Below are 60,948 nucleotides of genomic sequence, written 5' to 3'. Positions count from 1 at the left end.
ACCTGCCAAAGGCCCAAAACTTGAGAGACGTCACCGCGTAAACCGATTAAGCTATGCGCGAGGACATCGTCATTGGATTTGAACGAATGGCAGCAGGTTCTCTTTACTGATGAGTGCAGAGTTCTTTTAAAACAGATCGATGGGAGACAGCGAATATGGAGACGAAAAGGAGAACGCCACATACAGTCTAATTTTGAACACACAGTGGCTTATGCTGGCGGCTCGATTATGGTTTGGGGAGGGATATGTTTGGGAGCTCGCACGGAGTTAGTGATAGTCACAGGAGGGACCATGACAGCAGATCGATACATCAGAGACATATTAGAAGAACATATTGTACCATTTGCCCCATTTATTGGTGACGACTTTATTCTAATGCAAGATAATGCTCGTGCTCATAGTGCACAATCGGTACAGGCATATCTTAGCCACGTAGGTATACCGGTGATGCAGTGGCCAGCAAATTCCCCCGATATGAATCCGATAGAGCATGTCTGGGACTTGCTAAAAAGAAGGGTTGAATCCAGAATGCCACCCCCCAACAATCTGAATGAACTTGGAAACGCATTACTTGAGGAGTGGGAGCGGTTGCCTCAAGAAATCATCGATAACATAATCTGTAGCATGCCCAGACGAATGGAAACCGTAATCAGAGCAAGAGGGGGAAACACTCGTTATTAATTTTGCTTTAATTTTATTGTTAAATCATTTAATGCTTACTTTTTTATTTTTTTGTAATGGTTCATAATCATCTAAAAAATTGACTTATTTCAAATTTCTTTATTTTTCAATAAAAAAATGACGAAGACTTTCCAAAGTCGTTGTTAAAAGATGTGAATCAATTTGTTATTTTGTATCTAATTACATTTTCGTCAAATATATGCGTTATTATCTCATAGTCTCACTTTTTTTTCTGTTCCGCTAATTGTGCCGGTGTGTATAGTTGATTTTTTTACTTTCACCCGACTGACAACGAGGGTTAGTTTAGGGTTAGATTAGTATTTCGCACATTTAAAAAAATTGTTTTTTACATTCCATTTTTACGGCCTAAAGCCTAAGCTGTTACTAGATACCTACGCCACCGAGTAAGTAAAGCATTTGTATCATTTGTATTGTATAGATTAATTCATATTTTGATTTTAAATTATAGTGTCTCATTTGTAGTTATAAGGATTTTGGGTGCAGTTTTTCGCCACTAAACTGCTCTTGCAGTTTCGCGAAATTATGGTATTGCAATTAAAGATGTACTGCTTAAATAAATAAATAAAATAAATAAATAAACAACTGTACCGATTTTGACAAGTGATCCTGTCAAGTGAGGACAGATAAGTCAGTCCCCGTACGACGCTTATTTAACATCGACCGGTAATTTTAATTAGTCGTTAGCCCGTATGCGGGGACTCTAATGAAATGTTGTCCTTACCCTTAACAGCCTATTGAGGATAGATAAATTTTGTTCAATTTACTAAATTCATTAAATTTAAAAAATTTGGTTACATGAAATTAATTTCTTAAAAGAATGCATTTGCTAGACCTTTGACTCGTTTCAGGTTAAAAAGGTTTTTTGACGTCAATATCAAAATAAATATCGTAAATAATATTTCCTTCGCACTATAACAGAGATTCTCAAACTTTTTATAAAAACACTTTAAAAAAATTACTCGTATTAGGGAAACCTCTGTTCCACTTATTTACCGTCAGAGTACACCTCCGTGTACACACGTGTCTGACTTGAAGTGGCCACATGGACGACCAATCAAAAATATCGATGCATGATGAGGCTCAACGGATTTTTTAAATTGCTTCTTTCCCAAAGTTTAATCAAAATCGGTCTAGCCGTTTTGGAGACTACTGAAATAACCTCGATTTGCGGACAGACAGACAGAAAAAATTTTGAAAATTGTTTGCATCATAAATATGTACATACATCGAGTATTACCTTTTAACATTGCATACAATATAATATGCAGACACTTTATATTGTATTCATTTTGACCTATTATGTTTTATTATTAATTATTTAGTATATACACTGAAATGACATTGTCAATTGAATGAATTATGCAGGTTGAACACCTATCAAATTCATTATTTGTAACAATACTGGAAGTTATTCTGCAATTTTATTGAAAAATACTTTCAGATATTAAATATGAGAGCCATAGACTTTAAATTTTGCATAAAGGTTTCCGTAACTTAGTGGGCGAGCACTGTAAAAAGATTTTTTAATAATCTCTCCCTAAAGGTCTGTCACAGGGGCAAAACTTTGTAGGAAGAATTAGTTTTCTTTGGAGTATTTTAATTTCAATTTGAAAATATATATTTTTTTAATTTATCCTTCAAAGGTGAAGCAAGCAGGAGGGAATAAATGTTATTCGGGAGATAGATATTTTGCCTTCGGCCTGAATAATTTGAAAATGTACGCATACAGTTTTCAATGAAAAATTATTGCTTTTTATTAAAGTAAGTTACTTGAAAATTCATCCTTGTCGTGGTTGAAGTTTCATGCAACAACTTTACATAATACCCAATTTTTTGTCAGGATTACCCTTATTGTAATTAAAATATGAAAAGAAACAAACAAACAAAGTGTATAAAAGAACACCTAACGGACGGAGTTTATTAATCGTACTGTGTTGTTCCGATTTTACTTCTTCTACTGAAATGCATATCGATGTTGGAAGAACTGGTGATGGGCGTGGGATACCAACTGGTGATGGGCGTGAGATACCATCTATTGATGGGCGAGAGAAGCCGACTGATGATGGGCGTGGGATGCCGATCGGTGATGAAATCGTCATTAGTGGAATGTCGGGAAAGTTTCCTAAATCCGAAAATGTTACGGAGTTCATGGATCATTTGTATAATAAGGTAAACACATATAATAAAGATAACGCGTACAGAGCTATAAAGTAGGACTAGAAATAAAGATATTGATTCGAGAATTCGATAGTAAAGTGACATTGTGATATGACAAATTTATTAACAAATTTATCAAAATAAGGTTAATTTTAGTTAGATATGGTGATAGAAGTGGAGCCGCAAATACAGCATCCGGAGATCCCGAAACATCAGGGGAGGATTGAAGAAATGGATAAATTTGATGCAACATTTTTTAAAGTAACGTATAAACAAGTCTTAAGTCTGAATACTCAGTGCAGACAGCTGATGAGCTATGCATATGGCGCTGTTTACGATTCAGGTAAGTTGTCTAGGTATAGTGTCATTTTTTAATGCCTACTAGTAACTCATTCTCCTTATGTCTCATTATCTCGAATCTACATCCATAACTTTTTTTTAACATAATATACACAGAATATAGATAGAACTCTTTTTTTTTTCGAAAAGAATATATTTTATTCTGTGCCGCTCTCATCCAGTACACTTCACCAGATTATCAGGCCGAGAGGGCGGGGCCTACCTACATTTCGTCGACCTCTACGTGGCTGCTATTAAAGGACTTTATAGTCCCATTTGGGAATTTTATAATATTGATAACAATTTAATGACTTTTTTAAGGTATAAATCCTTTACAAATGAATGGCAAAAAGTTGGGCGTATTTATTGCATCGTCTAACGTTGGTGACAAACCACTGTTGTCAAATGAGTTCAAAAACGGACTTAAGTCAGCTAATAATTTCCTCATAAGTGGGTAAGTTTATTACATTTTTATAGTTTAGAATGTTTATTAATGAATTAAAGAAGAACTATTATCAAAATAAGGCCGGCAACGCATCTGATGTTCCTATTGTCGCAGTTGTTTCCGATATCCGTGGGCGATGATGGGAACTCCGATGTTCCTAACGCTCGTTTGACCCATTTTCTTATCTATACATCCATACTCTATACATACAAATTTTTAATTCTCTTTTTCACTGAAGGAGCACTAAAACAAGAAAGACAAAAAGTTGGAACACCTGATACGATATTACGATTTTTTGACTTCAATAAAAGGAAAAATAGAATATAGAAATGCCTAGACAAACGTATACGGAACAAATGAAAGAGAATGTAGTCATAGTGTCGTATTAGGTAGGCAAGAGAGCGATGCAGTCATCACAAGAATGGAAATTGCTGAAATGCCAAGGACACAGATGTCCTTAAATAATGACGTTTATGATCACGAATCTACTTTAATTGCATGTTTAGTTCTCTTCCCTGATAATAATGTGTATCTAATTTAGATTCTAATAATTACGTAAATGATTTTAATATTTATAACAGAAGCAGTAAATCAATGTACGCGAACAGAATATCGTACTGGTTCAATAGCAAGGGACCTTCTTACTACATTGATTGCGGATGCGTGGGTTCCTTGGCGGTCGTTGACCTTGCTTGCCACAGCATCCTCAGCGGCGACTGCGAGGCGGCGTTGGTCGGGGGATGCAGCATGTGCATCGGTTCCACCGTTACTATAAACTTAAACTAGTATGTTACTATTTACCGTGGAGTTTCAGTGACATAACACTTTTCTCCTATTTTTTACTACAGTGAGGTTTATGTTTAATGACTAAACCTCTCATTACTAGAATTTCGTAGAGGAATCCCCAAACACATATCTAATCATCATCATCAACCTGCCCTTATCCCTATTGAGGGTCGGTACAGTATGTACTACTCCTCCACACATCTCTATCAGCCATCATATTTGAATTTACCCCCTTCTTACGCATATCCTCTTTCACACAATCCATCTATACTTTCTTTGGTCTTCCTCTTATATCTAACCCCTAACACATATCTACTAATATTATTAATAATAAACGTGTCTGGGTTCTTTTTAGTACTGGCTTACTATGCAGCGATGGTAAAACTAAATGCTTTGATAAACGAGCTGATGGATACGTCAGGTCTGAATCCTTCGGTTTCTTGTTCTTACAGAAAGCTAAAGACGCAAACAGGTAATAATTTTAACAATACATAGGTATACCTATATATCTGGAAAAATTGTAAGAGCTAAAAGAACTGAATTTTTACAGAATATACGCAGAAATATATCACACAAAATTAGGATACTGTAGTTCCCCGTTAAGTGACTGGCACAAATTACGTCACAGTAGTTCAAAGGATATTATAGAATTCTTAAAGAAATTTTATTCCGAAACTGTTGTTTCTCCTCAAGAAGTAGAATATGTGGAAGCAAACGGTATCGGTAAGTTTTTTTTTATAAATTAAAAAAAAGACACGCAAATCGTTGACAATTTATACATTTCTTTATGTATTAGCTAATGCGGAAGACGATAAGAACGAACTAGAAGCTGTTGGTGAGATGTTCGGCAACAAAGAGAGGCCAGTTAAAATAGGTTGCGTCAAATCTAACATGGGTAATAGTGAATCTGCTTCAGGATTGTGTGCTCTTACGAAGGTACATATTTCCTATACTTTTTATCTTTTTCATCTCCACTTATTATTTCACTCATTTTCATTCAGAAATCTACAATTTTTATAACATCTCGGTCGATTTGCCTATTGCTTTTGTTTCTGCTTGTATTATGTTTTTTTAACATAACATGGAATGTGTTTTGTAGGTCTGTTTAGCATACATGAAAGGGGAACTTTCCGGTAACTTACATTACGAAAACCCACGCGATGACGTAGACGCTGTCCGGGACGGAAGAATTGAAGTTGTACACGAAAACACACCTTTCAATAGAGGGTTTGCTGCCTTGAATAGCTTTTCATATACTGGCCCCATTGCACACGTACTTTTAAAAGGGCATTACAAAGAAAAGGTATGCATTTGAGTTTCATAAAAGAAAATTATTGGCTTTTATTATTTTAAGGATATGAAAATTTTCAATTTTGTGAAATTAGAGTTATCAGATTGGGGATGTTAAATAGTAAAGTAGATTGTTTTGCAATTAAATGCTTTTAACAGATTAAGACGATTTTTTCTAAAAATACGGTAGACCAAAACTGTTTTTGGCAAACTATTAACAACAAAGTCAATTGGATCTAAATTGATCAAGATATATGTGTAATTAAAAGCCTCTGATTTTCTTACGCGTAGTATTGTTTAATAAATAACTTCCATTGATTTTCAGAATCACAAGAAATATATATCAAATATACCATACTTGGTGAATGTATCGAGTAGAAATGAGGCTGGCGTTGGTAGGATGCTGGATATTTTAGCGGCGACGCCAATCGATGCCGAATACATTGGACTTTTGCATAATATCCATAAAATAGAAACACCGGGACATACCGCCCGAGGCCACATAATTCTGGGTGTGTATTGCTATTATGAATTGTATAGAATGGCAACGAAAGTTAGAACAATTACTACGATTTTTGTTACAGATTCTAATCTTGCTGAGAAAAATGTGAAAACATGCGTCTTAAGTAAAAGCATTCAACACTATACAGGAATAAAGCTTCCAGTTTGCTTTATGTACAGCGGGATGGGGTCACAATGGTGTGGAATGGGAGCTGATCTAATGAATATACCAATTTTTTCTGCAGCTATAGAAAAGTACGTAGTTCTTATTTTAATAAAATTGTAACTTTGACTTTAAATTTTATTATGATTTTAAATAATATCCATACATTTGTAGATGTCATAAAGTGCTTGAACCAAAAGGAGTGAACATCGTCGATATTTTGACATCCGATGATCAAACAATATTTGAAGATATAATAAACTGTTTCGTTGGTATCACGGCTGTACAAATTGGTTTGACCGACGTTTTGCGAGCGTTAGAAATTGTTCCTGATTACATTATCGGTAACAACTCACTTTTTGTGTATTATCAAGTGTAATAACATTATAAAGAGGAAAGCTTTAGTTGAATAAATAGGCTCCGAAACCACGGAATCGATTTCAAAAATTCTTTCAAAGATCGAAAGCTGCACTATCTCCGCGTTTTTCTTTAACTTGTTAGTCGAAGTCACGATCAAATGCTAGTCGATAATATTCCAACAGTAACTCGTTTTTTTCTTCATTTTTTTAATAAACTGTTATGTTTTATTTCATCTTTGGCTCTTAGGCCATAGCGCTGGCGAGTTGGGCTGCGCGTATGCCGACGGTGTTCTGACACTGAAAGAGACGATCCTGTCGGCCTACTGTCGCGGCTTGGCTTCGAAGCAAACTAAAGTTATATGTGGAGCAATGGCAGCTGTGGGCATGGGATACGATGACGTAATGCGATCGCAGTTTTTATTTGTTGTCTACCTTTTACGGATAGTGGCAAAAACGTTTGAAAAAAGTATTTTTCAACTTCCATTAAAACGATTCCAAGAAAACGATGGGAATGGGAAGAGTGCATGTATTATAAATAATTTAGAATAATGTTTGATATAATTTATTTATTTCAGTTAAAAAGGATTTGTCCTGCTGACATAGATATAGCGTGTCACAACAGCGCCGGTTCGTCTACTATATCAGGACCTGTTGATGCAGTTAAAGATTTCGTTGCTTTGTTGACAAGCCGCGGCATCTTTGCAAAACAAGTTCTTTCTGGCAACATTGCCTATCATTCGAAATATGTCGCTGCTGTTGGTAAGTGATTATCTATAACAACTGATTTAAATTTTCTTGTAGTGTTCGTTTTTGTTATGGGATTTTACTTTCTCTTCAACCTTTAATCATATCTGTTCCCTGATTACTCTATGTAAGTTCGGCACAACCTACCAAATCAATCATTCATCGTGTCATACGTCATTCCATTTTTAATTATGTCCCTTTCACACTTACCAGGGCCGCCCTTATTTGAGTCTTTAAAAGAGGTAATAAAGGATCCAAGGAAAAGAACCTCTAAATGGTTATCTACCTCGATCTTGCAGAACAGATGGGATGAAGATATAGCGATATTTTCATCAGCGGAATACTTCACTAATAATCTAGTGGTATGTTATTAACTTCTAGCTGTTACTGGGAAAGTAATTTAGTCTAATTTTTTGTTTCTCATCAATCGTTTAAGGAGTTTTGGAGTTAACGTGATCAAAAAAGGATAGGTTAGAAGATCAATAAAAATAGGTGCCATTTACTCTTACTATCGACGGTACAAAGAATATATAATCTGGTATTGAAAAATAAGGAGAAGTGAAAAATGAATCTTGCAACCTGCACTCCACAGAGTCCAGTATACTTTGAAGAAACAAGTAAGTTGATACCGAACGAAGCAGTGGTGGTTGAAATAGCCCCCCACGGGCTACTGCAGGCGATAGTGAAGCGATCTCTGGAGTCATGTGTACACGTTCCCTTAACGAGGCGTGGACATGAAAAGCCAACAAAGTTTCTGCTCGACGCTATTGGACGGTAAAAACTTTTTTTTTCTTTATTTTTATCAAACTTTTTTGTGTCTAAATACCTACTACAATAGTTTCCACGAGAAATTTGCTGCCATCCTCAAAGATATATATTTATTTTTTAAAGAGGTGTTGAGTTAAGTTAGGCTTGAGCACTTATTGTATTTCGATATTAATGAGATCTTCTTTCACGTTGACGTCACGAATCTTTACTTTGTGTACCTTTTGGTTTCTACAAAACTTATTTTGAATAAAGATTGTCATATTTTTAGGAGTTTAATGTTTTATTTCAGTTAAAACTAAAACACTATTTAAATTTTAGGTTATATGAAAGTGGTCTGAACCCGCAAGTACACGAGTTGTATCCTAAAATCGAGTATCCAGTCGCCACCGAGACTCCGCTACTGTCAAACCTCGTGGGATGGGAGCACAATGAAATTTGGTACAGTCAATCTTTGTATTTAGTTAACTGTACAATATGTCTTGGCCCGAAATTTGAATCGCCTATGACATTAATCTATATTCACAAAAGAACAGATCATTCGCTATCTAGAAGCTTCAATATTTTTTACATTATACGTCATGATAAACCTCGGCATCATCAAGGGGTTGCTGGGATTCTTTGGAGAGTTGGGTTGGCTGGAGTGAATCCAGATCCTGCTCACACGCAAAATACGCGCCAGTCGTGGAGTTGCGGAAATCGAGCCCATACACTACTGGGCTCATTGAGAATCTAAGAAAATCATCAAAAATCATGTTGCTTATCTACTAATAGTTGTTTGTATCGAACTTTAAATGTGCATTATAAAATTTCAGGCCAATTGTTAGCGAAACAAAGAAAATTCGAAAACAAGGTCAAATTTGTAACTATTTTATATCGCTTTATGACAACGATAACAAATTTATTAATCGATACACTAGAAATGGTAATTCTATTTCCTTAATTGAATTTAATAATTTGAATGAATTTTCATTTTAAAACTTTCCCATTTTTCTTATTCTAGGTGTGAATGTAATCCCGGAAGCTCTAATTTTAGTTCTCACTTGGAAAACATTAGCTATGGCAAGAAATGTTGATCATAACCAAATGTCCATTAAGTTAAATAATGTGTACTTTAACCGCGAAGTATCATTAGAAGAAAACAAATTTGCTAAGATAACAGTTTCTATTAACAGAGGCGATAACAGATTTGAAGTAAGGACATTTGAATTAGCAGCCGATACTCTACAGAATCGTTCGTTTAACAGAGTAATTAATCGCTCTCTTCTGAAGTATTTGTTAGAATGATATATTAGAAAAGAATATTATAAATTGCCTTCGAACTCTGGCTTAGGAACAATTTGGTTTCAGTTAATAAAAAAATCCTAAAAACATCACCGTAATACAGTACGATTTTTCCCGACAGACTCATGATCGTAATGATTTTCGGGTGGATGCATGTATTTAAATTCCTTTGGGATGGCCAAGAACCACTAAGTCGATTTAAAATCTTGTTGATTTTTTAAAAGGAGTATGTTTTGAGATAACCACAGGAAATAAAGATTATTTAATTTTATAAAAATTTTTGAAGATGTGAAATTCTTACGCATAATTTCTATGCATGCTACATGATCTATAAATATCAACATAATGAAAGAAGTGCTTTAAACACATTGTTTAATTGTTTAGGTAACAAATTATGAAATAGTTGTAGCAAGTGGGCGAATAACGGACGAGTTTGAACCAGAAAAATGCAAGTTGGATTCATTGAATGATAACTCTGAATATGATATTTTTTTAACCTCTGATGAAATATACCGGCTGCTAAGTTTTAGAGGATATTCCTTTAAGTAAGTTTACTTTCTCAACCATATCATAAACGAAAAAAGATATGTCAAACATTTGTTTGCATTTCAGTAAGGAATTCCAAGTGATTCGTTCTGCAAATTCAGCTATTAGCAAAGCCACAGTTGAATGGACTGGAGAATGGATCTCATACATCGATGCACTTATTCAACTGAACATTATAAAACGAAACCACAATGGAATATCTACACCTAAATTAATTCAAGAGTTAATTATCGATGTCAATGAACACGTTTCGGTTTCGAATGGCATAAGCGAAAATGTTGAACATGAGGCTACTATTTTTGATCTCTATTGTACTATAAGGTCAGTGAAGCGAATTTAAATGTATTATTATTTTTAAACAAGATAACAGTATCTTATTATAAACAACAATACACTAGAATGGGATGTCTTATATATTTTTAAATTGCGCGCAGTTTATAATCTTTAAACTATAACATTTGTTATACTGGAAGTTATAATATAATCTACATTTAGTACTCCAATTTCAGTAGAAAAACGAAATCTATGAAAATCAACATTGTTTTACAAAAAAACATAAATCTATATATATAAAAGAAAGTCGTGTTAGTTACACTATTTATAACTCAAGAACGGCTGAATCAATTTGACTGAAAATTGGTGAGCAGGTAGCTTAGAACCAGGAAACGGACATAGGATAATTTTTACCCCGTTTTCTATTTTTTTTTCCGCGCGGACGGAGTCGCGGGTAAAAGCTAGTAGTAAAATAAAAGTAAAAGCTTATAATCTAAATTGCATTGGTTTATATTATCTGAGTACCAGTTTCTGGAAATATTATTCAAAATTTTCTGATTAAAAATTGTAGGTTATTTGTGATTTAATTTTCAGATGCGGTGGTGTAACTATTAAAGATGTGGTATTTTCTGACAGAGCTGTAGTTCACACACAAGTACCTAGTATTTTCTTTGCTGAAAAAAATTGGCCCCACCTTTTAGGAGATGATAAAATACGGGTTAGTTAAAAGGAATAAAAAGTTTTAAAAGATATATTTATAAGAACAAAATTACGAAATAAGCACTATAAGTACTAATTTATTAAGCAAATGAGTGATTCTAACAGCATTAAATATGACTTAAAAAGATCACTTGTAAAATTAATATTTCTGCTGCAAAATAATTCGCTTGAACGGTTCTATATCCCGATAACACCGAAAATAGACATCCGTGTTTTCGCATTTCGTTCAGTCATTTCCCACTTCTCCTTACATAATAAGGAAATGATAAGAAGAAAGGTAGATTCGACTGGGGAGGATGTATAGGGAGAGGAAATATAATTTTGAAACTAAAGGCACTTTTTAAAACAGGGTCAATGGGGAGGTCATTACTATACTAGAAAACAGTTCTCACGAGACGAAGTTGAAGAGTTTAAAGTAACAATGAAAACACCGAATGATTTTGAGACTATCAGTTTTGAGCAAATTGCTACTACAAAATCTCTTCCCAATAAGATTATAAAGGTACGTTGTTGGTTTTTTAGCTTAATTAAAAAAAGTGGTTAATCACAATTGATATTTGTTTAAATCTAGGTCTATTACGCTGGAGTATCACAAAGAGATTGCCAACAATCTATTTTCGGAAGCAATTCTGCAAATTTGGATTTGGGTATGGACTTTAGTGGGAAAGATGTCAAGTAAGTCGTATTACATCTTTGAAATGATATATAAAAACTAAAAATTACTACATTCCTTTCGTTTAGTTTCTTTAGTCATTATCTTTGTGTGTTTTCTTTTTTTTAGCGGTGAGCAAGTGATGGGGCTGTTGGCGCAGGGGACGCTGTCGAGCGTCGTCACTCCTGATCCTGAGCTGGTGTGGCCTGTGCCGCGCCACTGGACCCTGCAGGAGGCTGCCACCGTGCCCTTGCCCTATGTGCATGCTTACTATATCGTCAGTATACATTTTGTTCCTTATTAACGGGTTTTTAAGAACTTTTCATGTGAATACTCGCTGCTGTGAATATAATAAGTTTGGTATTTAGCTCTGCAAAACAAAGTTGACAAGTGGAGATCGAGTGTTGGTCATCGGCGGGGCGGGTGCGTTAGGCCAGGCTCTCATGTCTGTTTGCCTGTCGCTTGGCTGCATCGTCTATACTAGTGTCAGCACTTTGCGTAAGAAAGAAGCTTTGCTCAAGCTATTCCCAGATCTTACAGGTAAGGAAAAATTGTAAATATCTATCTATCGCAGTATAAAAGTTAATGTTAGTCTAACTACATGTCAACGACAATTAGTGCACATAAAGAATATGGCTTCAGTATTTTGCCGGAAATTTATATTTTATTTATAGTTCAACATAACATTTGTTTACGTATAACATTTTGATTTTTAACAGTTTAATATTTGTTAATTGCAGAAAACAATATAATATATAAGCTGAATGATGAAGTTCTATATGATCATATAGTGACACAAACTGACAATCGGCTTTGCAAAGTAGTTGTTAGCTGCGCATCGGGCAGGTTGCGTGAGGCAAGTTCTTATTAACTCTGTTATAATCGTAGATACGGAATGTCACAGTGACTTTTTAGATTAATTACTTGTATAAACGCTAAATTTATATGTCTCAAACTTATCGTTACATTCTGAGATCAAATCCCTGTATAAGACATACCGTCATCCCATTCATTATTTCAAAACAGATATAACAATATGTTTAAACAGGGTTTGGTCTCCGAAACCAACGGTTAATGAGTTATTGTGGCCTTTGTAATAACTCTTTAAGAATCAATGGCACGTCTGCAGTTATAATTTCACGTATTTCTAATATGTCTCATTTGAATTTGAAAATAAAAAACCCACATTTGAATGATTTATGTAATTTTAATTGCAGGTAGCAATGAAATGCGTTAGTCCTTTTGGATTTTTTTTGGACGTCAATCAGCACGACATGGAATGGAACAGATCTTTTGGCATGATATTCTTGCATGATGATAAGACTTATAAAACTGTTAATTTGTCCAGTCTTTTTGAGAAAAACAATAATGTAGAGAAACAGGTAAGACTATTGATAAATTCAAACTTCTATCAAACTGCTTTATAATATTCAAGCTTAATGTCGTCAACGTCGTAATAGATTGTTGACCTTGCCTTTTAAGGATCACTGTTTTTCGTAGTTCATTCATCTTTTATTTCTAACAACCTGTACTGGACTATCCTTCTACATTAATATCTAAAACTCTCCTTGCCAAAATACCAATGGATTTAATAAATATTTGGGATTTTATTACTTTATAGACAATTAAGTATATGGTTGCTGAAGGAATTGCGAACGGGGTCGTGAAGCCGTTACCTTCAATAACGTATGATATTGAAGAAGTGCCAAGGGTGCTTAAATTGCTCTCATCGAGGAATAACACAGGGAGAGTTATAATAAAAATGGACCTGCCACCTAAAACCAATGTAGTTCCTCGGTAAGTAAACAGAGGAACATTAATGTATTAATTCAAATAATTAAAATTTTACATTCGTTTAGATTTTATAAAAATGGAACGATTGTAATTATTAATTAATTAGATAAAACTTTTCGTATTTTTTATAGAATTACTTGTTCTTCGACAGCAACGTATCTAGTTGTTTGCGCGGAAGATGTGCTAAGTTTAGAATTGATAGAACTTTTAATTTCTCGCGGTGCCAGAAATCTTACCGTTCTTTGGAACGGATCTGTAACTGCTTACTTATTGTACAAAATAAGGTAAGTTTTAACTTATACATGTAGAAAATCCTTAATAGAACAAAAAAGTATTAAATAAATGAAATTCCTTACAGATATTTGAAAGAATTACATTCATCAGTAAATATAGTTATTAAAAATGTAATAAATGATAAGGAATGTACTAATGCAATAAAGGAAGCAGAAAAGGTCGGTTCACTCGAAGGCGTCTTCATAATAGTTGGCAAAGATGTAAAGCAATGTGATGATGTATCAGAAGAACAAATGCTTTTGACAAGAAACAAAACTCTCATGTCAATGATTTCTAGCTTAGACTTCGCTACAAGATCTCTTTGCCAGAATTTAAGGTAAGTATACTGTTGACGACGTAGTTATCAACGCGTGTTACACGTCCTTGAACTCGCCCCACAACACGTTTAACAGTTCAAGGACCGCGCCTCTGTTCGGCAATGTTTATCCTATGCCGCCACAGCGGGCCGCTAAAGGGCGGGATTTTTTGTAAAGCCTTTATCGGCCTACGCAGAAACACGCGGCGTCGTTTTAAGTTTTACCCGCTAAAGAACGGTGCGGCACAGGGTTACGTTTGCTGGAGCGGCGGCAAAGTAGTATAAATATCTATTGTTAATAGTTAAAATTGTCCAATCCTTGGGAGCAATAAAGGCGTTAGTATCTCCGATCAAGGAGAACTTTCATTTAATACAGTCCACTACATATGCCATAAAACTTTTTTAATTGTGTAAAAATTAATATGTTTGTATATGATTATACTTTTTGTTTTAGATACTTTGTCATAGTCAGTGAATCGTCCCGAAATATCTATGATAAAGAAATTTATTTAAAAGCTGAAAACATATGTAAGAAGCGCCAAACCATCGGTCTTCCAGGACTGGCAGCCGATATTTCGGATGAGGTAAATTGTTTTACCAGTTTATGGTACACCGCATTAATCTTATTTATTTACCAGCTCTCTCTTTATTTTACAGTTCTCAAAATATTCTAACTCGAAGAGCGATGTTTCAATAAAAGCAATACCCGAGGTGCTCAATGCATTGGAAAAAAGTTTGTATCTTAATTACCATAATATCAAGGCTGTGGTAGGGGCTTGTGGCGAAACAGGTTCTCTGGCAACTAAACGAGAGGAAATTGGTAAAAACAAAATCTTATTAAAAAATGGTTTTTATTAACATTTAATAACCTTCATCATCAAAAAAACGGTATTGCTGCTTCAAAGCATTCCAATTACTTTAGTATATTATACCTTCATTTTTTTATCAAATGTTTTTCATTTCAAAAATGTAATAATATCACTATTTGTAGATCTATTCAATGCCGTTTTCAGGTTCCAAAACTACGACCGTTGCTCCTAAAAAAGTTTACGACAGTGAAAAAAAAGTGGAAGGGAAGGATATTTCTGAGTTCAGGTACGATATGGTAACTAACGTACGTATGTGGCGTTTGTTAATATCGCCATGAAATTGAAATAATAACTAGTAACGAAAAATGTCAATCGTAGTAAGAATCCTAAGTGTTAGTAAAAACCACGAAAGATTAAAATTAATAGTATATTGCAATACAATTAAGTGATTTGGCTCCAAACTTGACTTTTTAAAACGAATAATACTGTAACAGATGAACTTACTTCATGTGATAAAAATTCTCTAAGACTTTGATACTGAATATAATTAACTATATCGTTAAAACAAGTACATACATAATTTGCTAGTTTGTAATAATGTATTTGAAATAAAAGTAATAACCCCATTTTATATTCCAGCTTCACTAACGGCAATGGAGATTCTATGTCAGAGAAAAACAATGGCTTTGGAATATTTTATTCTCATATTGAATCTGACGTAAATGAAATTATGGGCCATCCTCTTGTTCGGATGTCTACCAAAGCCTATCAATATTTTGAGGTATGGCATTTAAATCCTTACTATTACTAATATTGCGAAAGTAACTCTGTCTGTTTGTCTCGCTTTCATGCTACTCCTGAACCGATTTAAATGAAATTTGGTACACAGATAGTCTTTGAAGCAGTTCTACAAGCAAATGATTTCAATATTACTGTTTTTTTATAACAGGGCAAGTGTGAAATAGATCCAAGTGTAACGCATCTGATACTTATTCCTGGCTTCGAAGGTCATCACAGAATATTCAAGGATCTCTGCGAGCCGTTGAAATTAAGAGCCGTCGCTATGAAATTGGACTCGGATTTAAACAGTTCCAGTATTCAAAATATGGCATTAAATATATATAAGGTAATCTTAGCTTTAAAATAAACAAAGGAATATTTTCAATTTCAACATTTATATTTTTATTACCACTTTCTTCATGTTGCAAAATTTTTTTTTGTAATAAAATAATAAATATGTATCTTTCAGACTCTTTCAAGTAATTTTAACTTCGACAAGACATTTTATTTGTTGGGATATTCTTTTGGAGTGAATGTGGCTCTGGAATTAGCAGCTTTAATAGAGAAGCAAGGTATTGGTGTTACATTTATATTTCGTGATAAAACTTATGGATTTTTTTTTAAGTACAGTGTATTTATTCGTGCAGGTGAGCGTGGTATCGTCTTTTGCTTGGACAGCAGCCCCGATGCCTTAAAGCATTTGATGAAGACTTACGCCGGTGATTTATCGAATGCCAATTTGCAAAATGTTATCGTCGCTCGTATGTTTCATCTGACGACTGGATTAAATAGTGAAGAGTTTTTGAAGGAATTGGAGATTATTGAGAGCTGGGACAAGAAGATTGACGTCTTTATCCGACGTGTTAAAGGACTAGTTCCTTATTCACATGAATACATGAGAGCTTTGTTGATATCGACATATGATAGAGTTATTTCGGCGAGGGAATATCAACCGAACCTTAAATTAAAATCAGAATTGTTTCTTATTAAGTCAACTACTTCTGCCGAATTCGTAAATCTACCTGACGATTATAATTTGGGAAAGTACTCGGAGAGTCCCGTCAAAGTTTATAACATCGATGGGGACCACGCCTCGGTCCCGTACGATATCAGAGTATCGACTATAATAAATGACTCGCTCGAAACAAAACTGTTGGATGAATTCAATCAGACAAACACATGTGAGGCTTATCTTATGTATGATTAGATTTATTTAGTTACCGTATAATAATTCATGTTGACTACAAATAATGTTCTTTTTAAATAAATATCCTTTTATTTTTAGCATATAAAATTAATTTCATGTTATTTGAAATATGTTTAAATATCATCTGTTTTCAACTGGACTAAAGGAAGTGACAGATTTTTTAATAAATTTTGGAATAAAGGTTATAGTTTTAAACATTTTGTCTTATTTTAACTCCTTGTCACGTTATTTCTTTTTTTTGTGAGGGAAAAGAAAAAAAAAATAAAAGTGACAAAAATTAGAAAAGAATATAAGTTATATTAGTAAATAAAATGAATAATAAAAAGAAAATATTGATCAATTTTATAAAGAAATTAAACTAATAAAAGAGGGTTCCGCCAAGGTCTGGCCCTGTTCCTGAGGTACCGCACGCTCCTTGCTAGTTGTAACGCGCTGAGCCTGGGAGCGAAGCGATGCCAGGAGTGAGTAGTGATCGGTGGTCGTTAGGCTATATCAAGCCAGTCGTGAGCTGAGCCTGGTTGCGAAGCGATGCCAGGAGTGAGTAGCAATCAGTGGTCGTTAGGCTTTATCAAGCCAGTCGGCCGTCGGATGTCGATGTTGTAAAATTCCAAACTTACTCCCCAGTACGGGGAGCAATTCTTATTTCGATAAGAAGTAAGAATTTGGTATAAGATTAAATAAAGACATAAAAATTATAGGTTATACAGGGTCGATGCCCTTCGCATCGAGGTCAAGGTAAAAAGTGACAGTGACAAGTCGTAAAATCAACTGACAGCTCGCGCCACAGAGTCATCAATCCGTTCAGAAATGTCAGCTTATTGAATTTTTGTAACATACGTTACATCCTGTTAATTTGTTCCATATGTGTATATATATTTTTTAATTTTGACCAAACAAATAAACTGAACATGGCTTGCTTTAGTTAGTTACTTAAGTTTATATTTTTTGTCATAATTGTAGATAATATAATATAGCAAAAAATCTTGCGAGGAAGATATTTGCAACATTAATTTATGCAAATCTGCATGCATGTAGCTACTATACATGTTAATTTACATCTTGGTGAGTTTTTCAAGAAAACGTTTATTTAGGTTGATTTAAAAGCAACGAGAAGACACTACAGCTACGCAAATTTGCGAGTTGTCTTTACAGACACATAAAGTCGTCTCTATTCGATGTACTTATGTTCAAGTGACACTGCAATCAAAAGGCAAATTAACAGAACATATTCTAAAACAAAAATGAGCTTAAAGATTTAATAAATCCATCTTAATTAACTTTCACATCCTAAAATATTTTAAGTTGGTAAAAAAAAATGTGATATCTTTTTTAACAAATATGATTTCAACAGTGGTAGACGGCAGCAACAACAACATCTATTTCACGAATCTCGCCCTGTGAAGTACCATGACTATACAGAAGATATGCGTTTTGTGGAGGCAATTCAGCGTTTCGTCTGGCGAGTGTATGTGTGCCAGGGGCCTAATTTTAATCCCCTTTCCCTTCCCAACCTTTTCTCGTAAGGAAGGCATGGGAATGGGAATGGCTTTGTCGGTGGGGACTCACTCACGTACAAGAAAGGGAATCCTTTTTTTGTGCGTCCCCTCCTCTGTCGATCAATAGATAGGCAACACATCTGCAAATACCGATATGTATTGACAGCAGTCTCTTCGCTATTTTGGTGAATTTACATAGGTGGCTGCTTGCTAATTGCGATATTATAATAAAAAATGAGTAATTCTATAAAGCAAACGCTTCTTACATTTTACTTGCCGAAAAGCAAATTATTTAACAAAAAAAACTTGCCTCTAAAAGTATATAAGTAATGAGCGTACACTACAAATGACCTTTGTTGTTTTAAACCACTATAACATTTTCAACTAACCGAAAGAGTATTGTGATCTTTATTCCCATTATATTTATGTTTTGTGCTTTTAAATATAAAACTAGAAATTAATTTTGTAGAGTAAAATTCAAGTGCTAGAAGGAAATTATGGAAATAGGTTTTGTGTTATTAATTTTATATATTCATCAATGTTCTGGTGTCATATACACACTTGACGGTAAGTAAATTGATTTATATCAGTTATTTCATAAATGTATTAACAGTGAATTGATATTAGAAAAAGGATTTAACTAAGTTATTGGAACATAAATCTAAAAATAATGAAGTACAGATTGGGGGCCACACTTTATGTGCAACTTGGAATTAGTATCGAAAAATCAACAAGTCGAGTCAGAAATCAATGATTCAATTGGGTGAATGCAATAATGACTAGAATACTTTATAATAAGCAAATCTAAGACGGTATTTGCCGAGTGGGGAAGTCAGTGGATCACCTCATTGTTAAAGCGTGTAATGATTTTTTATTCTCTATTGACAGAGGGTACTGTTGATGTTTATTAGAAATTATCTCCGAAAGGGCTCAACGGATCCTGATGACATTTTACTAGGATGTTTACATCGTTAGGCTACTTATAAAGTTCATTTTTTTAATTCCGCGCGGACAGAGTCGCGTGCTGAGGCTAGTAATATTATAAAAAGGAAAAATTTACATTATTGTACGTAACGCGTAAACTCAAAAACTACTGAACCGATTTCAAAAATTGTAATGCCATTGTATAGGAAGCTACTCGCTACTACTGGCTCTATCACTGAGTAACATAGTTATATCTAGATTTTTACTAAATTCCGCGCAGGCCATGTCGCGGACAAAAGCTAATAACTCATATTTGTAGATTTATAAATGATAAAAAGTTATGCTAACATTTTATTTTTACGTGCTTACCGTAAGGTTATGCTCACAACATCCGCCAAACTTTTTCAGGTGGAACGATTTGAATGTTTTTAATATAAGGTATACAAAAAAAAAAGAAGTTCATGCAACATTACTACTACTACTAATAAACGAAAATCTTGTTGATAATAAAAACTGGTTAAATACATCATGCGAACAGAAATTGGTAGCCTGTGCGGTCTTCCAGACCTTGTCCTCCATCTGTGCCAAATTTCATCGACATCCGTTGAGCGGTTCTGGAGATATCTTCAAACAAACATCCATCTTCATCCATCCATACATCTAAACTTTCGTATTTAGAATATTAGTAAGATATACGCACATGACTTTTGTAAAGGAATGCCATAGTCCAATTGAGTGCTCCAAATACATTGTTAAAAATTATGTATTGTTTTTCAGATGCGGACTACAAACTCATGCCTCCACTGAACCATATTGACGATTATGATAGTTGTTTACAAGATTCTGATGCATTATATTGTACCATGCAATTGAAATTAGTTTCGGATACTCCTAATGATGTCATGGATTTGATAGCGGTACGGTTTTCTCCTTAAAATTGAATTTTTTAGCAAACATTTTTCCAGTAGACCAAGCGAACACAATCTTAAGCTGCTTTGTTATTAGTAGTTATATTATACGTAATAGTCAAAATAATTATGGCTATAAGAAAGAGGGGAAGAGTAATAATGCAAAGACCACGACAAAGACATTGGTATGTGAAATGAATTTTGGCTAAGAGCCTTTTGACCTTTGACCAGCTCACCCAGTGTAATACGACGACCACACAGAAGACAGGCGTGAATTGGAAGCATACCGTATTTCGTCTAACGAATGTGGCGCCGGAGGCCTAATTTTAGCCCTCTTTCCGTTCAAACCCTTTTCTTATAAGGAAAGGATGGAAAGGGGAAGTGGATTTTGACAAAGGTCTCCAACGCATACGAAGGGAAAATATTTTCTTCCAGAGCGTCCACTCCTCGGTTGTATAAAGATAGGCAACGCATCTGCAATTGGGCTAGCGGTCGCTTCGTTCTTTCGGCGAATTCAGGTGGCAGCTTGCTCGTTTGCCATCTTGTAATATAAAAAATAAATCTTAGATTAAATTCCACTCCAGTATAATAAATCATCGAATCTTCATACATATATTATTGATAAACAACATTTGTCAAAGAAAATTAATAAATTATTTTTATTCCAAACAGAACTATTCGGCGTGGGATTTGAAACATTTCGATCACAGTAAATTGTATAAAGGTGTTTGTGTGACGAGAACATGTAACATGAACAAGCAAGACATAGCGATGAATTTAAACAACTCCCTTGAGACGTGTATCAATAAATCTCTATGGAAGAAATACAAACTAAAAGCCAAACTCTTAACATCACCTTATTGTTATTCTACTGAAAGAGATATAAAATTGGATTTTTGGGATATAATTGTTGGTTCAATATGTATTTTGATTATAATTGTTAATCTTGTTGCTACACTGTATGACGTTTTTGTGTACAAAAAGCCTAACACCAAAGGTAATATTTGTTAATTTTTTACTTTGTTTTTTTTTACGTTTTTTGCATGTTGCTACAAGCATAATTTGTTGGATGGAAAATAATGGAATAGAATGTAAAGTAATTATAAAAAAGAAAAAAAAAACGTAAAACGTTTTATTTAAAATTTGAATAAAAATTAACAAACAGGAAACCGACTCCAATTTATATTTTTGTGTATGTATATGTATATTTTGTAGAAGCGTACGTAAATTAAATTCCAGCTGTATTCAATTATTAAAAAGATACGGTGCTGTAAACGCATCGTGAAGGATACTTTAAAATATTACCGTAATTCTAAATTCTAAATTCTACTGCCATAATACTTGCATTAAAATATTGCTATTTGAGTTGATGGCAAGAAAATAAGACAATGGAAATCCACAGTTAATCGCTACAGAGCCAACAATAGTAGTCTATGTGTTCTTCCAGTCTATGATCTACATCTATGCCAAATTTCATCGTGATCCGTTAAGCTGTTCAGGAGATACCTTCAAACAAACATCCATCCATCCATCTAAACATTCGCATTTATAATATTAGTAAGAAGTAAGATTCAAGTTTTTTCTAAGCTACCTATCGGAAATCAGAACGAACTTATCGGACAACCTAGTAGTAACCTACCAACCTAAAAGCATCACGACTATGGGATAGATATTTCAAAGATGTAAAGCTTATTTCTTTAATGTTTTAGGTATGGATATCTTAATGTCCTTTTCAATAATTCGTTCCTGGTCCAGACTGCAACAGAACGACTATAGAATAAAGCCTCCAGTTGAAAGACTGAAAGGAATGGACGGTATCAGGTAAAATCTGTCTATTTCTTTTTATACTACAGCATTTTTTTTGTATTTTTTCCGATAAAAATTAAAATTTGTTATTGAAAATCATAGCCCAACAATATTTTTAGTAATAATTTCGTACCATATTATTTTTTAAACTTGTCTCTTTATTATAAGAAATAAATAAATAAATAATGTCGGAAATTTTTTCAATAGCCAAAGGTAGCAAACGAGCAAGCGACCATTTGAATTCGTGAAAATAGCAAAGTAACCTTTGCCAATAGACATCTGCATTTGCAGATGTGTGTCTACTTTTAATCGGTGCATCAAAAAGGGGCGCACAGAAAGCGGATATTACCACTTTCTATGCCTTTTCTCATTTGCCAAATCCACCTTCCCTTCTCTTTGTTTTAAGAAAATGGTGGGAAGGGGAAGAGGACCAAAATTAGGCCTCTGACACGCACACTCGTCAGACGAAACGCGGAATAACTTACTTTACGCCAGTCTTCTGTTTGGTCGTTGTATTACATATGTATACCGGTCGTGCCGGCCCATCTAGCAAAATATGCTAATGTGGGCTCAACCACTATTAAAAAGCTTCCAATAAGTAAAAAAATCGTCAATTTCAGAGCTATTATCATGATTCACTTCGTGTTTGGACATTCAATTTTGCCATTTGTGATGATCATCGCCAATGCTCATGACTTCGAAAAGGTTAGTAAAATTTTACGTAATGTTAAATAATTAAATTCTTTTCCTACTTCGAATCGAATATTGTTCTGTAGATACGTAAGAGCGATCATTTATCACCTATTTATGATGCTATCACAAGTATACCATCTAAAATCTAATACATCTAATGACATTTTCCTATAATAGGTAATAAAGTAAGTAATAAACTAATTGCCTCGACAGTTCTGAAAGAAAACATAGTCATTCAATTTCCAAAAAACTGCGAAGAAATTCAAAGATATGTGTGAAATCAACCAATACGGCCAACGTGGACTCCAGGTCCGTCCGTGTTTTAATATTCGAACTCTTTCGCGAAATGTCTATGCTTTAATAGTTGGTTAAATTGCTTATTGTTTATTTTATATTTTCCAGATGTACTCAAATCTTTCATGTCACATACTGTTGAACGGTTCCCTGGCAGTACAAGCTTACTTTGTCATGGGAGGCATTCTTTTAAGTTATAACATGAAGAGATCGGCTGAGAGGAATACAATGACTTTGAAAACTTTTAGGAATAATCTATTTAAAAGATGGTTAAGGTAAAAAAGATCAGTTTTGAAATAGTCAAGAAATTTTGTTCAGTACAATATTTAAGCAAAAATAATATCACTTGTAATCCCCACAAATCTAGAAGTATGATTACAACTTATTGCTACTTTATGTACTTACAGTGCCATGGGCCTACTCTAGCTGTAAATGTTTATAGGATTTTTTTATAAAATTTTGTTATTTTATTTTTCTAGATTAATACCTTCATTCGTCATCTGCCTGGGAATGGAATCAACGTTGATGCGACATTTCGGTTCTGGTCCCTTATGGCAGGTAATAGCAATTATTTTTACGAGACAATACACACACATTCTGGTATACATTTAGAGTAGAAGCAATAGTCAATAGAAAAAAAAACTATTAAATAGACAACAAGCCGATACATTGTCCACTTACATTATGTAAAAAATATAAGTGTTTTATCTTGTACGAGTATATGTACTGTTAATAACTATAAGCTTCGTTCAATTGAATTTCCAGCTGCTTGGTACACGTGTAATAGAAGACTGTAGACGATACTGGATGTGGAATTTCTTCTTTTTAACAAACTACAATAGCGGGTCTCACTGCATGCCTCATACATGGTAATGTTAATTGCTGTGTACCTACGGCTGACATTTTTATTGTTAGTGTATTTTTAGAAGCAATTTTGAATTATTTTTCAAATTAGCTATAATCAAATTATTTACTTTACATTATATTTTATTTTAAGTTATTCCTTCCAAGGAGGGTTGGCGACAGGCATGCGGCCGTAAAAAATTAAGTCAAAACTTTAAGGTTTGTTAAAACCTTGTGTGCCGACCCTACGTGAGTGGGAAAAGGCCAGGGAGATGTTGATGACCTTTTTTTTTTTTTTTTTTTGCGGGCACGCTTTCGCTTTCGTCCGCAACCCCGCCTGCGCCAGCTGCCGAGGCAGCTCCCACTACAGGGGAGGTCGATTCCTAGCCACAGGTGACGGATCCCCCCGTATCCGGCACCCTAAGGCTGTTGAGGGGGGAGGCGAGGGCGGCGACATATTGCCGCCCTTGCCTCCCCACTCTTCTACGTCGGAGCGGGGGTACCAGGGGATTTTCCCCGTGCTCCCGCTCCCTTGCCCCCCTCTACGAAATAACAACTTCGCAGAGGGAAGCAACCGCTCGAGATGTTGATGACCTAGGGCTGACATAGCAAAGTGGATGAAAGAAAGCTAACCTCACCACCAAATAGTAGTAAGAAAGAGAGAGATTTTATAGGTGCCTACGTAAACAATCATAACCCACAATTTTAAAATTTTCAGTATTAATTTTAAATTACAGTATTAACTTATAACTTATTTTTTTTGATGCGTTTCACATAAGTTATAATTTAACAAGACCCTATTATGACTAGTCTGATTGTAAACTGACAAAGTTAACGTTGTCCCGTTTTTGACATGTATATTTTTTAATTACAGGTATTTAGCAGCGGATATGCATTTGTTCTTCTTCGGGCTCGTAGTTTTCATTTTGGTGAGAAATAAATTCTGGAGAAGAGCCATATTGGCATCGGCATTCTTGATCGGAATTATATCTTCAGGAATAGTCACTTATCTCTATGACTTTAGAACCTTGATGACAGTCAAACCAAAGTAATTATAATAATAAAATATAATTAATAAATAAAGAAAAATTTACAACTCGCTATAAAACTTTATAACTCGCTACTTTTATCCATTAAAAATTTAAGTTCATGTAATCAATTTAAATCAAAGCTAGCTCAATACATTTTATATTGTTTATTTTAGTTGTAAAAAAGTAAATTGACAACTAAAACGGCGACCATATTAAGTGACTTTTTCTTTGTCTTTTTGAGATTTGATTCTGTAAACCTTAAAACCTAGAAAAAGTCTTTCATCTTTACTTTAAGATAACTGTTGTATCTTTTACAGTTCGGTGCTGGAGTTATTTGCAAAGGATCCTAATTTCGACTACCTGTATAAACCTACTCACACCAACGTTCCGGCTTATGTTATCGGACTGGTCACTGGCGTACTTATTTATCGTTTTCAAAAAAGTCAATTTGATATACAAAAGTACAAGGTATGTTCGCAACAACGATTTCAACAAGTTTTAAACTGCTGATGACATTGATTTATGCAGTGGACAATTTGTTAGATTTATATGTTAACTGTTACATCAGCACAACATCTGTTGCACGAATGTGCCCACGCAACCGGTGAAATACCTCGACCAAACAGAACATAGGCGGTGGAAGTAATTCCGAGTTTCTTATGATGAGTGTACGTGCTAGAGATCTGATTTTAGTCCGCGTTTCATTCTTACCTTATTATTATAAGGAAAGGATTTCACGTAGGAGGGGAAATATTCTCGTTCTGTTCCCTTTTACATCGATTAAAGGTAGGCAACGCACCATCAAATGCAATTGCTGATATCTATGGACAGCGGCCACTTCGCTATTTTGGCGAATTCATGTGGCCGCTTGCTCGTTTGCCACCTTATAAAAATATAATTCTGCTAGGTCTTCGTACTAACAATTCATTACTTGTTAATATTAACAAATTATCTCTAATCGGTCATTATGGATGATGGCTTTTTAAAAATACCTTCTTTTTGGCACAGTTTTTGTTTTATTTACAGAAGTTCAAGATTTTGTACTGGTTGATCTTACCCGCTGTATACGGACTATTAGTCCTGAATATAATTCACTACCAGGATGGGCCGCCTTTACCATCTTATATACGGGTTTTGCATCAAATGCTGCTAAGGCCTTTGCTTGCAGCAATCTGTGCTGTAGGCATTGTTGGCTTGGTGTTCAAAATGGAGAGTAAGTAAATTAACAGTGGTACATCCTGCAATAACAACATTTGTTGGGTAAACGAATAGGCCGGGTCAACCAGTGAAATACCACGACCACACAGAAGACAGGCGTGAAGTGGAAGCAATTCCGCGTTTCGTCTGACGAGTGTTCTGCCGGCAGCCTAATTTAAGTCCACTTTAAGTCCTTTCCTTATATCCTTATAAAAAGGATGGGAGGGAGAATTAGATTTAACGGAGGAGGGGACGCATAGGAAGAGGATATATCCTCGTTCTGAGCGTTCCCTCATCTATCGATTAAAAGTAGGTAACGCCCCTGCAATTGTGGATGTCTATGGGCAGCGGTCGCTTTGCTATTTAGGCGGACTTAGGTGATCGGTTGACGTATGTAGCGGTGACGTATGTAGCGGTTACAATGTAACCTAAGATCAATCAGAAGAATAAGCTTTGATAGACGGAAACTATTGCAGTTAAATTGCTTTCAATATCTTCTGTACAACCCGTCCTTCATTTCTATGGTCGCAGGGTTCTGCCACGACTTATAAAAATAATAATCAGTAAATAGAAATAATAAGTAAATAGAGATAAGACGTTCTATTCAAAAAATAAAACAGAAAAAAAACTATAATTAAACAAACATTTTCAGATTTCGTTCGCGCTCTAGCGGAGTGGGACGGTTGGATTTGGGTGGCTCGCGTCTCGTACACAACTTATGTAACGCAGTTCACCGTAATGCGACTCGTAATCGGCAACACAAAAACACTCAATTACTTTTCAAGATATATTTTAGTAAGTATAAAACAGCCCAGGACGGTATGGATGGTCCGCTCGATCGATTCGATAACACCCACCAAAACCAATACTGGGTCATACATATTTAAGAGGAAAACATACTCTTTTGTAAGAAGGGGTTTTAAACATCTAACTATATTTTTTGAAATACTATAGTACTTTTTTGTACAGGTGCAGGCTGGAGGGATAATGGTTGTTACATTCGTCGTTGGGGTCATTTTGTGGTTATTGATCGATGGTCCCGTGAGCGACATAGTCAAGATTTGTATGGAATCTCACACAACAAACAAGCAATCCGTCAAACAAAAATAGAACTTACATTTCTGATACTAATGATTAAATAAATACAATACTAAGATAGTTTTAGTTTAATTATTATTTTTTAGTAAAATGTGTCAAACGTGCAAGCGGTCATTTGCATTCGCTAAAATAGCGAAATGGCCGTTGCCTTTTGATATTTGCAACAACTTAAAGGGTAGGGGTACTCTAATCAAGAATGTATAGCATCCTCTATATGTCATCAAGCCTTAAAATTATATAATTTCACAGTGACAAATTCAATTTGACAGCGTTAGATCCCGCAACATTATTTGTTGAGTGCACGAATGTGCCGGGTCGACCGGTGCAATACCACGACCACTCAGAAGAGAGGCGCGTGAAGTGGAAGCAATTCTGCGTTTCGTCTCATGACTGTGGTGCCGGTGGCCAAATATTAGTCCACGTTCCTTTCCCACCTTTTTCTTATAAGGAAAGATAGTAACGGAGGATGGTAAGGGGAAGCGGATTTGACGGAGGAGGACGGATATATCCTCTTTCGTTGCGTCCCCTCCTCTGTCGATTAAAGGTAGGCTACGCATCTGCAATTGCGGATGTCTATGGACAGCGGTCGCTTTGCTGTTTAGGCGGACTAAGGTGACCGCTTGCTCGTTTGCCACCTTATGATATAAAAAGAATCCTTCTATGTCTAAAGACGAAATATGACAACATTAATGAATATAAAAAAGTTAATTGTAACTGATTATAGTATGAATCTTCAAAAATCTGAGTGGTTTTTGCGTTGTCACCGTCAAAACGTGAACGTGTCACCCGATTGTAATTTGCTTAAAGGCAAATCGTAATAGGATTGGACAAGTTGCATATCAAATGAATTCATTAACTGAATTGTAATATTACGGCAATTTGGAATGGTGACATTTCAATGGTATATTCAAACAAGAAAAACTTAGTCGTGAGAGAGGCGCTGCTGTCGATGTCAGTTCTGTCTGAAAATCTGTAAACCTACATTGGCCTACATAATGACTTACATCAAAAAGAAATGACAGCTACAGTACGAAAAAAAGTTGTGATACTTATAGACGTTGACATGGGGCGCTTGTGAGTTATAATAACTTGACTTAATGCTCACCGGTTGACATTTGACTATGTAGGTTTTACATATTTTCTGACAGAACAAACCGCGATATTAGCACCTCTCTCACTGGACTAGATATCCTTGTAAGATGCACTATCATCACCTTAACAAAGTGTCGATATAAATCGAAATGTCAATTTGTGAATGATTTCGTTCAGTATACGATTTGCCGACTATTTCCGATTTGTCTAGTTGAAATACAAACGAGCGGAATACACGCTTTACCGGTGACATAAATTATAAGACATTTCAAAGACACTTAGTATTTTTCACATGACCTTCGATGGTAAATTGAGTTTCAGAGTTTGTTGTGCACTAGCACTAGCACAAGTTATGTGCGATAGCACAAGTTAATGTTACGCGAATTTTTCATATAATAAAATTAATACGTTAAAAATGGAAAAAAGTTTTATTACATTAGTGCTACTTGCAAATCAATGTTATGGAGTTATTTATAGACTTGATGGTATGTATTTAAAATATTTATTTTTTCCTTCTGCGTTTCTACTAATGAGAGCAGAGTCTGAGGTACGATTCCTAGTAAAGGCACGATGTGACCTCTAGTAGCTATGACTGAACCGCTTTTAAATTGATAAATGTCATTTGATATTTTTCCAGGGAGTGTCAAAGAGGTGTGCATTACTAGTGTCTCATACTTTTCAGTTTATAAAACTGTTTTATAATTTGACTCCTGATAATTTTTTAAATAGATGCTGAGTACGAACGTATGCCGCCCTTGATCCAACTCGACGACTATGAAAACTGTTTCAACGATGCCAACGCATTGTACTGTACATCCCAATTCAAATTAGTATCAGATACTTCCAGTGAACTTTATAGTCTGATATCGGTAAGAATTTTATCTCGATAACCCGGTATTTGAATTGGCACGTTGGAAGAAAAGTATCTACTCATTTGCCCGACATGCCAAATCGTGCATCGGTAGTAATTTTTGCATGAAATATAATGAAAAAGTTAATAAAACAAAAGTTTAACATATTTTCATGCTTTGTTTTCAACAGAATTATTCCGAATGGGAAATAACGCATTACGATCATACAAAATTGTACCGAGGAATTTGTGTAAGAAGATCTTGTGGTGAATATATTAATAAAGAATTATTTTCAAATATAACATACATCGTTGAAGCTTGCGTGAATAAATCTTTATGGAGAGACTACAGACTTAAAGCCACGTTGTTAAATGCTCCTAGTTGTCGTTCAGCAGATTATAAAATAGAATTTGATGAGATGGATATATTTGTAACAATATTATGTACGTCCATATTTATTATCAACGTAGGTGGAACGTTGTATGATTTTTATGCCAAAAAGAAATCAAAGAGTAAAGGTAACATTTTTTATTATTTGTATTAGTAATTATTTGAAATGAGACGGCACAATGAAAGCTAGGGTAGAAAACAGGCGAGGGTAGTTTTTCGCATTTTATTTGAAAATTAGAGTTATTTACTTAAGTACTCTTTTTTCCCTTGCCGTCTTTGACCTAAAAAGATATGAAGAAACAATAGTTGTAAGCCCACAATAGGTCTCTACTGAGGGGCTCGGAGCTTACCCTAAGTCAGGGGTGACTAGGCTTTAGTCAACCCCGCTAGCTGGTCGACTTTACACATATTTTTGAATTTATAGCAGATATGTGTAGGTTGCATAACGATGTTTTCCTTCACCGTAAGAACGTCAGATAAATGTACATATGTTGAAAAGAACATTGATACATGGTGGAATTTGAACAAAAGACCTGCAGATTACAAGTCAAATGCTTAAACCTTGAGCCACTTAATCCTGATGATGAAACAATGATATAGTCGTAAACAATGGTATATACAAAGACGTTTTAAAATTAATCTTGATTCTGTGGTATCATTGCTTGTGACGTGTGAGAGAATTTATTGCTCATTATAATATAATGTATTATAATAATATTTTAAGTATATTGTGCAAATTAATTTTACGAAGATTTTCCGTATTATTAATTTACATAATTCATATCCTGTATTTCATATCTTGGCCCCAAATTAGCTTAGGTTACTCGAAAAATAAAAAAAATGGGATAGATCTTCTGTGACACAAATTATGTATAGTTAAAAAAATGCTGGCAACGCAGGTCGAATGTTCGCGCGGTTGATTAATGATCGAACTTAATATTTCGAATCATTTTGTTATGCGGTTTTATTTTATGATTAATATTATTGATATACGAGTATTTGGTTCAAATTCAACGAATATAAAGATCGCAACAACAATTGGAAAATATAATCTTTTGTTTAATAATTTTTGTACACCGTTTCAAACAAAGAAATTAAGATAATTTTCAAATCGATCTCAAAGATCTAATATTAATATCGGACGATACACACGCGCACTTGACACACACGTGTGAACACCATGTGAATCGCGGCAATGTCTGCCATCATTGTTTAAATCTCATTGTAACAATTTCATTTTTTTTATTGTCGAAGTTTACCAAAATTTGTTTTTTTTTTATATTGGTTTAGCATAGTGATTTTTTGTTTATCCTGCCCAGCACACAAAATGTTACATTGACGTTTTTAACAAGCTTATTTTGTCTTGGTTATAAGAAAAATAATTATTATTTCTAATGAAGATTAATAACTTATTGGTGTTATAAAATAACTTACAATGTTTCGTAAAAATTCCAATCAGAGAATCTGTCTGTATTAAAAAGATTAATTCAAAAACAATTAACTAGCATAATATTTTGATCAATAGAGGGAGCCACTTAATGACGATAGTTAAGATGTTTTGTAACATAACCTATAAATACAATATCACAATGTAAAGGGATGTCGGGAGCTCTTAACAATTCTAAAACTAATAATATAAGTAAAAAAAAGAAGATGACTTACCATTACCACCTCGTTCACCGTTTACTGCTTCTTTTCGCACCACACACTCTTAAGTCAATAAGTCGAGGTCAAAAACCATATTACACTTAATACTCGTTAGCACTATTTTGTAATTGTTAAAGTTAAGTCATTAATTTCTAACCGCGAACTGATAAAAGTCTCCTTGTACACTAATATAAATCACCTTTTTTGAACCTTTAGGCGCGAAAAATACTAATAAAAATTAACCTACATCTAAGTTGTAAAATATGTGTTTTTACATATATATTGCAAACTATGAAACAAGTATGACTATAACTATACCCTGGTTAACTTTTCTATTTGAAACACTGATGCTAATATTGTATTTATTTCGTCCGTAATAACAATAAATAAACTATTTACGTATTTTAACAGTATTAATTCATTAAAACTATATTTTTAATTTGTATGTTCTTTGCAATCCCGCGCGATTGTCTCTTTTTTTCATTTATCTTTTAATCAATTCAAAGTGCAATAGTTCTTAGTGGCCTGTATCAACCTATTTGGTCGTATGTCAACTCCTTGACTACCAAAGAGGTCGGATATGTCAACATTATCGGTTAATCAATAATCGAACACCAGATGCCATTAAGAATAGTTGTAAATTACATTAGTTAAAACATTTATTTAAACCAATAATATATTTAAGAAAAATTAAATTGTGTCACAGTAATAATTCGAGTAATAATAATCCAGATGCATATGGATGCAGATGGCTGGCGATATTGTTGTAATACTGGTGTTACGACAGAGGAGATAATGAGTTTAATATTTGTTTTAGCCGCGGAATTAATCTTAGCGTTTTCGTTACTACGCAACTGGCACAGATTATTTCAAGCCGACTACAGGTCAAAACCACCAATAGACAGACTTAAAGGTTTGGACGGTGTAAGGTAAAAAAATGTCTCTAACTTTTTTTTTTCATTTAGATAAGTTTTCTATTTTATAACGTAGCTAAGTGTACATCTGAATACTGTCTGCGATATTATGAATTAAAAAAAAATACATGATTAGGATATAGATTTTTGTTTGAATTTTTGTGTCTGTTGAATGTCTTCTGAAAAATAATATTACGAAAACAATGATAGTTATTTTAATATATTCATTTAATTCTCAATTCTGTTTCAAGATGATAGATACAAAAATGCAAATCTATGTAATGCCATTACTGCACGAAAAGATAATAAATATTTTACGACATATTTATTTGTAATATTTATTATCTATTTAATATAATTTCTATTGTGATGATGCATATTTTTAATAGTGAATCAAATGTTTTATTTTTTCATTCTTATATAATAATAAAAAAATAATAATAAATTAATATAATATATATTACATATTTTAATGATCATGTTTTTGGGTTATTTGGAGTAAGACGCCGTTTGTTAGTTTGACAATTTTAAAAACATCGAGAGCGCCCGCTTCGGCCTAGGTCGCGCATGCGCGGTGGAAGAGCAAAATGGCGGCGCGGCTGCGGACCAATCACCGCCGCTTGAGGCGCGTTCCGAGGGACGCGCTGATGGCACTTAGGGCGCGTTCTGAAGACGTTTGCATTTTAACATTTAGTAAATGAATTAACTTTTTAAAATATACTAACTGTCGCCCGCGACTCCGTCCGCGCGGATTTAAAAAACGTTTTTATTAGCCTATGCGTTATTCCAGACTATGATCTACATCTGTTCTACATCCAAATTTCATCAAGATCCGTTGAGTCGTTTCATGATACCTTCAAACAAACATCCATCCATCTAAACATTCGCATTTATAATATTAGCAAAATTATGTTTTTTTAAATTTCATAAATATAAATATAATCATATAATATAATTTCATAAATATAAACATAAATGCCATTTTTAAAGTTTATAATGTTTTAATTTCAGAGCTATACTTATGATACTTCTTGTGTTAGGACATTCATTTATCCCTTACGGAATAGCCATTTCTAACCCACATTTTGTTGAAGAGGTAAAACTTTTTAATTATACTAATTTTTAGAAACATTTCTTACCTACAAAAAAAACTGCCTGATTATTGGTAATATTCATTCCGAAGAGCAGGGTTCACTTGCGTTGGAACCTCATATAATACATACTTAACACCGCGAGCCATTGGTTCGCCAACTCTGCCCTAGGGAATTTTTTTCGTAGACTCCTTTAAAAATTTTAATTGTTTTGCTGAACTATTACAATTTTTCTTTAACTTGCGGATCCTCAAATTTATTTCCCGCCATCTTGATGACTGTTCTTCCGTGTCCCTAAGGGGTTCAGGTGAATCAGGTGAAAAATACGCCATTTGGGTTCAAAGACAAGAATGTTCTAAAAATGTTATTATGTTTGCAGATATATCACATTTTACCATACCACCTGTTTTTAAACGGTGCAGTTATTGTACAGGCCTTCTTTCTTATGTCAGGGATTCTTCTAAGCTATAGCTTTCAAAGAACAGCAGAAAAGAAAACAATCAAATGGACTATGTTAATCAGCAATATTTGGAAGAGATGGTTGAGGTAAAGGATTTTTTCCAATTTGCATCCTAGTCGACAGTGACAACAAAAACAGTAACTTACTACAGAGACATCACTGACATTTTAAGAAGCTCACATAACTCGGTAGTTTATCGATTAAAGGGATTTCTACATTAAGTTACTTGTAATTTAACTGATGTTGTGCTTTTCAAATTAAATAAGTTTTGTATGCTTTTAAATCCTTGTGTAAACCTGAAAAATTTGGTATTTGGTTCTTGTCATAATTTGTTTGACCAACCCGCACTGGGCCAGCGTGGTTGACTATGGCCTAGTCACTCCTAACTTGGGGTAGGTTCCGAGCTCCTCGGTGGGGACGTATAGTTAGCTGATGATGATGATGATAATTTGTTAAGATAATTCTTCTTATTTCTTTAGTAGTATCCGATTAACCTGTTCAGTCAAATTACTGTGTTATTGTAGATATACATAGTTATGTTAATGTTCCTTTTGCAGATTGACACCCTCCTTCGCTGTCATTCTTGCATTTACTTCGACGTTATTACGTTTCATTTCATCGGGGCCTTTAGTGCAGGTAATACTACAAGTTGGTAATAGAAATGTTTGGCACAATTGCTCAAGACCCTCTACTGCTAACACTGACCAATACTTAGTTCAATGTAACTGTTCCTAATAAGTTTGGGGTCGGAAGAGAACTTTTTGAAATAGGGTTTAAGGAATGATTGTGACAGTCAGAGACTCAAAATTGTATCGATTATCATAGATATTTAACTACTGAACTAATTGGTCCATATTAAAAGATTAAAATGTTTTCCAGTTGCTTGAAGTAACAGAAGTAGAGGATTGTAGACGCTCTTGGATGTGGAATTTTTTCTATTTACGAAACTATAAATACGATTCTCAATGCATGCCACAAACATGGTAAGCAATGATTATACAACTTATCTGTAAGTTTCCACAGCCTAAACATTGGTATAAGATGTGTTGTTTTCTCTCTTTTTATAAGGAGATTTAAAAGGATGGCAATATATTTTTGTACAGATGTTTCAGAAATGGTCACATCCAAACATTTTTACCTGTGGGTATGGTTTTTTGTAAGGTCTTTAATAGATTATAAACGAACTTGAAGACGATTGGTATACTTTCCCCAGTTTATTGTTTTTTTTATAATGTAATTTCTGTCAGGTATTTAGCTGCCGACCTGCACTTGTACATATTAGGAATGATAATATTCGTCTTAATAAGAAACACAAATTGGAGGAACGTGGTAATGGCGACATTGTTCATCATTGGAGTTGCTTTGCCAGGACTGGTGACATACTTGTATGATTTAACATTTTTGATGAAGGTATCTCCGAGGTAATTATATTGTTATTTAGATAATTTAAGATCCACGGACGAAATTTAATTAGCAGAGGTTCACAATGGCATTAAAATATTATATGCATTGTATCTATATGGATCTATCAATCTTTCAGCTTATGCTGTAAAAGTGACATTTGTGAGAGTCCTACGCCGTGCGTTTGTGTGATATTACCGTATATCGCATATCTTAATATTATTATTAACTTTTTTTTTTTAGAACGTTAATGCGAATTTTCATAGAAGACCCAGCTTACAACTACCTATACACACCAAGTTACACTAATATTCCTTCTTTCGTTATGGGGTTGGCGCTTGGAGCTCTTATCCATAATTTACAGAAAAGAGATTTCAATCTGGAAAAATATAAGGTAAACAAATTACTTTGTTTTCAATCTTCGTCTTTTTGTTTCTGTTCTATCCTGACTTCTGTTTCTTCTTCTTATTCACATTCTTTTTGCGTCCCCTCCGTCGTCGATGCCTACCTTTACTTCTGCAATTGCGGATGTGTATGGGTTTTGTCTTCGCTATTTCGGCGAATTCAGGTGGCTGCTTTTTCATTTGCCACCTTAAAATATAAAAACAATATAATAAAAGAAATAATAATTTAATTTACAGAAGTTCTTACCTATTTACTGGGCCATAATTCCTTGCTGTGTGGGAATACTTCTTCTCAGCGGTGTCAACTACATGGATGGCCCGCCATATCCTTTGTACATTCGAGTGATTTTCCATACATTTTTAAGACCTGTTATGGGGGCGTTGATTGCCACTATCATTCTTGGCATGGTGTTTAAATTTGATAGTAAGTAAAATTTAATTTCTACATTGAAAACATGTTTTTAATTACAACATTCAAAGTCATTCAAACATTGAAAGCTAATTCTTTGTTCATAATCGCTCTTAAAATTCTGAAATACCAGCTATCAAGATATGAGTACCTACTGTTAACCTGTTACCTATCCTTGTTCCGTATTCTAAGGTACTTTAAATGTATTTTTCAGACTTTTATCGAGGGATTTTGGAGTGGGACGGCTGGGCTTGGGTAGCCCGAGTGTCGTATGGAGCTTATCTAATACATTTGACTGTTGTAAGAATCATTTTAGGCAACTCAACGAAATTATTTACAGTATCATTATTAACAATCGTAAGTATTAATGAAAGATGATCATTATATGAATGTATTTCCAATAACGTTTAGATTTTACAAAACTTTTGACTTTTTAAGTTTCCTTAGTTTTTTTTTTTCCTATAGATAGATTATTTTTTCATATTTATTTAATTCATTTACACAATTATATATTAAAGCTAGCTCTTTCTAGCTTAATTCTCTAAATGTGACATACCTATCTTTTAATAATCTTACTAATATTATAAATGCGAATGTTTAGATGTATAGATGGATGGAATGGAGATACCTTCATACAAACAGTATGAAGGTATTTCCGGAACGGTTCAACGGATCTTGATGAAATTTGGCACAGATGTAGAACATAGTCTAGAAGAATACACAGGCTATTTATTAAGTTTTTTTAATTCAGCTAGTTTCTTTATAAATACGATAATATTAATTACTGGCTGTCGCCCCACCACTCCGTCCGCGTGGATTTTTTTTAATAAGTATCCTATGTGTTCTTCCAGACTATGTTCTACATCTGTACCAAATTTCATCATGATCCGTTGACCCGTTCCGGAGATATCTTCAAACAAACATCAATCCATTCATCGAAACATTCGCATTTATAATAAGTAAGAAGTAAGATGTTATCTACATTAAGTTCTAAATTTAAAAACTCTTTTGTTTTTTCTCAGGTACCAGTTATCGGTATGGCGTACATTTCATTTTTAGGCGGAACAATAATATGGTTACTGATCGACGCGCCCGTAAATCAATTAGTCAAGATTTGGTTGGAAATGCCTACTAAAAAAAGCGACAAACGGAAGAATGAAAATATTGATGTTTATGTTGAAAAATTATAACATTAGTAATATAGATATACGAGTACGAGTATATAAAATAGTGTTAAAGTGCTCAATTAAGAATATTCACGAATTTATTATATAAAATTACAAATATAAAAATTTAGATGGGAATGGTTTTAGTTGTTTATTATATTTAACTAGCTTTTACCCGCGACTCCGTCAGCGCGGAATAAAAAAAATGCACACAAGATAAAAAAGTTCCTATGTTCGTTTCCTAGTTCTAAGCTACCTCCCCATAAATTTTCATCTAAATCAGTTCGACCGATCTTGAGTTATAAATAGTGTAACTTCGTTTATATATATAGATTCGGATTTGCCAATCACCTCCGAATGCACTCACGGAGGTAGTAAGGCTTGTCTATAATGAATTACGACATGGAGGATCATCATCATCTTTTGCTTTGTAATTAAATTTAAGACTTACACCGATTAGTTAGACATCTTTCTACGCGTCTCCTCTTCCGTCTAGGCAATGCATCAGCAATTGCGGATGTCTATGCTGAACTGTCGCTTCGCTATTTCGGCGAATTCAGATGGCCGATTGCTCGTTTACCATCTTTTGATATTGGTAATGGTAAACATAATATTTAAATATGAACATTGATCTCGTGTTTTCTTGAATTTATTTAAAGCTGTATCAATTTGTGTAGATAATCAATTTAAATAGTATACAATTACTAAGGACCTTAAGGTTATAAGTTGCAATTAATTGCGTGCAAATTGTTTTTGTTTTTAAAATTTAGCGAAATTTTTGCTCACTGGTAACCCTAAAATCTTATAAGCGCCCCCCGTCAATGTTGAAACACTGTCATCCTTTTCGTCTTTAACATACGGATAGACATTTTTTATCTCCGAGACGGCTGGATCGATTTTGACAGGACTTTTACTGGAAGGTTTTTTTTTTAATCCATACTGATCGCAAGCGATCACAAGTACCATATAATATTAGTACATTTTAAATAGTTTGTTAAGCCGAAAAAAAAAAGAATTTATTTAATATACTTTAATATTTTATTATTATTTTATTATTATTATTGGCATTCTCTCTAATACTATGATCTAGTTTACAATTCTTTACTAAGTAATAGATTAATTATAGAAAAACTTTTATAAAAAGTTTTATAACAATAATTTACAAATAATTATGAATGTTTCTTTTTAATTATATTTACTGTCATAAATATTATAATTTACATAATTAATATTTAAAATATTATTTTAAAGCTATATATAAACAAATCTTTTAATACATTATTTTCTAATCTAGAATACTTAAAATTAAATTCTTCTTACTTATATCTATTTTTACAAATTATTTTAAAACTATAAATTATTGCCACAGTTTTGATTCTGAAGAAATTTCTAGTAATAATTTAATAAGTGTTTCACGGACTGTTTCAATCATCTGCACCTATTGACAAGTACAAATACCGCAGTTTGCAGTCGGCGCTGAAATCTCGTTTTCAGCACGACGGTGGTCGAAGATACCGCTGTCGGCTGTCTGACATGTAATGTACAGCAGCCCTAAGCGTGATTTCTTTCCCACTTTGTAGGATCATTTTCGATGTCCTTTTTCACTTTGGCAACCGGTAAGATTATTTTAGATAAAGCAATCGATGGCGCTTCTACCAGTAAATAGAACGGATAGGCAACTAAGTAGGTCATCATAACAGTTCCCAGGCATACTAAAAGCTGAAATTAAATGATATTGTATTAAAACTTAAAAAAAATCTGTTTAACTACTGTAATTTAACTTTCATTTCGTGGATGTATACCAATCGAATAACACCTCACTATACTCATAGTATGAGACCGTTTGGTTATAGATGGTCACAATGGAATTTACCTTATCCTCCAATCAAAAATTAATGAGGCACGTCTCGGTAATATTGGAACTTTATACCTTATTAAAATTGTAATAAGTTACGTTGCTTGCAAAAAGGAAAGTACTTACAACATTGGCTATAGAAACGTGCATCAAAGTCGTTCGTGAACCTGTTAAAGTTCTGACGAAGAGCACATGCAGAATGTAGGTGCAGTAGGAGACTCTGGCGGGTGACGCCCAACCATTCCATTCTAATATACCTCTGTACACATCTGAAACCAATGTGAATTATTTACAGAGCTTGATAAGTTGACATTAAAAGAAAAAGATTTAAAAAATATATTTTGTTTTATTTGCCGTTTCTAATTTATTGTTAGCTCTCGACCGCGAAACCGCTCTTGTGGAATTAAAAAACAAACTAAATTAGTAGTTTATGTGTTCGTGCAGATTAAGTTCTACACCTATGGCAAATTTCAGTGACATCCATGCAGCCGTTCTTGAGATACCTTTTTACAAACACCCATCCATACATTTAAAAATTTACTTTTATAATATTGGTAAGATATACATAAGCTTTTAAATGATTATATTCAATTATTAAATGAACATAATATCATATGTTTATCAAAATGCTTTCTTACCTTCAAATTTAAAGGCCATTCCCAAAACAATGATGCATATAATGGATGAGAATACAGGCTTAGCTATTCCCGAAAATATTGCTTTCAAAATAATAGGAGCTTCAGTTTCGTAGAAATAAAAGAAAGATCCTGAAGGCAAAATAATTAGCACAGCTGGAACTGTAGCCCAGTAAAGATATTTATATTTCTGAAATCGAAAGTTAAACAATTATTTCTAACATTTACATATAGCATACATATATTCAGGTTACGAAAAAGCAGTCATTTATCTACTCTACAACAAAAGTTTTGTATTGATGCGGAATTTGAACCCACGAGCAAGTAATCTGATGTACTCTTAACGTTTTTATTTACCTTAAATCTCTCAAAACTGAAGTCGTTCTCCTGCAAGTGATAGATTAACATTCCAAGACCGAGTCCCATTATGTAGCTGGCCAAGTTAGTGTGTCCTCTTTTGTAGGTATGATTGAACGTCGGATCCTTAACGAAATAGTCACGAACTAACCTGTAAAATTAATACATTCATAGGTAATCTGAGAAGATGTTAGGAAAGTTAGAATAAAGTATGGATGAATTGTGTGAAAGATGATTTGTATAAGAAGGAATTGTATTCAGATGTAATGCCTGATATAAATATATGGAATCTAGCACACATATAAAACAAAATGAGGAATTGCTTCCACTTCACGTCTGTCTTCTGTGTTGTTGAGGTATTAGTGGTAATGTTTTCACATAATTATAACTGGGGTATTACCTTTGAAATGAAGTGAAAGAACAGATCGTTTCTATGTCTTCAAAGTACGAAGAACAATGTTGATGGGAACTTACTCTGGAGAAATGACCAATCCAGCGTCCAAGTTCTGAAAGTAAGTGTGACAGGCGGGGATGATGAGGCTGACCACAAAAAGCACGGTGAGGATCACACGCCTCGCGACCCCAGACGTAACCAGGGAGAAGATTATGAGCCCAACCACGTACAGCTGCATGTCTGCGGCAATATACCTGCGAATTAAAGAACAACAATACTCAATGGCAATAATAAGTAGCACACTTTTAAAATTATTGTTTCTCCCGAAATATTAACGTTAGAATTATGAAATAAAAAACGGTTTGTAACAAATTCCATAAGGTTTCTTCCAAAAAGAGGTTTGTTTTAAATTAGTAAGGATTTTACCGATAAAAGAAGATAAAAAAGTCGTCGCTTTAAATTTTAAATATTCAATTTATATAAAGCTTTCAGTTTATCATTGTACAGTTCTTTTTCGATCACATTAAACCATCATGACTTCTGTAATATTGATGTATTAAACAAAATTTGTTATGTCGTATGTTTAATCCTCAATTTACTATCAGAGAATTGAAATAACCAATTTAAGCAAAAATATTATCAAACAAGTCATAAATTATTCGTAGTTTCCTATTATCTAATATATTAATCATAAATTCATAAGAAAAAAAAAACATAATTTAAAACCAACAATACGCGGGCCTCCATTATGTCATTTTGTTTTGATTTCTAGTTTTGATATAGTTAAATTAATTTATTTGCTGATAATTAAACGATTATTCAAATGAGAATCATAAAAATATCAATGATATTTCCATTTATCTAATCAATAAAACTATAAAATGTTTTTTTCAAACAAGCCTATATATAATAAGGCATTTAAAAACGACACACGTGGACATAAAAATACTACTAAAAACTAATTTGAAGGCAGAAGTATTTATAAAAAGATGATTTAAAAAATCTAATAACACTGTATCACTACGACACTTCGAAGAATAATTAAAATCATGACTCAATACTCTTCTAACCGTGGGTTTCTAAAACCAAAGTTTAAATGATTATATGTTTGACATGTATGAATGACAGGAATGATTATATGTTTAATACAGATATTTTGATCTCAGAAACCCACGGTTAATATCCTCATTTTACTGATAGGGCCAAGGGTCAGTAAGGCAATAAATTCTTGATTCAAAGTATAATTACCACGTCTGAGGCATGCACTGTGACTCGTCGATGTAATTGTTGAGATAGATCAGGTTGAGCCAGCCGTCGCGGCGGCAGTCCTTCACTTCCACGCCGACTGTGCTCTGTAAAACAAGAATACGGCAAATAACGTACTTGTTACTTTATAATTACACGTTTTCATTGCCGAAACATCGGAACAAAACACATTTTTTGATGTGAAACATCTATAGGATCACTTGTAAACCGAATCGTTGGGTTGGCGACGCTTTCCGTGGCGACGGGACGCCAAGCTATACTGAGGTATACATATATATATTTTATGTGTTTAGTTTAATAATATTGAATATTGAATATTGTTTTTATTATTATTATTATCATTATTATCATTAATATCTAATATCATTATTATCATTATTATCATTAATATCTTTAATATAATTAATAACATTAATATAATTAATGTCATTATTATCATTATTTTCATTAATATCATTAATGTCATTTTTATCATTATTTTCATTATTATAATTTTTATCAGTATTATCATTTTTATCATTAATGTCATTTTTATCATTATCATCATTTTTATCATTAATGTCATTTTTATCATTATTATCATTTTTATCATTATTATCATTTTTATCATTAATGTCATTATTATCATTTTTATCATTAATGTCATTTTTATCATTAATGTCATTTTTATCATTATTATCATTTTTATCATTAATGTCATTTTTATCATTAATGTCATTTTTATCATTTTTATCATTATTATCATTAATGTCATTTTTATCATTAATGTCATTTTTATCATTATTATCATTAGTCATTTTTATCATTTTATCATTAATGTCATTTTTATCATAAACGTCATTTTTATCATTATTATCATTTTTATCATTATTATCATTTTTATCATTAATGTCATTATTATCATTTTTATCATTAATGTCATTTTTATCATTAATGTCATTTTTATCATTATTATCATTTTTATCATTAATGTCATTTTTATCATTTTTATCATTATTATAATTTTTATCATTAATGTCATTTTTATCATTAATGTCATTTTTATCATTAATGTCATTTTTATCATTAATGCCATTTTTATCATTATTATAATTTTTATCATTAATGTCATTTTTATCATTAATGTCATTTTTATCATTAATGCCATTTTTATCATTATTATAATTTTTATCATTAATGTCATTTTATCATTAATGTCATTTTTATCATTATTATCATTTTTATCATTAATGTCATTTTTATCATTATTATAATTTTTATCATTAATGTCATTTTTATCATTAATGTCATTTTTATCATTAATGTCATTTTTATCATTTTTATCATTATTATAATTTTTATCATTAATGTCATTTTTATCATTAATGTCATTTTTATCATTAATGTCATTATTATCATTATCATTATCATCATCATCGTCATCGTTATCATTATCATTATCATCATTATTATTTCTTTTATATTAATTCTGTCTCCGCCTGGCTGGTTTTTATAAGAAAGATAAAGTAAATAAATAATGGTAAAATATAAACTATATAAATATATTATTATTATTATTATTTATTTAATATTTTATGCATATTACTTGTACACGATGTTTTTTTCTACAACTGTAACTATACAACTTTTTATAATTCTAAATGGCCTGTTATTTTACACACAACCTCATTCCACAGATTATAATCAGATATTATATTTAATTAATTAAGGTTATAAAATGAGTAGCAATTGCCTTTCAGCATATCTCCGTTTCTCAAGACGCATCAAAACCTTAATTACACATGTAAAAACCTCGAAAATATTTTGATATTATCTGTGATATAATTCATCTTATACTCTAAAACAGATTGTGTGATATATACAACTTTTTGGTTTAATGTTTATTATTTTAAGTACTGGCCGTGACTAAGGTATACATGTATATATATTTTATGAATAGTAGAGTGAACGGTGTAGCTTCTCACTCAGTTCGACGTTGTTGGTTACTACGGTACACATAACCTGCGTTTTATTTAATTTTGATGTGAAAAATTTTATATTATATTTATTAATTAATTATATTCATATTAATCATATTAGTAATTATATAAATTATATTAAGATTAATAATTATATAAATTATATTAATATTATCTTCAATTAATTATTTTTTATAATTCATGAATGAATTAAGGTGTATATATATATATATATTTCTTGTGTGCGTGTGTATGTGACTGAACTCCTCCTAAACGACTGGACCAATTTTGATGAAATTTTTTGTGTGTGTTCGTGGAGATTCGAGAATGGTTTAGATTTACAGTTTTTTTTTTTTTTTTTTTTTTAATTCCGCGCGGACGGAGTCGCGACCGACAGCTAGTATATATATATATATATATATATATATATATATATATATATATATATATATATATATATATATATATATATATATATATATATATATATATATATAATATTATTAATTATTATTATTATTATTATTATTATTCATTCATTCATTCATTCCTGCATTCATTCATTCCTTCATTCCTTCCTTCATTCATTCACTCATTCCTGCATTCATTTCTTCCTTCATTCCTTCCTTCATTCATTCATGCATTCCTTCATTCATTCATTCATTTGTAATTTATTTATTTATTTAATATTTTATGCATATTACTTGTACACACACGATGTTTCACATCTGCCAGGCGTCCCGTGACGGCTCACGTTTTTTTTTCTATGTATTTCAAAGAGATTGTCAGGGTCTATGTGATGTTATTTAGTTTTCCTTGGATGTTAATTGCTGCCGATATTTAATGTAATAAAATAGTAAAATAAACATATTTTAGAATAAAATTACCTGCCATAATGGCCCAGATCCAGCAAATCTCAGCCATGTCGTCGTCACAGCAAGAACGAGAGCGTACGTTGGTGTCAATCTGCAATGTTGTATTAACCAAAATAAAGCTCAAATTATAAGTGTTATGGTATTTGGGAATAAAAGTAAATACCAAGTATCTCTTCTAAATTGATTATTTTATGTCATTATGGGTGAGGCTTGAATCTGCATAAATGTACAAGGCCAAATAAAATTTGACCACTTAAAATAGAAAAAAAGGCAATCAATGGTGATATAAATAATTGATTGGAGCGAATAATTAACTGTCGCAACACCTTAATAAAAATTATGAGAAAGATGTCGGTATATCTTATATATAAAATTCTCGGGTTCGAACTCGAACTCCTCCGAAACGGCTTGACCGATTCTCATGAAATTTTGTGACCATATTCAGTAGGTCTGAGAATCGGCCAACATCTATTTTTCATACCCCTATTAAGTTTTTCTAAACCGCGCGCGGACGGAGTCGCGGGCGACAGCTAGTATGTTATACAAGTTGTATGAAAGTGTAAATATATCGTTTAAATTTACCTTAGCCATCTCAAGATGATACCTTTTGGTATCATGGTCCAGGATATGTTTTTCTTCTCCGCTAACAGGTCTAAATTATAGGCTAAGAGACAGCCTGACATTAAGAAGAATGTCTGAACTACTAGCGTTCCATCGATGAACAAATGACAGATTATGTTGTAATATTTCTGAGAACATTTAAATATCACGATATGACACTTGTATTTATATATCTTACTAATATTATAAATGTGAATATTTAGATGGATGGATGGATGTTCGTTTGAAGCTATCTCCGGAACGGCTCAATGGATCTTGATGATATTTGGTACAGATGTAGAACATATTCTGGAAGAACACATAGGATACTTATTAAGTTGTTTTTTTTAATCCGCGCGGACGGAGTCGCAGGCGACAGCTTAAGCGACAATTTAAGATCCTCATCGCATGCGTTGCTTTATGTTGTAGAAATTAAGATTCATTTTAGCCGAAAGATATTCGTAAAGATTTAGATCGAAGAAAAGGAACCTTGTTGTCATCGCATCTTGTTGTTTCTTTTTCATCATATAGATGTGATGAAACTTCTTAGAGACAAGTCGTTGAAGTATTCCTTAAAAAAATAAAAAAGTAATAAAAACTGTGTGAAACTTACGATTTCAAAATTATGTGAATTTTCGGAACTAACTACAAATGGTAACAAAGAATGTTCCATGATGACTATAATTATTGACAGAGATCTGGAAATAAAATGAAAAAGTGCATTTTAAAGTAAATAAAGTAAATAGCAATTTAAAAATCACAAAATATCCAATCTTACTATTATTATAAACTAGCGACCCGCCCCGGCTTCGCACGGGTGCAATGCAAAATATACCTACTACAGAATGTCCTTATACACAACGTTCACAGCGTTCACATTAGAAACCTTTAAATTTATCAGTGTTTCTCTACTATATTATGCATTTATTATACATACAAACCTTCCTTAAGAATCACTCTATCTATTAAAAAAAACCGCGTCAAAATCCGTTGCGTAGTTTTAAAGATCTAAGCATACATACGGACATACAGCGAAAGCGACTTTGTTTTATACTATGTATATATATATATATATTGATGATGAGAAAGTTTAGATGGATGGCTGATTGTTAGAAGGTATCTCCAGAATGGCTAAAGGAATCTCGCTGAAATTTGGCATAGATGTAGAACGTAGTCCGGAAGAACATATAAACTAATAATTAAATTATTTTTTTAATTCCGCTCGGACATAGTAAAATGGCATTCTAAATTAAGTTTGTCTGTTTAAAAAGTTTATGGCTTGTTATCGTGTGAACATTTACCGTAATCCGTTGAAACCTTTAAGACGTTTGAGGCGTGTATCCGGGCCGCAGGCTGGTGGCGCAACTAACTTCTTCCAGTTACGTTTAATCGAGAAACATAAAAGTAATTTGTTTCCTGCAAAAAGATACGGAACATTAACTTTTTTTGCAAGTGAAACGTAGGGTTTGAAATAATACGGAATAACACTCAGTTCACCAGTTATGTCTATTGTTACTTTGTCTTGCTGTCTCTCATTACTGCTTTAAATAAACTTGAAATGCAAGTTAGAATTAGCATTGCACAATATTAAAACATTTGAAGGTAATGTACGTGGAATAAAAGTGGAATAATTACTTGTAATTAATTAAAGTTAACTTGTATGACGGAAAGGTTTATTCCTTAATTAGTATAAGTTACATAAATTATAATTTAAATGTATATATTGTGTACTATCTAATATATAAAATTCTCGTGTCACAGTTTTCGTTCCCGTACTCCTCCGAAACGGCTTGACCGATTCTCATGAAATTTTGTGAGCATATTCAGTAGGTCTGAGAATCGGCCAACATCGATTTTTCATTTTTTTTTAACTGCGCGCGGACGGATTCGCGGGCGACAGCTAGTAGATATATAAATTACTCGTATACATGGTGTGTTACAAGTTTGATGTCTAATTAAAAGTCGATTTTTGAAATGTTATTTTGCATTGTAAATGACAACACTGGGGGTATTTACCCAATAAAATGTCCATGTTATGTATATGTATATGTTGCTAGCCTTTAAGAATTTAAAACCTCCGAAATAAAAGTAATTGGGTAAAATGTATTTTTCCATTTTTTCTGTCTGTCCGCGTTCTAACATTCCTTTTTTTACCAACTTGTTATATGGAAGAATTTTTTTTTTCTTTTATGAGAAATATTACCATCTAACAATTGTGGTTAAAATCTCTGATGTTTTTTTAAATACAAAACAGGATGACTAAAATATTACGAAACTAGTAATTAAATATTGTGTGAATATAGGGATATTACAAATAATGCCCTTCCTAATGCTATAATTTATGTTTTTTTTTAATCTATAGCGCTTCAAAGTGGCCAGGAATGTATCATAAAATATTTATAGAAAAATAAATCTACAGAATTACTATCTTTTTTTTATAAAAATATAAATTGAAATTTAGTACGATAATTATCACATATTATTGCGACCATTACCATTTTTAGACTAACATCATCTGTAGTACATACATCTGTAGTAATGATACAAATTTTTGACGAAAGTTTTACAGCTTTTAATTGAGATTGTTTTTTTATATACATACCTTTCCGATCTTTGTTAGGAACATAGCAGAAATCGTAGAGGTTTCCGATAACGTGGAGCAACAAGATAGATAGGCAAATAACAGCTACGGCGATGTCACCATAATCTATATCCATTTTGTTATCCAAATCATTACAAAGAACTTCACTTGATATTTTGCTTTTAAGTTTATATTCTTTCCATAGAGTATCATTAAGGCATCCTTCAAGGACCAATCTTAGGTCTGCTGATGTATTCTGGCTGAGGTAATCTTTGCAAGTGTTTGTGACGCAAATACCGCGATGTAATCTTGAATGATTGAAGTGCATTTCTCTTCTCGCTGAATATTCCTAGAAATAAGGGATTTGTTAGATCAAGACATAATGGATCTGTGATAAATCTCAGTCGTGCAAATGTCTCTTTTAGTTGTTCATAACTTTTCAAAAAATATAACTAGTCAAGAAGTATAGAATATTCGTTCATTTTTAATCAAAATACCGGTTTTCAATAAAACCAATAGTGTTTTGTTAAAGTGCTACAGCGTGTTCAATAATGTTGATTAAGTCTTAAAATTCTTAATTTAATTAGCTGTCTGATGATGCTGCGATATTTAGTTATTTCTTAGTAAATTTACGAGTAGTAAGTGTACGTGCATTCGTGGTTTTTATTTTATGACGCATGCAACTGTGCTGAAATATCGGGAGCTCAAACAACCTGATGGTAAGAATCCCGTGGTAAGAATCCCGTTTCTTACGAAGCGGATATTAATGTACGTGCAATTAACATATCAATATTTCTTTTAAGGAAATAAATAAAAATAACTTTAGTGTTTTTTCTTATGGGTAAGGGACTGTACAAATTACGGTGATACCCTGTGTGATGGATCACCAGGCACCCGCCCCACAGACCACAAAATATACAATTGAAGTTAAACATACTACAAACAAATTTTACAAAGTGGTTATGATATTAATTAAGTGTAAAGACAATTGAAAAATTTCTACAGAACTTTGCTATTAAGAGTTACAGTGTGATGTATGTGTATGTGTGTGTTTTTAGGAAATACTGCATAAAGTGAATTGTAGAATAATAAATCGATGTGGTATGCAGTTACGTATTGTGGTGACGGAACCTTGACGTTGCTGAATGAATTTAATTTGTATTTATATATGAAAGAAAAAAAGTAGAAATAAAAATGAAAAATGTAAACTTGTATAGTGCAAGGTCAGAGATTGGAAGGTGTGGTTATAGAAAAGTTATGCTTTTTGGAAGCATCTGATAGAGATTTAGGGAAGAGTACATGCTGACTATAATTATGTTTAGAGAATGAAATCCATGGAAGGTTTGAAATTGGGAAGCTTAAAGTTAGGATTGTATATAGTGTGACTTTTTTGGTAGTTTTCATGGAATATTGGACCAATTATAAAGAAGCAGAGAAAGTGAATATGCAACTGTGCGATAGCAGTTCTTACTCGTATTACGAAAAGAATTATCAAAATATTAGATGTACATAAAAAATCTTGCGTACCTGAATCATAGTCAGCAGCGGGTTGTCTTCATCGGCGACAAGCGTGAACTCTACCGCGCAGTACACACCGCCGGGCTCGTGCACGCACGGCGCGTACGGATCCAGACGAAACATCGGAGGCATTTTGTTGTATTCAGTTTCTGAAAACATCATTAAAATCTGGTAAAACATTAATTACTAATCCTGTTATATCGGAGATAATAATAATTTAGTAGTTTCTGTCTACCTTTCTTTCTTTCTATTTATACAATTAATAAAATTGGCGTGTCTGTATGTAATATTATTAAAAATGTCATATTTCGCAACACGATGCTGATGATTTGCAATGTTTATAAAGAGAAACCATTTTTTTATCTTTTTTGTCTGTCCGCATCTCTACCTTTGCTTCCAGTAATGTCCAAAACGGCTGGTCCAGTTTTGATAGGACTTACACTGGAATGTAACTGATATATGCAGGAATAATATAGGCTACTTTTTTTTAGTTCTGCGCTGACCAAGTCACGGGCAACTGCTAGTATATTAATGAAAGTATCACTGCAATGTTGTTCTAGGATTACTGTTGAATTCGAATGCCGTGACACTTGTGTACATATTGTTGTCTCTACTTTTGTAAAGAGAATGAAAGGGATAACAATCTGTTTTTCTCTTACTTCGGTAGTAACACACCGCATTGTTTTCAAGTAGGTTTCAAATATGACCAGTTTTAAGTGCGTATTGTATAAATTATTTTTATGTTTTTAGTAGGCAATATGGACATATATTAAATCACTTCCTCCTGTCCTTGGCGTCAGTTGTTAATGTTGAAAAGTGAATATATTTTAAAATATCACATGCGGAAAGTTTTAAGGTTGAATTAATAAAATGTGCTAATGAATAGTAATAACTATGTCTTTTATAGTTTGTTGACCTCATGACATCTTCTACTAGAAGCTTCTTTATGTGATGGAAATCGATCGTAAATTCAAAGTATATAATACAGACAATACAGAAATTAAACTGTTAATAATCATTATGTAATCATTAGATAATAAACATGACGCACACACACACACACACACACACACACACACACACACACACACACACACACACACACACACACACATATATATATATATATATATATATATATATATATATATATATATATATATATATATATATATATATATATATATATATATATATATATATATATATATATATTTGTCGCAATCAGAAGAAAAAATCAACTTTGATAAATCGAAATTAGAACACGAGCTGTGTTCGAAGAGACTTCTTGTACGATGCGCGTCTGACATTGGTCATTCTGGAAATATGGATCGTAGCTAAAGCATTGTTTGTTGTACATGAGCCTGTGAATTAATTATAACCAGTTGAGAAGTGATAACCAGTGTATTCCTTGAATCCGATATTACTCACTACCACAAGTGATCTCAATCAATAATAATTCTGATAGCGAGCCACCACTTTCGTCAAACATCTTTAAGGGGATTTTTTTACATAGTTGGGCAAATGATAAGTAAATTAATTGATTCCATTTTAATTGAAGAGAACTTTAAGAGAATTAGGAATTAGTTATAACTCAATCAGTGATAAATCGAATTCAGGAGCAATCAAAAGCTTAGAGTTTTAATTTCAATCCAGAATCATTACATAAGGTGAAATTATATTTTACCACTAGCTGTTAGCCCGTAACTGTCCGCGCTGAATTAAAAAAAAAAATCTTATTAAGTAGCGTATGTGTTTTACCGGACTAAGCTCTACATTTGTGCAAAATTTTAATGAGAACCGTTTCTATATAACTATATAACAAACATCTAAACATTCACATTTATAATATTAGAATAGATATAAAAATAATCGAGTATTTTGATTGTAGCTAAGAAATTATTTCTTCTCGCTGATTCATGAGTTTTATAATTAATAGGATTTAAATGTAAATATATTAGTGATAAATGGCGATCTGTTTATCAATCTACTATACACACTAGTTATTTTCCGTTGTGTTGCCTGAATTAATTCATCAGTAAATTGTAATTTAGGCTGCTAATTTGAAAAAAAAAAATATAGGAAATCTTTGGTCTTCCACGCATGAGGTAAGCTAACCTTTTTTATGTAGATCATATTTTTAACTAAAAAAATTTTTAAGTTAAAAAGACACGTAATTAAAAGTACGTAAAAGGTCTGCAGCTTTCAAAAAAAAAAAAACGAGTACTTTTTTCTTTACTTCTTATCTTCACTAAATGCAGAGTATTTAAATAAAAATGTATCATTCTGTCTGCTGTTTTAATATAATTTTTTTATTTCAAGGTTTTGTGAGTTATCTTTTACCAATACGCGAACGCCTATTAGAATTCAAGTTTCATTTATATATTATTTTTATGGAGTTAAATATTTATGAAGAAGCATTTGGAGATATGCCACTATTATTTATTAAAAATTCAAGAATCTTTGTCGAGAAGTAAACTTGACATAAATCAATTTAACTATTTAATGTATTCTTTATTGTACTTTTATATTATTTTATGTTTATTTAATACATTTTGTTTTTAAAGTTTTAACTAATTTAATGTAAATACTAATGTTTATAACTGTTCCTAAATATATTATTACTTGTTATTAATATTTACTAAGAAAATATAACAACTTCACATTTACATTTTAGCTTGTAGTAATACAAAAAAAAATATCGAATTGTTGAATGACATAAATTGTGAATTTATAGAAGCACATACCCGTTTCTTATAACTAAAGTTATAAATGGAAAGAAAAACAACTTTATATTAAAAATTATAAAAAGACTTCAAAGTTCGTATACTTCTGGGTTTATTTTATTTAAGATCAAGTGTTATTTGTTGGATTTCCCCAGAATAATACAACTTGTAAATATTTATATATTTCAATATTTGTTTTTTTTTTTGATGCTCAAGATATATATAAAGGCCTATTAAAAATAAATCTATGTTACATAGAATAAAAGAATTGTAGCGTAGAGGGGTTACGTCGATCGTAGTCAGTGCATATGTATCCCTAATGAGATGTTCCGAACTTTGAGTTAAGGGTGACTAGGTCATAGTCGAAACATGCTGGCCAAGCGCGGGTTGGTTGACTTCACAATTATCTTTGAATTTTTTATTCCTTTGGCAGATATGTGCAGGCATCACAATGTTTTTCTTCGCCGTAAGAACTTCGATAATGTATAAATGTTTCGGGAATCGAAAAACATGTTGGTACATGGCGGGGATTGAAGCTGCAGATTTCAATTCCAGCGCTTAACCCCTGCGCCACCAACGCTCGGAATAATATTAAACTTTTAAATCAACGTCAAAATTATTTATAACTAGCTTTTACCCGCGACTCCGTCCGCGCGGAATAAAAAATAGAAAACGGGGTAAAAATTATCCTATGTCCGTTTCCTGGTTCTAAGCTATCTGCCCACCAATTTTCAGTCAAATCAATTCAGCCGTTCTTGAGTTATAAATAGTGTAACTAACACGACTTTCTTTTATATATATAGATTTAAAAAATGACACACAATCTTTATTAGAAACGAAAAATGTTTTTTGTTATTTCAGATTTTTCAGAACACAAACTCTTTCGTCCTCCGAAGATATTATCAAAGTTTTATCGAAATATGTCTTGTAATTTGAAGACAATCAAATTGCAGCTTATTTTTAAGTCCCACACTAAATGAACTGAAATCAAGGTTTTAATTTACATCAAAACAAAAATCCAAATAATCTGATTTTACGTGTTTTGGACTATTTCCGTCATAGAGTGAAGGTTAAATGCAAGATTTATCACAAAAATATATTAAACAGTTTGCGGGTTTTCACCTTCAAGTTTACATTGAACTAACCGATAAACAATCTAAGTTAAAAGTTACTAAATTCTTTTACATAAGGAACCTACATACAAATAACGTACAAACAATATTTACATAAGAAAATAATTAAGTTATTCAATGTTAATAATTCTGTCACTGTTTTTTTAGTATTTCACTTACATTTTGGGTTATTTTTAAAAACAAATTTGTTTTTAGGTAGGAAAATCTACTCTATGTTTAATTTTTTTTTCTTGTTGAGAGTTTTTTTAATTATGATATAATTATTAGTAATTATTAACCGGTAATATTTTTTATTTATACAAATATAAAGTGGAAAGATTTAATTGTTTGTATTGCATAAGCTACGAAACTACTGAACCGATTTGATAAATTCTTCTACTGTTGGTAAGCTAGACTATCCCCGGGTGACATAGGCTATATTTATTACTAGATATTGTTAGATATTTGATGCAAAAGTATTTTAAAAGAAATAAACTAACAGCGAAATAGTGAATTTAACTCTACTTCTAAATAATCCTCGCAATAGTATAAATTCAAACCGAACGTAAGTAAACAAAAATGTAACAAGAATGTCAGACGTTCCGCAATGACGGATGGAGAGAGACTGCCTCGAGCAGCAGCGCACGCTTCCTTATAAAACCTTTTGTGAGACTACCCTCAACAGTCTGTTAGATATTTGACATGTCTAGTGCTGCGCCGATACACCGGCACAGTGTTGATTTTTGTCTCTAACAGTTCGGCCATCCTGCATTTCCTTCGTCCTCGAAGGAGTATTGATCCTTGCTGCATCGTTTTACACGCTGTCCCAAGCGCCATGAAGAGCCAGAACACCTCCAAGAAAAAGGACCTAAAAGCAAATCAGCCCCGTAGGCAAAACATATAGCCCTGTAGGCACAACTTAGCCCCGTAGGCAAAACATATAGCCCCGTAGGCAAAACACAGCCCCGTAGGCAAACATATAGCCCCGTAGGCACAACTTATAGCACATTTTGTATCAACCATGTATCTGAAATAAAACTAATAATAATTGTTATTAAACATACGCCCCGTAGGCAAAACATACGCCCGGAGGCTAAACATACGCCCGGAGGCAACATACACGCCCGGAGGCTAAACATACGCCCGGAGGCAACATATACGCCCGGAGGCTAAACATACGCCCGGAGGCAACATATACGCCCGGAGGCTAAACATACGCCCGGAGGCAACATATACGCCCGGAGGCTAAACATACGCCCCATAGGCAATCTTTGATTTTCTTTTATCGATCATGTGTCTGAAATAAAAGTTTTATTATTATTACCAATCATACGCCCCATAGGCAATCTTTGATTTTCTTTTATCGATCATGTGTCTGAAATAAAAGTTTTATTATTATTACCAATCATACGCCCCATAGGCAATCTTTGATTTTCTTTTATCGATCATGTGTCTGAAATAAAAGTTTTATTAATCATACGCCCCATAGGCAAAACATACGCCCGGAGGCAACATATACGCCCGGAGGCTAAACATACGCCCGGAGGCAATCTTTGATTTTCTTTTATCAATCATGTGTCTGAAATAAAAGTTTTATTAATCATACGCCCCATAGGCAAAACATACGCCCGGAGGCAACATATACGCCCTGAGGCTAAACATACGCCCCATAGGCAATCTTTGATTTTCTTTTTTTTTTTTTTTATCGATCATGAGTTGCGACTACAACGATTATCACGGTAACGTTCTGACATTTTTCTCTTAGCCTTTATTTTCACGAAAATACAAACACAACCACAGAGTGAGCAAAGTGGATAGAATCACGCGGATCCTATCCCACTTCTGATGTTAGATATTTGACATGTCTAGTGCTGCGCCGATACACCGGCACAGTGTTGATTTTTGTCTCTAACAATATTTTTATTCCTCACGGACGTAGACGCGTCCAACTGCTATTGTTAATAAGATATTGATTTCTTTTTAAATTAACCTTGCAGATTATTCTCGTATATGAGACATAAACCTTGAGAAAAACCTAATAGAAGTTGACATATTAGGCTGACACCTTGTACATCTAGAAAAGGAATTAAGTGCACATTACTATTCTTCCAAAAATGACTTTAATTACAACGATTACATGAATTTAATTTGCGGGTAAACCCTCGTAATTTTCAATGACAAGGCTAACAGAATAACATACTAAAATCGATTCTTCATCTTTTAAATATATTTTTAAGGTCATCCTGTATTTACATTTCATAATTCATTCATCATCAGCTCACTATACGTCCCCACTGAGAGGCTCGGAGCCTACCCCAAGTTAGAGGTGACTAGGTCATAGTCAACCACGCTGGCTAAGTGCGGGTTGGTTGACTTCACACATATCATTGAATTTCTTCTCAGATATGTGCAGGTTGCATCACGATGTTTTCCTTCACCGTAAGAACGTCGGATAAGTGTACATATGTAAATCGAAAATCGAAAAACACATTGGTACATGGCGGGATTCGATCCCAGGACCTGCAGATTGCAAGTCAAGTGCTTAACCCCTGAGCCACCGACGCTCCACGCTATTTACATTTGATACAAATTATTTCGCGACAACAAATGCCATAATAGCGCCGTAAGCTTACGATGCTGTTATTCGTGTGCATTTTAATCGACGTTTTTCACAATAACATGGTATAGATATAGATATATGCCAAAAGACTTTTATTTAGAAAATTTAAGGATCTATAATTACTCCATACATCATTTGTATGTAGGTCATATAGTTTGACCTACGTAAGCCAAGAAGCAAAATTGTGCTTTTCATTGTAACGCGTTGTAGCATTTTTCGTTTGCGCGTTATTTTATTCTTTCGATATCTCCTAAACTATTAGACAGAATAATATAGTTTCAAGGACAAATATTATCTACATTAAATTGTCTTGATAATGAACATATTTATTTACATGAGGGTTAATAATGAACTCAGATAATAGCGTGGGAAATAGGGCATGAATTTAATTGTTGTTTAAGTCAAAGAAAAAAATGGTTATTGTGAGAAAACTATAAAAGATAGATATATGCTATCGCGGACTTTTATTTAGGACATTTAAAGAGCTACAATTCGTCGATACATCATTTTTATGTAAGTCCTATAGTTTAGTCTACGTAAGCGCTGAAAGCAAAAAAGTCCCTTATTTTCGCAACGCATATTGAAGCTAAACTCAAAATCTACTATTCTTCTAGATATTTTAAAAAAATAATGAAAAAAAAATTGGGACCGATCTTCAAGCACTAACTTTCGATGTGCTTGCAGATACCATTCGATTAAAATAATTTTTATAAAAATTGGAGCTTCGGAGATTTATAGTAATTTTTAAAGTCGGCTTAAAAGTTGAATTTTCACTGAGCGTGATTTTGTTGTCGGACAAGGATTAGCGACCATTGTACAGTAATTCGAATCACTTGAAATGAGCCTTAAAAGTCAGTTACACGACTACTTAGTTTTTTTTATTGATTTGTTTACAAGTAACCAGAAGCAGCGACAAAACAAGTTGCGTTGTTAACGTATTTGCGTGTAGGAAGACTCGTTGTAACCAGCGAATTTACACACATTTTTTTTGTAAGTTTACTTCATGTATAGTATACTAGCTTTTACCCGCGACTCCGTCCGCGCGGAATAAAAAATAGAAAACGGGGTAAAAATTATCCTATGTCCGTTTCCTGGTTCTAAGCTACCTGCCCACCAATTTTCAGTCAAATCGATTCCGCCGTTCTTGAGTTATAAATAGTGTAACTAACATGACTTTCTTTTATATATATAGATTTAGTGTAGGTATACGCTTATATACTAAGTATTTTTTTAGTTATTTTCCAGTCTCAATGTAATTATAACAAATGATAATAGGCTATATCTTTGAGAAGTAGAAAAATATTCTACAAAAAAATTACAATGTTTTTTTAAAGCATATCTTATATTTGCATTTATAATTATTAAATGCTATAAAAAAATTAGTATGAAAGGGCACATAGCAATAAAATATAGTCTTGGCATTCCAACAGTTAGAGGAAATGAGATGTTTTGTAATAGATATCTAAATTTTATTTGTATATAAGCTAAATTAACTTACGGTATGAAGGTCGTTATATACTTAATGAGGGTCACTGAGTTATTCCGTGAGAACTAGACATTTTTACAAATTTTCTATTAAATTAATTATGAAATTAACATATATCAATATAGTAAGTTATATATTGTAGTTTTAAATACTCATTTAATTAGATATACATAATGAATTTTATAAGAGCATTTTTATATACTGCACTAGCAGTAGCTTACGACTCCGCGCGCAGTTAAACAAATTTAATAGGGATATGAAAAATAGATAGTAGCCTATTCTCAGACCTACTGAATATGCGTATGATACTTCATAAAAAAATCGTCAAGCTGATTCGGAGGAGTATGGTAACTTATAACACGAGAATTTTATATATAAGACTAGCTGTCGCCCGCGACTCCGTCCGCGCGCAGTTAAAAAAAAAAACTAAATGGGCCCCCCCCATTTAGTTTTTTTTTATGCAAAATTTTTGGTTATGCAAAATAGATGTTGGCCGATTCTCAGACCTACTGAATATGCTCACAAAATTTCATGAGAATCGGTCAAGTCGTTTCGAGGAGTTCAAGTTCGAACCCCGTGACACGGGAATTTTATATATAAGTAAAATAAAAATTATATTATATGATTAAAATATATACTATTGTCAAAACATTAAATAAGTTCAAATCAATGTAAGAAACAAAATTTGAATTATAACATTTTAATGAAATAATTCTGTTTTAATGAATATAATAAAGAAGTAAAATTCATCAGATTTGTTTTTATTTTAATATTAGAAGTAACTAACTACGTTAACTGATCTAGGATGTTTCTAGGATATATCCATGAGACAGAAACTCGTAGCTTATTCTGAGGTACATTCCTTTCAAATTTAACCCTCACACAGCTGAATTACTGGACTATTCCTACGCTATAACGCCAATGAACAAAGAGATTAGATTCCTTTTTTTTAATAAGGATTTTTAAAGATTATTCTGTTTTCGGTACACATTTTTCAAAAAAAAATTTATACCGGCAAAAGTCCTCGTCATTCAGTGAAGTCAAGTAGAAATAATGTGTTTTCTTGTGTTCTTTTTATCATAAAGTCAACTCTATATAAATATTAATTAATGTCTTTTATATGTCATCGGGTGATATTTATTGTTGATTAAAAAGAAATAAAACAAAATAAGACACTAAAATAAGATCGCCTACTCTTTTCTTCTTAATATTATAAACTAGCTTTTACCCGCGACTCCGTTCGCGCGGAATAAAAAAAAGGAACAAAAAAAAAAGTTCCTATGTCCGTCTCCTAGTTCTAAGCTACCTCCCCATCAATTTCCAGCTAAATCAGTTCGACCGATCTTGAGTTATAAATAGTGTAACTAACACTGCTTTCTTTTATATATATAAACTAGCTTTAACCCGCGACTCCGTCCGCGCGGAATAAAAGATAGAAAACGTGGTAAAAGTTATCCTCTGACAGTGGTCTGACAGTGTCTAGACGATTTTGAACAAAAGATATTTTTAATAGCTCACACGTGGTCTTGTTAAACGAGTAACTAATTGGACTTAAAAGTTCTTTTATACTTCACTGCGTTTTTCATTTAATTTAAATATCGAGTTGTATTTATTTATTAAATTGCTCACATTTGATCCAATATATTTGAATACAATTTCAACAAATTCTCTATAGATTAAATTTAATGATTTAAAAGTGATCACAATCATTATAAACTAGCTTTTACCCGCGACTCCGTCCGCGCGGAATAAAAAATGTCCTTTTCCTGGTTCTAAGCTACCTGCCCACCAATTTTCAGTCAAATCGATTCAGCCGTTCTTGAGTTATAAATAGTGTAACTAACACGACTTTCTTTTATATATATAGATGCGTATGTTTAGATGGATGTATGGATGGACGTTTATAAGAAGATATCTTCGGAACGGCTCAACGGATCTTGATGAAATTTGGCACAGATGTAGAACATGGTCTTTAAAAACACATAGGCTTTACACTTATAACGTTTTTTTTATTCCGCGCGGACGGAGTCGCGGGCGTCGGCTAGTTACTTCTATTGTAAATCCTATCTACGACTTTTACAATCAAAGTTAAAAAAAGTTCGGTAAAAATGGTAACGTATTTTATATCAAAGGTGACAATCGAGCCAACGGCAACCTGAATTCGCCGAAATAACGAAGCGACCGCTGCCCACAATTGGAGATGCGTTGCCTACCTTTAAAAAACGGAGAAGGGGACGCACAGAAAGAGGATATTTCCTCTTCTTATGCGTCCCCTCCTCCGCCAAATTCACTTCCTCCTCCCTACCTTTTCTAACTTTTCTAATTCTAAAGGTGTGAAGGGAAAGAGGACTAAAATTACGCCTCCGGTACACACACATTCATCGGACAAAACGCGACGACAAATTATTATTTAATATTAATTATTAATCATTAATTTAAAAAAAAGAAATTAAATTAATCTTGATTATTTAATTGGCAATGTATGTTTGTTACATTGCTAATAAAATAATGTATATAATTTATTATACATACCATTTAATTGGTAAATAACTGCAAGCGCACCGTCCAATAAAAATAGTGTAGTTAATATAAATTTTATCATATTGTTAATTTTATGACACTTCTTTCACAATATTAATTAGTCCGAGTCACTATATAAAAATACATCTGTTCAGGACTGTAGCTTGTTTTTAAATGAGTCAATAAGAAATACATTTACATTTGAAAATTAACCAAACGTATGCGTAACGAACTAGTTTATTCAAATATCTTATAACGGCCGCCAGGAACAACACTGCAAAAATCATACTTTATTCGTGACTTCGCACGAGCACTACTTGTAATTAGGCACTGAACCCATGGCGCAGTATTAAAAAACAACTGCAACAAAAAACAAAAAACAGTGCAAGAAAATGTCATTACACTTATTAAACATTTTATTTTAGTTTTAGACCTTCTCCGGCGTCTTAAAAATACTGTAAAAACAAAATTGAACTTTATTTTGTCCGTAACATCGGTACAAAAATAAATGTGTACATTTTTTTTAAATAGTATTTCAGGGCTGTGGTTTCTAACTCTATGTATAAGCACGTAATTTGACTATTTTTTATTTTTAAATATATTTATTTAGATATTATTTTGATATAATTATATTTCTATTATTTCTGGTTGAACTTGAATATTTACTTAGTTACACCTCGTTCGTTTAAGATGTCATATTTTATATAAGGGATGTGCGAATAACTCGAACTTTCGAATTATTCGATTCGAAATTCGAGTCGATTTTAATATTCGCTTCGATTCGAATCGAGCGATTTTCGCACACTATTAATACTTATCAATATTTAACTTAACCTAGGTAGGGTGTTCTAAAGATATCTGGGTGATTTTTTTCCCCTAAAAATAAAAAAAAACAAATTTAAACTTAAAATCTTAAAACATTACGCACTTTTTTCGATCTCGATCGACGTTTTTGGCTCATTTATAGTCCCTGTTTATGTCGAAGGAACACAAGGTTATTGGCGGTCTTCTCTTTTTTATTTTTGTTTTGTTACTCAGTAGTCACTGTTTGCCTTTAAGAGACATTTATAGCTTCGCTTCTTTTGGTGACCTGACGCAGATGGCGCTTAGCCTAAACCTCATTTAAGAGTAACTAGGCTCGAGGGCTCCTTCAGTTACCTCGGCTCGGGTTTTTACTTCGTAATTACTACTGGATTGACAGACCGCTGAGACGGTCTTCTCATGTCTTAATATTTCTGTCTTGTCATATCTTGTCATTCACCCTAAGTAGGATAAATTACATATTTTCTTCCAAAACTAACTATGATGTAAGCCCTACTCTCACTGTGTATGTTAGTTGCACTTCACTTGGCACCGTATGTTAGTTTAACAAAAATAGTGATGTGTAATGACTGCGCATATGATGATGGTTCATTGCTTATTACT

At 33.0% G+C, this 60,948-nt stretch overlaps 4 protein-coding genes and 2 long non-coding RNA genes across 6 annotated transcripts; 5 read left to right on the top strand and 1 right to left on the bottom strand.

The window, feature by feature from the left end:
- Positions 1-2,603: 2,603 nt before the first annotated feature.
- LOC106716463 (fatty acid synthase) lies at positions 2,604-16,905 on the top strand. Its single transcript, XM_045681680.1, has 37 exons — positions 2,604-2,871; positions 3,016-3,202; positions 3,520-3,652; positions 4,225-4,428; positions 4,785-4,901; positions 4,980-5,152; positions 5,226-5,365; positions 5,529-5,732; positions 6,045-6,231; positions 6,304-6,475; positions 6,558-6,727; positions 6,990-7,141; positions 7,318-7,501; positions 7,700-7,848; positions 8,079-8,260; positions 8,573-8,692; positions 9,067-9,176; positions 9,255-9,445; positions 9,920-10,080; positions 10,148-10,402; positions 10,949-11,072; positions 11,424-11,576; positions 11,646-11,749; positions 11,856-12,003; positions 12,095-12,266; positions 12,345-12,367; positions 12,460-12,582; positions 12,944-13,108; positions 13,348-13,523; positions 13,879-14,130; positions 14,564-14,693; positions 14,767-14,929; positions 15,123-15,204; positions 15,558-15,636; positions 15,868-16,044; positions 16,168-16,270; positions 16,346-16,905. The coding sequence occupies exons 1-37, from the start codon at positions 2,665-2,667 to the stop codon at positions 16,903-16,905; spliced, it is 6,132 nt and encodes a 2,043-aa protein (XP_045537636.1). The 5' UTR covers positions 2,604-2,664.
- Positions 16,906-18,783: 1,878 nt separating this feature from the next.
- Positions 18,784-27,236, top strand: LOC106716663 (nose resistant to fluoxetine protein 6-like). Its single transcript, XM_014510224.2, has 13 exons — positions 18,784-18,968; positions 20,103-20,242; positions 20,906-21,230; positions 21,943-22,054; positions 22,660-22,744; positions 23,135-23,301; positions 23,506-23,584; positions 23,792-23,895; positions 24,744-24,917; positions 25,218-25,368; positions 25,927-26,113; positions 26,750-26,892; positions 27,067-27,236. Exons 1-13 carry the CDS (start codon positions 18,899-18,901, stop codon positions 27,205-27,207), a joined length of 1,878 nt encoding a protein of 625 aa, XP_014365710.2. The 5' UTR covers positions 18,784-18,898; the 3' UTR covers positions 27,208-27,236.
- Positions 27,237-28,705: 1,469 nt separating this feature from the next.
- Positions 28,706-29,650, top strand: LOC123721823. Its single transcript, XR_006756316.1, has 3 exons — positions 28,706-28,772; positions 29,017-29,156; positions 29,329-29,650. It is a non-coding gene; the product is annotated as an uncharacterized LOC123721823 (long non-coding RNA).
- Positions 29,651-33,341: 3,691 nt separating this feature from the next.
- On the top strand, positions 33,342-34,584 carry LOC123721822. The gene is made up of 3 exons (XR_006756315.1): positions 33,342-33,726; positions 34,198-34,276; positions 34,520-34,584. It is a non-coding gene; the product is annotated as an uncharacterized LOC123721822 (long non-coding RNA).
- A 36-nt stretch (positions 34,585-34,620) lies between these two features.
- LOC106716468 (O-acyltransferase like protein-like) lies at positions 34,621-37,454 on the top strand. Its single transcript, XM_045681679.1, has 7 exons — positions 34,621-34,649; positions 34,888-35,061; positions 35,285-35,435; positions 35,683-35,869; positions 36,069-36,211; positions 36,877-37,029; positions 37,353-37,454. Exons 1-7 carry the CDS (start codon positions 34,621-34,623, stop codon positions 37,452-37,454), a joined length of 939 nt encoding a protein of 312 aa, XP_045537635.1.
- Positions 37,455-38,439: 985 nt separating this feature from the next.
- LOC106716626 (nose resistant to fluoxetine protein 6) lies at positions 38,440-59,642 on the bottom strand. The gene is made up of 13 exons (XM_014510177.2): positions 59,536-59,642; positions 49,069-49,208; positions 47,563-47,890; positions 46,262-46,376; positions 45,574-45,658; positions 44,943-45,109; positions 44,373-44,451; positions 41,510-41,613; positions 40,342-40,515; positions 39,868-40,018; positions 39,514-39,700; positions 39,002-39,144; positions 38,440-38,739 (listed from the first exon to the last, which is right to left on the bottom strand). The coding sequence occupies exons 1-13, from the start codon at positions 59,603-59,605 to the stop codon at positions 38,572-38,574; spliced, it is 1,911 nt and encodes a 636-aa protein (XP_014365663.2). The 5' UTR covers positions 59,606-59,642; the 3' UTR covers positions 38,440-38,571.
- Between the last annotated feature and the right edge of the window lie 1,306 nt (positions 59,643-60,948).

This window comes from Papilio machaon, chromosome 16 (genome assembly GCF_912999745.1).
Source record: "Papilio machaon chromosome 16, ilPapMach1.1, whole genome shotgun sequence".
Classification (NCBI taxonomy): domain Eukaryota; kingdom Metazoa; phylum Arthropoda; class Insecta; order Lepidoptera; family Papilionidae; genus Papilio; species Papilio machaon.
Note: the sequence above shows the minus strand (reverse complement) of the source record. Positions and strands in the feature narration are given on the sequence as shown.

Coding starts and splice junctions, on each gene's coding strand:
- LOC106716463 (XM_045681680.1), top strand. CDS start 2,665: ATGCATATCGATGTTGGAAGAACTGGTGATGGGCGTGGGATACCAACT. Junction 7,502..7,699: donor GAAATATGTCGCTGCTGTTG/GTAAGTGATTAT, acceptor CACACTTACCAG/GGCCGCCCTTATTTGAGTCT. Junction 8,261..8,572: donor CTGCTCGACGCTATTGGACG/GTAAAAACTTTT, acceptor TTTAAATTTTAG/GTTATATGAAAGTGGTCTGA.
- LOC106716663 (XM_014510224.2), top strand. CDS start 18,899: ATGGAAATAGGTTTTGTGTTATTAATTTTATATATTCATCAATGTTCT. Junction 23,896..24,743: donor CACTGCATGCCTCATACATG/GTAATGTTAATT, acceptor TTTTAATTACAG/GTATTTAGCAGCGGATATGC. Junction 25,369..25,926: donor TTGATATACAAAAGTACAAG/GTATGTTCGCAA, acceptor TTTTATTTACAG/AAGTTCAAGATTTTGTACTG.
- LOC106716468 (XM_045681679.1), top strand. CDS start 34,621: ATGGTAAGCAATGATTATACAACTTATCT. Junction 34,650..34,887: donor AATGATTATACAACTTATCT/GTAAGTTTCCAC, acceptor AATTTCTGTCAG/GTATTTAGCTGCCGACCTGC. Junction 35,870..36,068: donor CATGGTGTTTAAATTTGATA/GTAAGTAAAATT, acceptor TGTATTTTTCAG/ACTTTTATCGAGGGATTTTG.
- LOC106716626 (XM_014510177.2), bottom strand. CDS start 59,605: ATGATAAAATTTATATTAACTACACTATTTTTATTGGACGGTGCGCTT. Junction 49,209..59,535: donor AGTTATTTACCAATTAAATG/GTATGTATAATA, acceptor TGATGTTTTCAG/AAACTGAATACAACAAAATG. Junction 44,452..44,942: donor ATCATCTTGAGATGGCTAAG/GTAAATTTAAAC, acceptor ACAACATTGCAG/ATTGACACCAACGTACGCTC.